The sequence below is a fragment of the Chamaea fasciata genome, unplaced genomic scaffold (genome assembly GCF_029207755.1).
Source record: "Chamaea fasciata isolate MVZ Bird 193981 ecotype frontalis unplaced genomic scaffold, bChaFas1.0.hap1 SCAF_5, whole genome shotgun sequence".
In the NCBI taxonomy this organism is placed as follows: domain Eukaryota; kingdom Metazoa; phylum Chordata; class Aves; order Passeriformes; family Sylviidae; genus Chamaea; species Chamaea fasciata.
Window position 1 is genome coordinate 7346636 of NW_027094090.1, and position 71368 is coordinate 7418003.

General features: G+C 42.7%; 2 protein-coding genes and 1 long non-coding RNA gene across 5 annotated transcripts; 1 reads left to right on the forward strand and 2 right to left on the reverse strand.

Annotated features, from left to right (window-relative positions):
- Nucleotides 1-2099: 2099 nt before the first annotated feature.
- On the reverse strand, nt 2100-3274 carry LOC136290104 (uncharacterized). The gene is made up of 3 exons (XR_010720961.1): nt 3193-3274; nt 2999-3065; nt 2100-2354 (listed from the first exon to the last, which is right to left on the reverse strand). It is a non-coding gene; the product is annotated as an uncharacterized lncRNA (long non-coding RNA).
- Nucleotides 3275-3657: 383 nt separating this feature from the next.
- Nucleotides 3658-12121, forward strand: TMEM243 (transmembrane protein 243). 2 transcript variants are annotated; one of them, XM_066182764.1, is made up of 4 exons: nt 3658-3751; nt 9615-9665; nt 10508-10612; nt 11681-12121. In XM_066182764.1, exons 1-4 carry the CDS (start codon nt 3674-3676, stop codon nt 11801-11803), a joined length of 357 nt encoding a protein of 118 aa, XP_066038861.1. In that variant the 5' UTR covers nt 3658-3673; the 3' UTR covers nt 11804-12121. The 2 variants fall into 2 exon arrangements, with proteins under 2 accessions (XP_066038861.1, XP_066038862.1); XM_066182765.1 differs by having other exon boundaries at nt 11793-12121.
- A 58-nt stretch (nt 12122-12179) lies between these two features.
- On the reverse strand, nt 12180-41220 carry DMTF1 (cyclin D binding myb like transcription factor 1). Of its 2 annotated transcripts, XM_066182754.1 has the most exons (17): nt 41100-41220; nt 34338-34454; nt 33696-33815; nt 32666-32760; nt 31797-31911; nt 29558-29634; nt 27988-28145; nt 27144-27176; nt 25898-26007; nt 25091-25319; nt 23345-23496; nt 21671-21886; nt 19116-19201; nt 18331-18489; nt 17243-17629; nt 14099-14246; nt 12180-13554 (listed from the first exon to the last, which is right to left on the reverse strand). In XM_066182754.1, the coding sequence occupies exons 2-17, from the start codon at nt 34444-34446 to the stop codon at nt 13445-13447; spliced, it is 2304 nt and encodes a 767-aa protein (XP_066038851.1). In that variant the 5' UTR covers nt 34447-34454; nt 41100-41220; the 3' UTR covers nt 12180-13444. The 2 variants fall into 2 exon arrangements, with proteins under 2 accessions (XP_066038851.1, XP_066038852.1); XM_066182755.1 differs by lacking the exon at nt 41100-41220 and having other exon boundaries at nt 17330-17629.
- Between the last annotated feature and the right edge of the window lie 30148 nt (nt 41221-71368).

The following is a 71368-nucleotide window of genomic DNA, read 5'->3' on the forward strand; positions in this document are numbered from 1 at the left end:
CTAACAAACCAAGTTTGTTAGTCAGGTTTCCTTTGGACTTGAAAACACAGATGAGTTTTGTGTTGTGGAAGCGTTGTTAGAAAGCTCTGAGGAAACTGCTATCCTTTCAAAATAAAGTGTGCCATGTAGAATAGCCCCAGAGCCATTGTGCTGGGAGCTGAGGGCTGATTTAATAGTGCAAAAACCAATTACCAGGCTGTAATCAGTAACGGCTGTGTCGGGAAGCTGAAATCGCTACGGGGAAGGAGACAGGAGGGCAGGGTCTGCTCTTGCTGGAGCTGAGACTAAGATAAATGGCAGCAGAAAGCCCCAGCTACCAAAGAGTTATGGACTAAATTGATACATTAGAAGCCCCAGCACATTAGATCACTTGAAAGGACACGCAGAGCATCACTGAGCCAGGTCAGTGAGGGGCTGAAGGCAGCACTGCCGGCCCAGATGAGTTACTGACCTCCACCCTGGGACTCCAACAGCCAGCTGGTGAGTTACAGAGGCAGCAGCATCAGTGACAGTGATATATAATTAGCCTTGGGATATATTGAAATTTTCATATATATGCTGAATTAAACCTTCACCCAGAGTGCAAAGAAAAACACATGATGATTTTTAATATAAATAAAATATTAGACAGGAGAAAGCATATAGTCTTTTATAGTCTGTGGTGCTGATGTTCTGAAGAGACTTCAAAGCTCTCTGCAATTTATGGGCCAAATCGATTCCTAGGAAGTAATGCCAGGAATATTTTTGAGGAAGGAGAGCTAAAGCTTGGCATGTAAACCTTGGAACTGCCGTAACAGATGCAGCCAGCTGTGATAAATGTAAAACACACTAAATAAGACCAAGGGAGTTGTGTCCAACCTGAGCAGTACAAATCTTTCCAGTGTTAAACCATCCAAGATTTCCTGTGAAATTACTTCCTCCATTAAAAAGCAGATTTTTTTTTTTTTTAAATTTCAGACCTGAGAAGCATAGATACTTTTCACTGACGATTGATATACTTTCTCTGAATTGTAGAAAGAAGTGAATCTGTTTGGTCTGTTACATTAGTGGCTCAATCAGACTATCACTCATCAAATTAGAGCTGCTGTCTACCAAGTGATCACATCACCCAGGAAGCATTTTCTCTGTAACAAGAATGGGCTGAGAAACAAGTAACTCCCCTGTTTCAATATTCACTGATTATTGATTCATTGATTATTATGTGCAAGTAACAATTTATGGTTTTCAGCAAATTTTGCCTGTGTTTTGCATTTGTTCTCAGTTATTCAGTGGATGTTGGAAGAAGGTTACGTCCCTTTGTCCCACCGAGCCATAACTCCAAGTATAAATGCAGTACAGACGCAGGGCACTCCCACAGCCCCACCCAGACCCTACAAGCCCCTGAGTATTTAATCTGGGCACAGCCAGAGCCTGCTCAGGAATATAATTAATATACAAGTACTGAAAAATGAGCATAGAACCAACTGTTCTGTAGGTCAAGAGCACTTGTGTGTCAGGAAGCCACATCCCTCACACCATGGGAATGTTTTTTTCCAAGTGGCTCAAGAGGACATGAAGAGTCTCTCCACAGAGTCCTGGAGACCCTTCTTCCCCAATGCTTACCCTGGGAACAACCGCTGGAGGGTTACAGGAGGCCTTTGTGCCTTCCCACCCAGTACTTCAGCTCAGGACACGGTAAAGCTTGTTGAAGCTGTGATAATTTGCCAGCCTTACTTGAATTCAATAATTTTCACCTTTGAAGCGGCGGCGCTTTGGTCTTGGAGTGTGGTGAGCGCAGAGGCCCAGGGCGGACCGAGAGCTGCCGAGCCCTGTGTGCACAGCACGGCCTCGGGCCAGGCGGCCCCGCAGCACTTGTGACCTAAATGACAGAAATGTTTCGCAAGAGAAGCGGCTGATTTCACTGGGCTCTTGCTCAAGAGCTGGGGAGCTCCCACGGGTCGTGACCCCAGTCCCTACGGGGGGGTGGCAGGAATTGAAGCCACCAACAGAACAACTGCTATGACAGTTCATATCTGCAGGCTGGTGTTCTTCTTTCCGATCTTTTCACCTACAGACCTGGCCTATAAATCTTTTCTATCCAGCAAGAAGGAAATGGCCGTGCTATATCTGCTAAATTGCGGTGGTATTCAGGGGAGTTTGTCTCTTAGGGTAAAAAGTCCCCTGGAATTCCTGCAGAGGTGCATGGCAGGAAGAGCAGGGTCAGGGGAAACCACAGAGCTCATTTGAACAAAAAACTTAAAATCTCTCCTGGAAGCCACAACATTTAATGCATCTTAACTGGTTTATTTTCATCCTAACACGTACTTAGAGAAAGGTTGTATCCGTGATGGTCTGGGGGACATCCAAGAGGAAAGCTGTTTTTGAGACCAAGTGATGTAAAGAGAAAAAATGAAATTAATTAAAAGTAAAAAACTCCCTCAGACCAATAAAAAATAATTTAAAAATGCAATCAAAATGTAAATAAAACTATAATTAGAAAATTAAAATAAATTAAAAAACCCAACAAAATAATAGCCCTAGGCTTTCTCACATGCCAACCCATCATCAGCTTCAAAGCAGCAGCAACAAAGACAGTACAAGGCATAAGTATGACTAAGGAATATATACAGCAAAAGTGTTTCATTCACTCCAATCCCAGCCCCAGGCATAATCACTCTCTTTTATTTAGTTTAGGAGGAACTGGAAAGAGCACATGTAAGTTTGTTTTCAGCTCTAGCAGGATCAGATGTTTAAACATAATAAACTAAAATAAATAAATAAGACCCTCAAAAAAAAAAACCTTAAAATAGAATAAAGTAAAAATAAAATACAAAAATAATAAAAATACAACAGCTATAAAATAAAGGTTAGGTTGGATATCAGGAAGATGTTTTACACCCAGAGAGTGGCTGCGCACCGTTACAGGCTCCACAGGGCAGGGTTCGCAGCACTGAGCCTGACAGGTTTCAGGAAGGGTTTGGACAATACCTTCAGGCACAGGGGGAGGTTTGTGAGGTACCTTGTGCAGGGCCAGGAGTGGGACTGATGTTACTTGTGGGTCCCTTCCAACTCAGGATATTCTGCTTCTATGATTTTATGAGAGTAAAACACAATAAAGGAAAACAAAGGAAAAAAAAAACCCAACATAGTAAGAAAAAATCAGATCGAATCAAAACCAAATCAAATCAAGCTCCTTTCTCCAAGCTGCCATACCATCATCCCTAATGAGATTTCCTCAAATACCGCAACTTTGTTGAGCAACAAATCCGCACAGTCAGCGGCGGCGCGCCGGCCCCTCCCGTCCCCGCGCAGGCCGGGCTGGCGGCTCCGCACCCGCGCCGGTCCCGCGGGGCCGCTCCCGCCGCTCCGCCCTCCCGGAGCCGCCGCGGGGCCGCTCCCGCCGCTCCGCCCTCCCGGAGCCGCCGCGGGGCCGCTCCCGCCGCTCCGCCCTCCCGGAGCCGCCGCGGGGCCGCTCCCGCCGCTCCCGCCCTCCCGGAGCCGCCGCGGGGCCGCTCCCGCCGCTCCGCCCTCCCGGAGCCGCCGCGGGGCCGCTCCCGCCGCTCCGCCCTCCCGGAGCCGCCGCGGGGCCGGTCCCGCCCTCCCGGAGCCGCACCGGGGCGCGGAGCGGCCGCGCAGGGGCGGCGCGGCATGAGCGGGCGCCCCCCCGCGGCCGCCGGCGCAGCGCCCCCGCGCCATGGAGGGATTCCCCGCCCGCGGGTACGGCACCGGCGGCGCGGACAACCGGCCGCTCTTCGGGGAGACCTCGGCCAGGGTAAGGGACGGCGCTCCGCCGCGCCACCGGCCACCCCCGGCACCCCCCTCCCCCCGAAACAAATCCCCGCCAAAGCAAACCGCGGCGGAGAAAATGCAGCAGAAAGTCCCGTAGTGCCTCCCCCCCTCCCCGCCCTGCCGGAGTAAATGCCCCCCGGTAATGGGGAGCCTCCTCCGCGGCCACCCCGGAGAGCGGCAGCTCCCCACCCTCTGTCCCCGGGCTCGGCATGGAGCGCCGCAGGCAGCCGAGCGGCCGGCCCGAGCGAGGAACCTGCCCGAATCCTGCAAACAAATTTAAAAATCCCTATGAAATAAGAAAGAACCCTCAGTCACACTCCAAAACAGCAGGAAAAATCAGAAAGGCTGTACCCCAATGGAAAAATATAAAAGGAGCCCCCTAAATTCCAAAAGAAGGAAAAGCTTCAAATTGGCATATTTAAAAAAACCCCAAACAACCCAGAAATAAAACAAGAACAACCATCTCCCGATTAGTGCCCCAAACCAAAATAATCCAAACCCACCCCAAACAAACACCGCCTCGAATTTTAACAAACCTAAACCTTATCCCCAGAACTAAACCCCCCTTAGCAAGACCCCTCCCCAAATAAACTCACAAAACATTCCCCTCCCTTGTCCCAAGTAAACCAACTTTCAAAGAATCCCCCCCAAACAAACATTCCCCCAAAACTCTATCGGGAACTTGGGGGTCGGGGGCCCCTCGGAGTGGGGCTGGGAAGGGGTTTGGGCACGGGCAGGGGTCACACAGCCGCTGTGTCCCATCGGGTGTGCCCTGCAGCCCCCCAAGTCGGGGCTCTGGGTCGGCAGCACCCCAGGCTGCCCCTCACCCAGTTTGGGGGAATCTTTTTCTGCGGATGGGGATGGGGGGCTGCGTTTGGTGCCTTGCCGGGAGCTAATTTTTCTCCCGGGATGGAGGAGCTGGCGGTGGCTCCTTGGCTGCCGTGTGGCAGCAGCGGCTCCTCAGGTGTCAATCCCCGTAAGCCGCTCGGCTCTCGGCGCTGCTGCGGGGTCTGTGCTGGGGAGGGGGCTCCTAGGGCTGCCGGGCATCGGGATCCCTCGGGAACCACCACACCTGGAGGTGTCACATCATCGGTCCGTGACTTGGGGTTGTCCCCTGTTAGGAGGGGTTACCCACGCTCGTCTGTGTTTGGGGGGTGCAGGCTGAAACTGTCTGAGATTATTCACAAGTGTATCAAATCCATCACCGCCCTCCCTGCAAGAACTTGGAACTGCTGCTACAATTATAACGTTTAATGAAAACGAAGTGATACCAACCGGATTTTCGGGGAAAAAAGAGAGTAATGTGGCATAGGACAGGCAGGACCCCAAGAAGATGAACTGCGGGGGACAGGTATCCCCCACTAGCAGTTGCTGGCCCTGGTGGGGAGCACTGGAGGCAAGGAGCAGTGCCTTTGTTGGAGCAGTACCCTGCACTTGGGTCCTGTTGGACGGTCCTTGGTCAGGGATTTTGGGAAGCTCCCAGCGATGGGCACTTCTGGGGTCTGGGATGTGCAATCGGAGCAGGGAGGCAGTCCTGGCAGGTAACCCCCAAACTTTTCAGCCCGGCTTAAGCCTTCGATCCCTTATCCCTTTTTCCATCTACACCTCTGCTCGCAAAGGAGAGCAGTAAATAAAAAACGTGGGATGCTAATTTCAGTTCCTGGGCTCTAACGGGGATCCAGCGTCCTGCACTTCACCCCTGCCTGTATCCTGTGGCTTTTTTGGAACCTGTCATATGGGCCGAGCAGCGGCCAATGGTCTCTCGCTACTGTACCCGTGTCCGACAGACAAGGGATCGCTGTGCTGGCCAGGGGTCGTTTCCTCCCTGATTCACTGGGGTTGCCTAGAGACGGACGCTGGTGAGGTCCCGAGCTGGAATGTTCTATGTCAGAAATGGAAAAGCTAAACTTTGCCTTTAAATGGGAGCAGGTCTGCCGGGAGAAGCGCGTCTGCCCCAGCTCTGCTTTTGGGTCTCTGCAAGGGATGGCTGATCCTGCAAACTGGGATCCTCTGCTCGGGCTGGGGCCACAGGGAGGGACAGGGGCAGTGCTTGTGCCCCAGGAAGCCCTGCACCCAAAATTAGGGGTCTCCCACCCTTGCCAGCAATTGGAAGTGGATGTAGAGATGGGGATTCCCTCTTCCTGCCTTCTTGCACTCTCCTGGTCTCCAAGCTGCTGATTTTAGGGTAAAGCCACTCTGTGGGGATGGCAGAGCTGGGCAGCAGCATCTGCCTCCTTGCCCTGCAGCTGCTCCTGCCAGGCTCGCTCTCCCCTGTGGCTGCTGAGCAGAGAATGGGGCAAGATGGTACCAAAGGAGTGGCTGGTGGGAAGAGGGAGTGCAGCAACAGGGCACTGATGAATGCCAGGCGCTGTGGGTTCAGCTGTGGTTTCCAGGGATGCAGCACTGGCAGTGAATGGGTATGAGACAACGCAGAGACACAGCTGTACTGTGGCAGAAAGGGGACAGTGCCACAGGTGCTGCACTTCTCAGGAAAGAAGTTGAAAACTTGGGTTCCTCCACGGTGGGAGCATTTGAGTGGGTGGGAATTAATTGCTATGGGTTGGAAGCTGAAAGCAATAGGAGACTGAGGAGCTCAGGATGGGAATGATGTGCTTTTGAGGGCACACAAGGAAGTCCCCATGTCTTGCAGTGGGTGGGTGGCCAGCATGGCCCTGAGCAGAGCCTGCATTGCCTGCAATTGCACCAGGTTGGGTCTGGCACTGCATTCAGGTATCCCCTACGGCTGCAGCAGGCTGCAATGGCTGCTGACCATCTGGACTTACTGATGTAAGGCATAAAAATGGCCTTTCCGTCACTCCTGCAGAGATGGCACCAGGTACCCACACTCCAGGGGACCTGCCCGTTCCCTTCTGGCCAAGCCTCTGCCAGGATCCCTGTGGGGTCAGCCCACATGCTGCTAACTTGGAGGATTCAAGGATGGAAGGTGCTGAGCTGGAGTGGGGCAAAGAGCAAAGCTGCCACTCTGTGAAATCCTGTGAAGGCAGTGCAGATATAATCTCAGTCTGGCCTCAGTTTCCCTGCTGCTCCTTGTAACCTTGACCCAGATCCTAAAGAATCCTGGACTGTGCCCTCCTGCTTTGCAAGGATTTGACGCTTCCTGACCTTATGTCCCTTTCCCAGAGGCAGATGGAGGGAGACCTCTGCACTGCAGAAGCTCCCTGGAAGAAGTCGGACGCCTCCAGCCCCTTCAACAGCCTCCTCAGAGTAGGAGAGGGCAGAAACCCTCCTGTTTCAAAATGCATCTTGTGCAACAGTGAAATATGGAATCCATCTGCTGTCTGGCCAACAGCTCACTACATCTTGGCAGCTGGCTGGCTGAATGGGGACCCCCATGGAGGCACTGCTGGGCTTTATCAGAAGTTGGTGTGTGTGTGCCAGTACCCTGTCCTGGTCCAGGTGACCTCAAGCAGCTGCAGGCTCTCTGGTTTTTGTGTGCCTGCTGAGGTTTTTTGTCCTTTTACTCTAGCAGCTATTACAGTACATAGTGATGCTGGAAAAAAATCCTTCCTGAATCAGCTGTGCTGGTTGTAAGAGCTGGCTGTGCCAGCTGGGTGACATGTGGGACACAAGGCTCATCACAGCCAATTTCTGTGAGGAGTGTCTGTCTGGCCTGGGCTCTGCACTCGGACACAGTGTGGAGGTGAAAGGCTCCGTCATCCCCAATCCCTTTAGCCGTCTTGGCCTCTGCTTGAGTATTTTTAACCTTTTTGCTGTGCTAAGCTGCCTGGGGCTGAAGTGTCAGCGGGCACTGGGGAATACAGCCTCTCACTGCTCTGCCAAGCCCAGGATTTCAGGATCAGTGTCTGTAATCCTCGGATCCTGAAATACCTTCTTCTGCCAGCAGCACATTTGGGAAATTTGAGTGACTGCAGGTTTAAGCACGGGGAAGCCTTGGCCACAGGGACTGGATGCCACGAGCTCCACTGCTGGCATCCATAGCTGATCTGGCTGTCAGTGGGAAGTCCATCAGTCAGCAGGGTGAGATGAGAGGTGCCTGTGCCGGGGGATGCTCTCTCCCACACTGGAACAGCCAAGAGAGAAATGCTCCACCATTGCTGTCAAGTCTGACCCCCTTGTTTTCCCCTGCCAGTCCAATCTGTCCTGGTACAATGGGTCTCTAGTTAATTAGGAGCACAGTCATGGCTGACTTTCTGGATGGTGACTGTGTGTCCATCCCTGTGAGCTCCCTGCAGAGCTGGCTGTGACCCTGTGCTCACCAGGTGAGCTCTGCAGGTTGGTGGCCCGCTGCTGTTCTGCAGCTGGCTCCCTGGCATTCCCTGCTACCTCTGCTGTCATATCACCCACTCCGTGTGCAGAAATGCTGGTGAGGAGAAGGGGGTTGTGCCCGGCTGGTGACGACCTTGCACAGGGGATGTTGGTGACAATTTCCTATGGAGGGGAGGTCACTTCCCACTGCTGCAGCCACTGCTGTTCCCCCACAGCCTGGGGCCTCTGAGTCACAGGAGCATCAGTGGTTTTGTTTTACACAGAGGAGCTGGGGACTAATAAAAGAGGTTTGAGAGTCTGCTACCTGTGGCCCTATCCCTTGGGGATGAACACAACCAGGGCACAGCATCCACCTGTACCTGAACCACCTTCACGTGAGCTCCACAAAGCCTTAGGTCAGGGCTGGTGATGTCCCACAAAAGCATGATTTGCTGCTCTCTCTTTGCTTTCTAGTGCCCTGCTGCTGTCATGTGTTACTTCTTCATGACCTGGGACTTCTCCCTCTACAAATCCAAATTCTAGGAGGGAAGGGGGGTGCAAGAGCAGGTGGAGGGAAGCCCGCGTTGCTCTGCCTGCTGGCTTATCTTGGGCAAAATGCTTTCACTGCTCAAACTCTTTTCTCACTTTCCTTTCACCATACCTACTTAATGACTCTCAGTATACTTAATCGAAGTCTGGGGTGTTTTCTCTCTGCACATTTTTTCTGCTGTAGCTGTTGTTTTAGCCTTTGAGTTGTCAGCCATGTGGGGTGTCACACTTGACTGTGTGCAGCCCAGTCTGACTGTGGCGATACATATTTATACTCAGAGCAGCACCAGGGAGGAGGCAGTGTGCTGGCAGGGATTGGAATATTCTCCTTTTCCTTTGTTATTTACTCCAGAAGGTTCATCAGTACAGGGTGTTGCTGTGGGTGCTCCTCTGAGCCCGTAGTCACACAGCCCAGTGTCACAGCCAGTCCCTGCCCTGATGCCACTGGGATGGGACTGCAATGCTGTCGCTGAGGGATCTTTCTTCCCAGGTGCAGAAAGGTTGTGTCCTCCCAGTTGTTTTCTGCTGATCAGAAGTAGCAGAAAGAAGTGTGGAGGGATATCTGTCTGTCCAAGCAGAGCCACTGTGTGGCATCTTCAGATCTGGTGTTAGGGTGGAGCATTTGGGGTGTGGGCAACGCTTCACCTCCTTGCCAGCAGCCCACAAATTCCCACCCAAGACTCTATCAATCTATTAATTCTCACGCAGTGAGGCTAAAAAAAGGTTTTTCTGATAACCTCCATCTGTGCACTCCCACTTTAGAAAAAAAAGATTTAAATATAATTTGCACAACTGCAATCGATTTGGATGTAGTGGAGAAGCCATTTGCAAATGAGCCAACCTGCTGCACGAGGCCTCAACCAGTACAAACTCCCTGGGGTCTGTGGAGAGAGGGGAAACCTTCCTGCGTGGCAGAGCTGACCAGAGAGCCTTGATCATGTGCCGGGGATAATGTGGATCCTGGCTGATGCTCTCAGTGTTGTTGGTTAATGCTGTGTTTTATATGGTTTGGGTTCTTTTTTATTGTTGTTTTTTTTCAGGTACACATAACACTCTTCTCTTTTCTCCAGGACAGAATCATCAATCTAGTTGTTGGTGGCTTAACAACCTTGCTGCTTGTAGTAAGTATCTCCCATCCCACCCCATGTTGCATCTTTGGGTGACAGGGAGAAAACCAGAATTCCTCCCCAAAAATGGGTGGTGAAACTTCCAATGAGCAAAGAGGCTCTGATTTAGGGCAGACAGTCATTTTGGGACATATCTGTCTTTTGAAACTCCTGACAACAGAAGGGGAATACTTTTCTTTAAGAGCTGTAATGAAATCCTTGAAGTTCTCTGGTAGATTGTCCATCCTGGCTGAATGTGAGGCTGTGTGAGACAACAAAGCATTTATGTGCCAGGAGAGCATGTTTGCTTCTATTTCCTTCTATTTATGACTTATTGTCCTCTATTTATCCTTATTTAAGTCTTTCCAAAGTTTGTCCCTTGTGTTGAGCTGTGCTTTCGCCAAGCTTTAAAGACAAACCCAATGCCGTCACAACTGGAGACCATCGGTGGTGTGGTCCATGGGGATTGTTGGAGCTGAGGTGCAGGGAGGCTGAGGGGACAGCCAGAGGTGCCAGCTGGTGGAACACTTGGCTGAAGGGATGCTCCTATATGGGCAGTGTGCACCCCTGGGCCTGATGGCTTCACTGCTCCTTGGGGCGTGGTTTCTGGGAATAAGCCAGCGTGGCAAAGCTTTGTAGTTTTTTTTTCCACGCCTCTCAGTGTGCAGCTGTATCAAAGCAGTTTTCCTCCAGACTTGCACATTTTCCTTCAGCTGCTCAGGGGTGGGAGTCAGAGACCAGGGAGGGGTGTGCAGATTGGGATGTGAGCGTTGTGCTCCTCCAGCCCTTGGGCTGAGCCTCTTCTCACTGCAGCTGTGGCCAGAGTGAAATCCTCATCTTTGTTTTCCTCCATACAGGTCACTCTAATCAGTGCTTTTGTCTTCCCGCAACTACCTCCAAAACCTGTGAATGTATTTTTTGCTTTCTGCATCTCCTTGTGTTGCATTTCTGCTGGCATTCTTGTAAGTACCGCCACATTTGCCGTGCTTTTGAGTCAATGGCTCTGAATAAAATCTGCTTTATGTGGTGCTGCCTTCTTTTTTACACTCTTCCAGAAAAGCTTTCCTGCCTCCGTAACACAAGCTGACGATGAGGGAGTGGTAATGAGTTTTGTATTTACTGCAGTGTGAGCTGAGCCAGCTCCAGCAGCCCAGCTGTGGTGCAAGACTTGTCACCTCTGTGGCACTGCCACCCATAGCTGCCAGTGGAGACACAGAGTAGGAAACCAGGGAGCAGAGCACTGAAATGGAAATCCAGAGATGGATTGTGCTGCAGAAGACACTTGAAGTGGGATCAGCCATGCACTTGCATTAGTCAGTGACCCTTCAAACACAGGGGATGAGTAACAGGGGTAGGAAGCTACAGCAAGTGGAAGACGTTCCTCTACTCAACAACTGTAGAATTCCAAGGGAGTTGGTCCCAAGCACTGGCAAAGGGAACTGGCAGCTCTGAGCTCACAGAATCACGGAATGGTTTGGGTTGGAAGAGGCTGTCAAAGACCATCTTGTCCAACTCCCCTTCCATGGGCAGGCACGTTGGTGGCTCCTTGTGCTGCTGTAGCTTTTCGTACCTGGAGCATTTTCCTTCCTCCAGCTGTGACCTGGAACAGCCCTGAACCCCTCACTGCTGGGTACACTGGGAAGTTGCTCTGCATTGCCTGGTCAGTCCCAGTTTTTGATCCTACAGCTGGTGGCCATGAGTCTGCCCAGAATAGACTGTGTTAGTGCAAAGCTGATGTTTGTCCTCATCCCCCAGGGTGTAGCCAGCTTTGAGTGTTAAAAGAGCCCCAGCTAAGCCTCCCACTCTCCCTCCCTCTCAGCAAAGCTGACCAGACAGCGCATGTCCTCAGGGCCAGTTTCACATACACACACACACACACTCAGTCTCTCTGGCCAGAGGAAACTGGATTGTTTTACAGGAAGAAAAAAAGCCCCAAAACTAAACTTGCAAGTTGCCAATTCAGTTACCAAAGAAAGTTTCCTCAGAATACCTGGCTTTTTGAAATAACACAAACTCTTTTTCTCTTCTAGATCTACTGGTATCGACAAGGAGACCTGGAACCCAAATTCAGAAATCTAATTTACTACATATTGTTTTCTATTGTCATGTTATGTATATGTGCCAACCTGTACTTCCATGAAGTGGGTAAATGAAGGACATTGGGAATACCCAGCAATGATGCTACTGTGTCAGACTGCTTCCAGCTCAGCTCTCAGCTCTACTTGAGACATTTAAGTGAGAACCATCAGCCTGAGAGGAAAGAAGTGGGTTGTGCAAGGATAAATCAGTACATGATTTTCATGTAAATGTATATGTAATGTCCCTCTTGTTGGGGAGAATTATTGCCATAAGACGTGACATTGTGCTTTTTTTTGAAGAGCTACTGTTGCGCTTAATGAACATTCCAGTTGTACTGACGTTTCAGAATGGCACAAGCTTTTTCATTTTGGAAAAAACTGCACTTTTTTATTACTGTACAAATAAACTGCAGCACTGAAAGGATCTGTGGCAGTATAAATAAATGGCATCTTACAGTCAAGTAAGACAAATACTCTTTAATTTGTTGAAACTGAATATACAATTATTTCTGTTCCCTAGGCAACCATTTAAAACTACAACTTGTTTTTCACATTAACAAAACCACAGACTGAAAAAGACCAACTCTTGATTATGAAGAGCTAATTACAGAAATAAATAAAATAATTTATACAAGTCTTTAGTTTCTATAGCTTTTCTCTTGATTCCTAGCTAACAGGCTGCTGTTCAGCCTAGTGTCTGTTTCAAACAATGCAGGAATTAATTGGCCTTCTTTGCCTTGGGGCCCTATGTCCAAACTCTCACACAGCTATTCCTCCAAGACTTTGCCACCTTCACACCACTCCCCATTTACTAACTTGCTGCAGAAATCACGTTAGGAGAGGTGGCTGGTAGTGTCAGGTAAACAGCGAGAGAGACAAACGTTCCAACCTACTCACAACAATCTCAAAGAAATTCCAAGCTTGTGGGGGGAGGCCAGTGGGTCCCAGGAGCTTCCCTTTCTCATAGCCCTTCCCTTTTTATTCAGCTTGCTGTAGTGATGAGAGAAAAGAAAAAAAAACAAAAAACGAGAAAAGATTTTCCACAAGTGATCTTTCTGAGCTCTGTCCATTGCCAGCAATGGATTCCTCAGGAACAAGCAGACCAGGCAAGTCCCATAAACTTCTGCCTTCTTCCTATGCCACAGACATACTAACGAGCCAGGTGAGATGGGAATACACACCACTGCTTCATGATGCTGCCCATGCTCCCTTGAAGTCTTTGATGGAACTCACTTCTTCCTGAAATGTAACAGTCTCTTACTCCATGTATTACAAGAGTCAGTAAGTGCAAAAATCCTCACCCATTCTTCATGAAACCTGTGCAAACTAATACTTGCTGTGGCACTAAGAGGCTACAGTCCACAATCCTTGACTTCTGTCCAGTTTTCCATGTGTGCAGTTCAGCACATCAGTAACAAGTCAGATCAGAACTGACTGGATGGATCTGAGCACTGTGAGCACTGCAACAGAGGCTCCTCAGGACACTGGAACACCCCAGTGAGGCGTGGCACCTCAGGCCTTGGCTGGCAGCTCAGTCCTCCCTTCTGCATGAGGGAAACAGCCTGAGCAGAGAAAGTGCACAGTAGTCATTTCACACTGGAAGCTTCTGTTCAAAGAGACAGACTGTGATTGCTTTCTTTGGAAATGTGGCACAGGGTTGTAACTAATTTCACAATGCAAACATGGTCAATAGAAAATGGACACCATTGCTGCTTCTCAGTGACAGTTCACTAAATCCTCAACATCCTTTGAATCTTCTGAGTCAGGACTGCCCAACGATGAGCCAATAATGTGTGACCCATCTCCATGATGCTGTAAGATAGGATCTGTCAAGGGACAAAAAGCATTAGAACTATTGCTGTGCCAATCTAACAAGAGAGAAAATACAAACTTAGGAGACAGGAAATGTAGCCTGGAATCCTAACCAATTACAGGCAGCGTTGCTCAAACTAGGCAGTTTGCAATTTCTAATTTCACAGAATCACAGAATAGCTGGGGTTGGAAGGGACCTCTGGAGATCCTCTAGTCCAACCCCTTGCTAAAGCTGGTTCAGCTAGAGCACCTTGCACAGGACCACACCCAGGTGGGTTTTGAGTATCTTTAGAGAAGGTAAGTGATGATCAGTATGGATGGATAGGGATACAATGGTGTGACTCACATTTGCATCCATGAGGAATTACACTATCAGTGCTGACCCTCTGATGGCTCTACAGGGAGATCCTTCCTCTGGGGAGGAGTATTTGTTAGGTTACTTGAAGTTTCATAACACTGATATGTAAAATTATTTAAGAGAAAGTAAGAATCTATGAAGAGTTGTCTGCAGAGACTCAAAAAGCTCTATACACTGCTTTAATGAAAGGACAGTCATACCTGTGAGAGTTGTCAAGGGCAAGACTGATTCACTATCTATATCATCCGTTGCCTGGATAAATCCATGGGAAGAAGGAACAATAAGCACAGTCTCATCGTCTATTGTAGGCTGATCAACTTGTTCTTCTATTGTTGGGGAACCCAGGTCCTGCACAACACAGAACAGGCCGTGAAAGTCTATTCCTGGTAGCATAAACAAAAACCTGCATTGTTCAGCCATACTCCACAGTAAGCAATACATTCTGGATGAATTTCATCTCATTAAATTGAAATGTCAGCACCTGAGATAGTTCATTTCAACATTTACATGGCACCTTTCATCTTAGTGCAGGCACCCAAAACCAAGATGAGAATTGTACCCTGTTGAGCAATGGTGGAGAGGAAGGGAGACACTGCAAGGTGGTGATAAAACATTCCCCTGCAAGTCAAATACTATGTCTGTGAAGAGGAATAATTAGACTTTTCCACTACGTGCTCTCTAGATGTTCTGAGACTGAAGCTTTACCTTTATAGCACTTACCTGCTCCACAAACCCAACAGCTTTACTTTAAGTTTCACAACTCCTGTTGTCAAGTTTTAACTGACACTAAACACAGAGCTCAAAAGACCCACTTTATTTGCCGTGCCTTGCTTGGTCTGTTGTTGGCTCGAGGTTGGCTCCAGACTTTTTTTGCTGAACCTCATGATACCAGAAGATTGGCAACACACCGATTCCTTCCAGGTACAAGTTGTCAATGCCCTCGTTCTCTTCCAGTCCTGTCATTGCTGCTGCTCCTGTGCTACTGGAATGGCAGCAACACATCTGGCTGACTCAGTGTCACAGCACACTCCTGGCTCCACAAATGCAGTGTAAAGTCATCCCACATAGTACTGCCAGAACCAGCAGAGATATTTGGATTCCATCTTTTGTGTGTAACATGCGTAAGGTTTGTTCAAATCCCCCTGATGTAGAATGCTAGCAACTGCTGCTGATACAATGGAAGGTACCTGGATTTATCACTGTTTTCAGAGGGAGCAGGAATTGTTTAGGAGAGGTTACAGCTCTCCATGTTTAAGAAAATCCTGATGTTCCTCCACCTTGTTTTTGTAGGAAAATTTGTCTCCCTACATAACTCCACAGTGTTTTTACAAAGGCAGCTGCCTGAAAACCCCTTCCCTGACGCTGCTGAAGAGGAGCTGACAACCTGTGCTGCAGCTCAGGGAGCTGCACTCTGTCCCATCCACAAGGGCACCGTGTGCCTGACCTGCAGGAGCAGCTCTCAGCAGAGCACACAGCTCTGCCCACCAGCAGCACTGGGCTGCAAGGCTTGAAACTGGGAAGAGGAGGCGTGAAAAACTAAAGAAGCCATTGTGGCAAATGGGCACCTTTCCCAGCCAGAAATAATAAAACCCTGCAGCATGACTGCCTGCCTCCCACTACCCACCCACAGTGACAATACAACCCTGGCAAGCTCATAAAAATAACACTGACTTAAAGAAAACAAAATTTAGGCATGTTTTTCTAGAGTAACTTTTCACTGTGAATTACTCACAGACAGTTCACTATTTCCTAGAATTTAAGTACACATGTCAAACTTAGATCTGACTTGAAGGGTAAGGCAAATTAGAATTACAAATTCAGTTTGTTTTTCTGTATAGAAAAAAAGTTTAGTTTTATATTCTGCTAGCCATGAGCAGTTTGTACAAAGTAAAATTAGGAACTAGGTTAATATGAAAAGTTTATTAATTCTACCTCGAGAAGCTGAAGTTTTAAAATAAGAATAGAAAGCTGATGGTCTGCCTCAAATGTTGAAAATCTTATCACAATTATGTTAACCATGACACAGAAAGAGGAAAATGGAAGAATAATCCACAGCTTTGGATGTATTCAGGATTCAGATGCTTCTGTAGTAGCAAACTTGAGATGTACAAAGATTCTCCCTTTTGTAGGAGCATAATGAATATGCACTGTCTATCACAAGCTTCTTCAAAGACAAAGCCAAAGCATATTAATGATGGATTTTCAAGGCTGACAAAGCAGAAACGCAGCTACTGTAGAGAACAGTGTTCTAAAAAACAGGAAGAGGTATTTCACTCTAACTCATCTTTTCCCAAATTCCAACCTAATCAAACTTGTACTAGAAGAGGAATTTTCTACCCACTAAAGAGTGTTGTCCTCTTTTTAGCACCTCTGTTTTCTGTGACTTAGTAATTTTCATAATTTCAGCAACTGAAAGACTGAGGAACTTAGTATAAGCAATCCAAATACCATTATCCATTTGGATAAACTCATTTCTGCATCTCAGGTGTTGGAGAGTAATAAATCTGAGGCCAGAGAGAGAAGAAGCTTAATGCTTCAAATTCCCTCTTCACAGATACTTGACTGGAGCAGTATGTTTAACAGAAGTCCTCAAAACTGGAAACTGAGGTACATCTTAAGTATGTTATTAGACACATAAAGCAAAACCTAAACAGCTCACCTCCCTTGCTCAATCTGTCTATTAATGCAGGTGTGTTGGACAATTAACAGCCCAGTTTAAAGCAACAGCATCAAACAGGAATCACTTTTCAGTGCCACCAATGTTCCAGCTTTCCACTGTCACCATGCAGAAGTATCCTGAGTAGTGAAGCAACTCCACAGCTAGTGAGGTGTCCAGTGCTCCACTGAAGTCCAATATAAGCCTCAGTACCAAATTAAATGCTGTTACTTTCATACTCGTAACACACTAACAAAGCTCAAGGGTAGAGGATCTCAGCAAATACTTGTAGAACTGTGACACAGAATCACAGATTTGTTTGAATAGGAGGGGACCTCGAAGATCACTTAAAGTCCCATCCAATCTGGCCTTGAACACTTCCAGAGATGAGGCAGCCCACAGCTTCTCTGGGAAACCTGTTCCAGTGGCTCACCACTCTCACAGGAAAGAATTTTCTCCTGATACCTCTTCTAAACCTACATTCTTTCAGTTTGAAGCCATTCCTCCTTGTTCTGTCATTATATGCTCTCATGAATAGTCTCTCTCCATCTTTCTCCCTTCAGCTACCAATATAAATGAAATCACTGAGATATTTCAGACGAATAGCTTAACACAAAGGCCACAGATTCAATGAAGTAACTCTCCGTGCAGAAATGGGGAAAACATCAAGTATCATGCCCTCCCTTACCTCAGTAACGTAAGTGCTGGGTAAATCAGAGTGAGAATCCTCATTCTGTTTCAGGCTAGCATCAGCAATCTCCTCCTCTGTTCTTACCATAACTCCATCCATCAGTTCTCTGCTATTCCTGCTGCTAAATTTGGAAGCATCATCTTCGTTGTAGGCTGACTGCTCTTCGTCACTCAGCTTGGACTGATGGATATCATGTGGGAAAGTATTTGCTCCTAGGGTGTCTGGAGGATCTGTCAGGTCAGCTGACTGAATGTCTGAATCCACAGCCAGTTCTGTCTGGGTGACAGAGGAGGAGATGTCTTCGGCAGCAACGGTTCGGATTATGACACTCGGCGTGTGGCACTGCACTGTGACGTTGTCACTTGTGTTTAACAAATGCTCTGGCTGTGAGCAGCATTTGCAAGAAAGAGACAAACAAAACCCCAAAAAAGGTCAGAAACTTTCCTGTAACTATCTACAAATCTTCCAAGCAAATACAAGCAAAAAAGATTCCAATTTCTAAGTGTAATTTAGAGTTCTATATGTACAGTATGTCAGCACAGATCATCTGTTGACCTTTCCTGTTCCTAAAGGACAACTTCGTAGACTGAATGTGGTGTCATGTGTTCTTTAAGTCACAAATAAAGTAAATACATAATAATATGGAAGAGGCAACCATTCAGGTGAGGATCACTGTAGATTCAAAAGGTCAGTGTTTTTTCCATCACTTTTGTGATTCAATCTCCAGTTAGCTTCCCTTTTCTTCCCTCTAACAAAAAGCAATAACTGTCACTACTATCCAAGTGTTGGGGACCAGTATCTATTTGTGAGAGTAACTGAAAACATCACAAAACAACAAGATTTGGTTTTGCTGGTGACCAAGCCACTAAATGGAGACATCCTGTTCAGAACTTCCTCACTAAGCTAAGTTCTGACCCAACCTGAGGTTGCTTTTTAAAAAAAAAACCTCTAGATTTTCAGTCTTCAGGATTTTAAGCAAAGTAACATTGTTACGACTTAAGAACTGCTTTGCAAGTTTAACACTAAGTGCAAGGCCCTGCATTTCACTGTTCCCCTTCCCCCAGCGCCCCAAGCAGAGCTCTCACAGATAAGGCGTGAACGATGATCTGCTCCGGGGAGGCCGGAGCAGCCGCGGCCGTCAGCGTCATGGTGGGACTCGTTGTCAGCGTTAAAGGGAGGCCTTGGCTCGAGCTTGTCTGCAGTAAGTAGGTGCCTGGTGTCCCAGTTGGCTGCAGGTGGAAAGACTAAAAAGACAACACAGGTTTAACACCCAAATGCATTGCCCAAGATGTACTGGAGCGTTTTGATTTACATGAACCAGCCTAACCTAAACTCTCCTGGAAAATCACACCAATCCAATCCCTTCCACATTGACTGCTGCACTGCACTCAAAAAGCAGGAAAAAACTCATCTGTAGGCTTAGGCTACCAAGGCAAGTACTAAGGGCAGGATCCCAGCAGGCCTGTATTATGCTGTACAACAGGAGGTAAAAAAGGAACAAATTCAACTTACTTTTGCATTGAAATGGAAGAGAAACTATGGTATAAATTACAGGACAATGGAACTGAGACAACCTTTACTTGCTGGGAGCTTTCTCTGTCTCCTTTATTTTCAACAAAGAAAAAAATCCAAGCACAAAGGAAAACTTTGTAGCATTAAAACAAATTTAAAGCATTTAACCATAATTCACAGTTTACTCGGCATCCCTAATGAATTACACTTTCAGAAAAAAGTTTTAGAACTCTTCTTCTTTCTGCCTGAAAACCTTCTCTTTTTTTTTTTTTTTTTTTTTTTTGAAATGCACAGTTCTACAGTCTAAGAAGTAGCTGGGCTGAAAAGAAAAAAACAGTAACAAACACCAGTTACTTACTGGAAGAATCTCAAAGGTCTGTAGTGTTCCACTGTTCAGTGTTATTGTCTCAGAGTCAACAGTAGCAGCAGGGGAATCAGTTGAGGCTGCAAAAGGAAGGAAAAAAAAGAAAAGTATGTAAACCAGAATGTTCAGCCCTGCAGAAAGCATAACATACTATAATTAATACATGGCAGGGTACTGTTAATTCCCCTAAGAGGAAAAAGAAAACTGGCTGCAATCCTAATGACAAGGTCCTCTAATTGGTACCCAAGATACAATACTATTTAAAGAGAGCATTCTACAATCCAAAAGACCAAAAGAAAGTAAGTATGGGCTTAGCACACAGAGATAAAAGCAGACAAATAAAGTTTCTGACATGATTTAATTACTTTTTGTAATGAGATTTACAAGAGGTTCTAATGTAACGATATCCTTTGGTGTAATCATATCCTTTGGATCATGTACTGCTTGTTTTAAACTCGTGTCAGGCTTAATATTGTTGTGCTACCCACAGACCTCTTTTCCTTTTTTTGTATTTTTAATCTTTTCTGCCCTCCACAGTATGTCCATCCTTGATGAAAGACCAGATGCGTCCCAAGATATTCGCCTATCCTGTGTATTATGACTGCAGTGTATAAAAGCTGTAAGTATTCTTACTACAACTATGTAATTATTTATGCAATTAGCTCAACTAATTCTAAAAGTAGTGAAGAGAAGCACTGAAAACAGTTGATGAACCAGGTATTTTAAGATCACCAGGTCCAAACAACTTGTACTCAAAACTTTACAATCATAATTACGATTCCTATTTACTCTTAAAAAAAATCCTAAGTTCCAGGAAGCTGACACCAAATTAATACTTTGCCTGGGGCTTTCCAGTAATTTCCTAAATACCAAAAGGGGAAAAAGATCTACAAGATGATAACAGTGACCCAAGCACTGGAAACTTTGTCATCTCAGACTCCATGGCTGCAAAATACAGTAATTTTGGTCTCTTAAGAAGATAAATGCTCCATTTTTGAAGCTTTTATTGTTGTAGTGGCATGTTCAAGGTTTCCTGCTGCAGATTTCCTGGTACTCAGTAGCAGAGAGCTATAAAGTGTGGCCTGTCAGTCACCCAGCCACTATATTCATGAAAGCTCAGAAGCTGCCCCTTTGAAACCCTGAGCCTTCCACCAAATGCAGCAGAAAGTGGCTAATAGCTTCAGCTCTCATGGGACTGTGAAACACACAATGCAAAAGCCACTGTGATTACACAACCAGAAATTATTCAGAAATGCAGACTAAAATGGGGGAAAAGGCTTGTTAGGCAGACATGAGCAAGTGAAGTCACAAAATAACCATTAGAAGACTCAATTCAGAAAGGACTAGAGGTTCCAGGATCCCAGCCCACCTCGCCTGCTCATCAAAACCCATCAGCTTTAATCAAGCTCCATGCAATGTCTGAGACTACTGACATAGTATGACAGACCAGAAGTTCTTGACTTGGTATCATCTGTCATTCTAATCAGAAAATAAACCACATAAAATGAAGATAGCACTTAATAAATAGATTTAAATAGATTTACCTCACAGAATTATAAACAGAAAATTGCTTGCCAAATGCCTATTCAGTCTGAAGAATCAGTTTGTATACCAATCAACTTAGCTCAGTTGGTCAGAGCAGGGTGCTAATGGTGCCAGGGCTATGGGTCCAAACCCTGTGCAGGAGATTCATTTAAGAGCTGGGACTTGATGATCAACATGGGTCCCTTCCAACTCAGAATATTCTGTAACTAATCTGGTAATCCGCAAAACCAAAGCACTAAATTTTCCCAATAAAAATTAAAAATGATAAATGGTGTGCAAAATACTATACAGTGCAGATGACAGACTCCATACAACTGGAGTTACATCATAAGATTAGTTACAAAATCAAGCAATAAGAACTACACACAGAGCAGACCTGGTAATCAGTGTTAGATAATGAGCAAAGTTCATCCTTAAGAGCATGGGAAGCATCAACTTAAAAAAAAATACAGTGGTTTAGCAGAACACCGCTGAATGTTGGTGTGACTCAGCAGCTAACACCTTGCAGAGTGTTTGTGCCTATAAATAACTGCATGATAAAGGACTAGAAAAAAACACTTATACCTTCCCTTCAGTGTCCTGCATCAGAACTTAGGGCCAGTGGTCTACATAATTTACAAATGGAGATCTAGTACATGACGTTCATTGTTCTGCACAAGAGCGACCAGAAACAACTTAAGGAACACACATACTCTATCTTCATTAAGAGGTTTGTGCACTGAAGGCTTTTCAAAGAACAGGTTAAGTGGCAAAATCCTGTGTGCACACACACAGACAGCTACAATACCCGTGTCCAGGTGCTCCCATGGTAGCTTCTTGGAACTACTGTCAGAGCAGTATCTACATGTGCCTAACAAAGTTAGAAACAGCTAAATGGAACACAGAAATGTTTAATCTGAAGTTACAGCATGACCAAGGGAGAATTAATACAACTCTTTAAGACACGCTCACTCCTCCTTCACCACCTCAGCACAAGCAGGCTCCAGGTTTGTTGCAGTACTTACAGACGTGGGTGATCTGCACTGGGATCTGCAGAGCTGCCATGGGGCTTGGGGCACTGCCCGTGCTCTCCTCCAAGCGCGCCACCCGGATCTGCACGTGCTGCACCCCCGAGCTGGAGTTAGTGTTTGCCAAGCCACTGCCACATTTGTTCTCTGGAAGCTGGTGCCCTGGATTGTTTTTTTGGTTCTCGTGGAGCTGTTTAAGACCCTTTATCAGCACTGAGAGAGAAAAACACTCATGCTAAAGCAGGTTGAGGAAGCACATTTGAAATGCTGTAATTGGGGATTTACCCAAGATGGAAAGAGCAAACAAAATCCTATAGAATCTGGAAAAGCAAACTCCAGAGATACTGAAACTAGAAATTTAGTACATACATAGACCATTTATAGTCAACTACAGCAGTAAACTAGATTTCCTCATGGAACCCAGGCATTTCATGGTACCTGGGGGGAATAAAGAACACACAGCCCATAAGAGTTTGGAACTCTAGTAAGATGCATGGTATATCCCCAAGCTACAATCAAGTGCCAGTATAACTAATTGTGTAATACTGCGACCAGAAGTAAATCCCCTGATCTTCTACAACACAGAAGCAGATTTGTCCAAGAGCTTGACAGAAATGTCACTGAAAATAGGGAGCAAGAGAGAATGAATCCCACAGTGGTTATATTTCAATTCTTCACCTGTGCATGAGGAGGCCCAATGCTCTAACAGAACCACTCACCCTTCTTCTCTGATTGCTTTGACCCGGCTGAGGGAGCAGCTGATGTAACAGCAGGTTACAAAACCTGAGGCCTCAGTTTTTCTAGAATTCATTACAGCAAACTGCTTAAACATCTCTCTTTTGTCAGGGAAAAGAGAGCAGAGCCTGTTGATTCAGTGCTGCATTTATATTATGCATTATTTGATGCAACAACTGCCTATTAATGTGTGGTAACAGGGGATCTCCTCCCAGCTGTAGCCTTGAGGCAGGACTAATATACAACCACACCGTCAACCACAGCTCAAGTGTGCATTAAATTACATCTTTCATTAATTATAACATGACTAATCTCTCTGATTTTTTTCCTCTCCCCAAGTCAGACAAAGGGAGGTCTGAAGGTCACAGACACCTCTTTGGCTTGGGCACTAGTTTCTCCGAGCCAGAATGGGAAAATGGTATGAAATGTATTTGGGGGAGCTTTATATTCCTGATTCCTCCCCTCCTCCTCATTGCAGCTAGTAGTAGATCCACCCTCTGACTAGAGCTAAGGCTCAGTACCTGACAGAGATTACATTCTAACATCGTAAAGGCAACACATCTAACCTGAGGCCATAGTCAGGCTGCAGGTACATATCCTCTTCCACCTGAAGAGGTCACTGCCCTCCACATCAAAGATCAGCATCATCTGAGATCTGCCAGCTGAGCTGCTTATATACATGCTCTCACTTTAGCCAAAGCAAGAAGGGATGACAAAGTCTGTCTAGCTGGACATATCAGCTTGGCCTGTTTGACTGAAGTACTTAAGGATTGCCTGTAGGAGCAATTCAGCCAGCAGATCCAAGGGGTCATTAACTTCCAGCAAAGGAGCAATGCGCTCTTTGGCCAGCAATGCTGTAAGCAGACAACAAAATGCAGCCATGTTCCTCTGACATATGTGAAAGCAGCTTTCAGAAGTGTGCAAGTAGTACATTACCAGGGAATGAAACATCTTTGTGGTTTGCAATCTGTCTTTTAATGGTCCACCATTTACTTCGAAGCCATTGTGGGGAGCGGACACTGCTCCATCCTTCAGCCAGTAAATCCCAATTGATGTCATTCTCATCAGAAACTTCAAGTTCCGCTATCCTGGCAGGATACAGAAAATATGGAGCTGTTAGAAACTGCCCTGCAGACCGGCAGGGGTGTCGCACATGTCCGGCCGTGTCACACGTAACAGCGCAGAACGACATGCTAGTGACCAGCCCACTAGAGCTCAGGAATCGACACAGGCTTCCAAGGCTCCACGCTGCCAGAGGTCAAGCAGAATCATAAACAACAGAAGATGGACTAGACCTGTTAGATGATCCAGTCCATCTCCTTGCCATGCAGGATTATTCTCCTTAATTACTTATACATTAGGTCTTAGATCGGATTATTGTGAAGCATTCCAAGTGGTGGTACTTGCATCTTTTCTTTTTGAAAAAACATTCCCCAAACACATCTCCAAGGCAGGAAATACTTCCTGAGATTCACTCTGAACATTCACTTAATTAATTTCATGTTATGATATTTGTTTTCTTCTAAGTAACAACCATCCGTCCTTAACACAGATTTTTGCCTTCTCTCAGACGCTTCTTAGCCAAAGTAGATGAAGTTAACTACAGCATTAAACACTTTCTCATAAATCAATCCCACCACGCTCTCCAGATAAGGGACAGTCTTCTCTACCAGAATCTGTCTGAAATCACTAAAAATCTCTGAATTGCCCTTATCTGTACATAGAGCATATGAAAGAGAGGTGAATAGCGAGGGGAAAATATTTTTGTGGAAGTTAAGAAAAGTCCTCTTCACAAACAAAGCAAGAGCACTCTTGCTAGCTAAAGAAAGAAAAAAGTAAAAATGAAAAAAAACTACCAATACCAACCCTGCAGGATGAGTAAGGGGTATCTGGACAGACCAAACCAGAAATACTACTAAGAAATACACCCAGAACATTCTGAAATGTGGAATCAGGCTTCTCATTTTGAGTTCATGTCAAACAGCTTCAGTAAATTTGTTAACATTACTCTGTAAGTAATCCTTAGACTCCCTGGATGTCTTGGCTTTTTATTCCCACCCAACCATAAAAATCCACTGGCTAAAAAAAGCCTGAGTTAAAGGCATTCAAAATGGGAGGAGGACTGGAGAGGGCAAAAGATTTCCAAAGTCACTACCAGGTTGCCAGTTCAAATGTAGTCAGAGATGCTGATATCCAATCAGTGTTTGGTGGCCTACATGAAATTAATTTGCAGTCTCAGTTTAGCACTTTGTAGACAAGATGTCCACATCACAGAAACCACCACCACACTTGACCCTTGTTGGTCATCTCAGCAGAGAGGCCAAGGACTGAACGGGCAGGGAGACTGAGCTACCCTCCAGTTAAGGGTTAAAGCGCATCGGTGGGGCAACGTGTGGGAAGCTTGCACGGTTTGCTGCCTGTGCTGTACCTTTTCTGTGGAATAAAGAAGACTTCAGTCTCCAGGGTTTTCAATCTGACACCTTTCACGAACACTAACATTCACTAAAAAAACAAAAAACAAAAAATATGTTCAATAATAAATCTCTGGGAACTGTAAACACAGCAGTGATTTTTGGAAGGTTCTAGAATTTTCAGTGTCTAGGAAACCAGCAAAATGGACCCCAATGGAATCCTGCTAGCAACACATATTACAAACCTTTAAAAGTAACTAAAATAACAAACCTCAAGATGAGATTTATTTCATCCTCCTTGGTCCACTCGGTGCCCCCACTTTGTTTCCAGTTGAGATAGTTGAGCCATTTAGAGCGGCACTGCTTCTCCGAGCGCGTCCCGACCCGTTCTGCCACAGCAGCCCACGACACCCCTTGTGTGACAATGTCACCTGGCTCTGTGCTTGTCAGCTCGTGCACTACTTCTGCCAGTCTTTTTTCTTCTTTCTCTGTCCACTTTCCTGAAAGACAGAGAAGCCCTCCAACTTAACTGGCAGCACATACCCTCTGTTCTGATCCGTAACACGCCAGCAGACATTTAACTTCTGTGTCCAACACCTTATTCCAGATGCAAATATTAACTTGTGAAGAAGATGTAACTGCTCACAATTACTAACCATTTGTATTATATCCATTCTTGATTAACAAATCAACAATTCCATTGTTCTGCTGCCGAATTTCTCTTTTCTCTTCCTTTCACAGATGAATAAGGCCAGACAGAACTAGTCTAAATAGTGACCAAAGCAAACTGAGCCAAGCTATCTGAACTGTATCAGCTGGAGTGAATTAACCATGCAACAATTTAGTGAACATTATTCACATTAGGTCTGACTGCATTTTCCTTTATACTTGAATATATTATGTTTTGTAATATATATATATTTTGTAATATATACATTACAAAGTAAACAGTACTTTACTCCTGAAGTGCATCTGTCACTCTCGACACCAAACACACAAATGTAAGTTTATAACCATTAAACACAAGGGACAGAATTTTAACCAGAATATCCATTTCTGACACCAGCATTTACCTCACCTGTGTTGCAGGTATCCTTCATCAGTCTACACCGATCCTTTACTGATGAAGCACTTCTCCCCAGGGCAGCTCCTATTGTGGCCCAATCATTACCATGCTTTACTCTCAGCCTAAAGAGAGATGTGCTCATTAGCACTATAACCAGTTAGGAAACTACCAAAATATCAAACATTCTCTAATAAAAACAGGATGAATGTGCAGTTTACAGGCTTAAAGAGAGAACAGGGAAATCACTTTGCTACTTGACTATTAATATTTTCTGCTACTTTTTCCTGTGTTTCCAGAAGCCTTTTGGTCTAGTTAAGCTCTAAGATACTTATAAAATGTGTATCTGTCTTGTAGGAAGATTGTGAGCCTTAATGAGTGTGTTAAACTCAATATGAATGTTTAGATAAATGGCTGATTTCCATTCTATACAGGTACTTCAATGATTTTCGGGTAGTGTAGAGAGCACTTGAGAAATTTAAATAATGCCCAATGAAAACCCAGGCATCCTACAATTTAAATTACGCAAAACACTGCATAAACACATTCATCATTTTAGCAATCATCTTCCTCCTTCATATGACAGCAGGTTGCTTAAAATGTTGATCCATGACTAGCTCTGACACATCTGGAACCACAGGCACCTTGTGAATGACACAAACCAGCCCAACTGATCCAAACAGATCCATCAATGCAATATACTCCCTTCCTTCAGTCCCACAGTTTCTTCCAACTGCTCAATCCTGGAAATGTGCAGGAGGGGTTAAAGTCTGCAGCCCCATCTCCTTGATCTATCAGGTTCATACTCAAAATTAGGCTTTTTGAGCTGCACTGATAATTTATGTATCCGTAATACTTCCTAGGGCAGATCCTAGGATCAAGATTCACTCTTGACCTGCCACTTGCTTTAGGAATAACTTTTGTTCAGATTTCGTAAAGAAAATGAACTTCTGTTTCTCACAACCACAACTACTGATTGTGCTTGTAAAAATCTGAAACTTTCCTTGTTACAACAGAAGCCTCGCTTTAGAACTTTGTTGCATATTGTTAGGTCCTGAACACACATTAGAAAAAAATTTTTTAAAAAAATCCAAACGTAGTTTTATTTTTCTTTAGATAGTAACCACTATTTTTGGATAGTGTTGGAGCAGTCAAATTAATTTGTAACTCTTCAGCGATATCATATAAGGAAACTTTTAGAAATTGATCAAGCTACTAAGTATAAACAAGGAAGAGTGACCTTGTTCATAAGATAACTTACTCTTTAAGCTTTTCAATTTCCTCAGGAGTATACCTAAGCAACAGGCAAATAAAAAGACATTATTTTAAACAGAAAGCATACAGCATAAATATTTTTATTTTACTAATCACACAGCACATATTTAGTTATAACAAGAGATTAAGGAATTTCAGCTGTAAGAAACAATCTGACTGAATACTTCAGAAGAATGTGAGGAACAAATGCCATTTTCCACGAGTGCATTTCTAAGGTTAACTGGTATAAGATTCCTCTCATTTGTCAGAAAAATTCCTCATTCTCCGTGATCTTACTCCTATGAACACAATTAGAATTTTCTGCATTAGTGTTTCAAATAAACAGCATCTTCCTTTCTTTCCCAGTTCACCATCACCATAAAGCTGACTTTCCATCATAAAAGTGTATCAGCACTGAGAAGATACTTTAATTTTCAACTACATTCAAAAACTAAAACATAATATCCTTTCTGGATAGCACCAGATCACTGCTTTAAAGAATGGCAAGCAAGGGCATGAGGGGTGAAGATCAATTACTTCCAGGTCACAACTCTGGAAAAAGTTACATCTCAGCAGATCCATGCTTGTGTCCAAGTACTCTCATATCAGAATCTGTTATTCACCTTTGTTTTGGGTTTTTTGTTTGTCTGTTTTTTAAAGCTGCCATTGAATACCATCAATTGAACACAACCATGGCCAAGGATGATTTATCAGAATTGAGCAGAGGCGACATATTAGCAAGATCTAGGTCTGTTTGGCTAAAATTTTCTGTCTCACAAAAAACATGTCAAGCATAAATACATGACCCTACTCATACCAATAAAACCATGCAGCATTAGAGGGTTTCATACTTTCCAACATGGTTTCTGTCATCATACATGCGAAGAACTCTTCTATAGACAGCAAAGAGAGGCCGATTCAGACCCCAAGCTATTGTCCTGTAGAAATCTTTTCTTTCATCTTTTGACATTTCAAATATAATTTCAGTGGCATCTTTTATTCCACGGGCCTAGAACAAAGCATTTAAAAAAACAAAAACAGAAACCACAAACAAAAACACCTTAGATAAAGTCTCCTAGGAATCAAGAAGTAGAACACAAGAACTGAAGCCATTATGCAACTTTCTGTGTATCACAAATACTTCAGTCCAAAATAAAACTGAGTATTTATGGATTAGCTCCCTCAAATACAAACCCTTGAGCATTAGGTTTTGTTGTTTTGGTTTTTTTTACATTGGAGTCCAGGGAGACACGGAATTCGAACACCTATCCACATATAAGAAAAAAAAATCTGTCCAGTGTATATTTTAAGATCAGAAATTGAACCATCATGTAGAAATTGTGGTGGAATTAGTCTGGGGCCATACAAGGGAAGGTTGTCAAACAGTGCTATACCGATTTATTACATAATTTTAGATATTCCTTATGCGAAAGCAATTTCTTTCAATTAAACTACTCTTCTTGTTCTGATGGAAACTCAAATAAATTCAATACAAAAACACTGCAATGAAATATAACAGTAAAGCTTAACTTCAGCTTAAACTAACAACCACTATATTTCAATTATTCAAAGCAGTCCCAGAAAGCAGATAAATGGCAAAAGAATGAATCAAATGATTAATCAGTAACTCAGAAAAGTTATTTAGCTAGTTTAAAAAAGCTTCACTAGATTTAAAACATAGTATTACCCATGAATGATTTTGTGGCAGAAACTCTAATATGTGTGTGGGCAGACACACTCTCTTCAACTAATACTGTGGATTTTTATCCCAATGAACACTAAATTCAGGGCTTTTTTGTTTAAACCACAAGTGAAGGATGGTGAAACTGTAATATCCAGGCCATATATTCTCAGTTTTAAGGGCTCAGCTCAAATATTCTCAGCTGGAAGCCTACCACAAACATGACTTATGGGCAATTATCACCGTCAGCATGTTCACCACATGCCCATTTACACTGAACTCTGACCCAAATAATTTAAGGGAAAGAAAGCAGACACAGGCATCTTGCTACTGTAGTACACAATCACAGACTTGGCACCAAGGACATCTGGAAGTTGTATTCAGTGCTCAGTAGGGAAATTTATCTCTATTGCTAGTGCAATTTTTTCCCACTATCTTCAACAAAGGTTTTATGAGTCCTCAATGTATAGTCAGAAAAAGAGCTTTAACCATGTAAAATGTCATTTCAAGATGCTCAAGGTGGGCTATATCCAGCACAAAAATTAAAAGCAATGTTACATTCAGTAGTACTTAAATCCTGTCTATAAGGTTTTCTTATGTATTTCAAATGGGTAACGACCATTTCTACAACAAATCAATTCAAATCACTTATTGAGGATTCTGGGAAGTACTAAAGAAAGTTGGTTTCCGGCAGGAACTGCATCACCACATCAAAAGCAGGGAACATACTCTAAACACACCTTTAAATAACGCTCAATGTTGCTCATCAAAATGTCAATTTCTTCCTTTGACCACATCCCTTGCTTCCACTTGTGACCTGGAAACAGAAATGACAACTAATTACTGAAGTGAAGGCCAGAAAAACAGCAAGAACAGAAGTATCTAAAAACATGACCCACACTGCAATTAAGAAGGGTAAGAATAATTTTAGCTACTAAAATATAACTAGCATTAATTTTAAACATATGTTATTTCATAACTGACAGTAACCATCAACTAATATTTAAATAACGTGAGTCAGACCCCTCTTCAAAAACATCCCATTTTTAAAAACAGCATGAACTCCTCTACGTGCTGTCAAGTCACATTTTCAGGCTTTCTCTTCAGCTGCAACTAGAAAATCTCTGTCTTTAAACTGACAGCTGAATTTTCCATGCACTCAAAATGATTCCAGAAGCTGGAACTTAAAACATGACTCAGAAGACTACCTGAGGAATTGGCAACGAGGTGGGGTTCTCTTGCATGCCCTAACACTCCTGAACATGAGAGTAGTGCCACCTACTGTGAGTGCTTTTCATAGAGAGAAATGCTCCATTTAGCTGTTTTTGACAAGCTGGTCCCCATCTCTCTCCTCCTTTTTGCACTGGGAGTAACGCTCAGGGGTCACAGTCAACATAAAACCTTGTGGTGGGTCTTTTACTTCCTCAAATAAAAGTGGCAAACCAATAGATACAAATAACATTTCCTCTCTGTCTATGCCCTCAGTAACTACAATGCCAGCTAGGCTTTAAAAGCAAAACCAACCAACTTTATTCAGAGAGAAAATTTCAAACCTGAAGTCTATCAATAAAACTTTAAAACCTTCCTCCTCTAAATTATCCTTTTCCCCCCTTATGGTCACACAATACTTTTAATTAAGCTTATGCTGGTGTGACCCAGTTAACATAGTGGTGTGTGCTGGCTACCTGCCCACCTCTGCTCAGAAAAATCAGGGTACTTCCTTCTCAGCCTGCTAATTACCAGAGCTGAGAGACAGAACACACCAAAGAGACTGTTTACTCAAATCCAATTATAATGAAAAGTACAGGCATTATTACTAATTCCACTGGAACTGGTGAGAGAGTATTCCTTCCCTGTGCCCCATAGCTTCAATCTCATCTTCCACAGTTACAGAGACAGAAAAATAATGTATTCCTGTAACTGTGATTCACACAGGTCCAAACCTCTGAACTGACTTAATGGGACACTGCTACTCTTTACATGGAATAATCTTTAATACCAAACTATTTTAGGAAAGGACATATATTCTGCACTTCACATGTTTGCATATTCATAGTCAAGATTGCCCACAGATCTGGGAAGAAAACATTATCAAATGAAGACTGCTATAAAATTATGAGCTCAGGCAACACATACCAAACTCTGAGCTACTGTAAAAGAAGACACACACTGGCATTCCTCCACTGCTGATCTCTGTGACAAACCACAGAGCTTACAAGAAAAGTTCAGCCAGTAGAGATTCTCAAATATTTTTCTTGGCATATTTTACTAGAAATGTCTTCCTCAAGTTATTAATCTCTAAACTGGAATCACCAGATTGAGTGCCTGCCTTTGAGAATGCTGTGTCTCTTCCTAAAGGGTTTTTAACAAAAAAGAGAGTTACTTTGAACTGACAGAAAAAAAAAAAAATTCCTCCAGAAAAAGTAAAAGTAAGAAAAACAGTAGAGGGGCTGAGGAAACCAGAGAGACAACACATCTTCATTTGACGTTAAGTTTTTTCACTAGGTTTAGAAAGGTTTTTCTTTCCTCCTCCACTTCCCCTGTGGGGAGGAAAGAAAAAACAAAAGCTCTTGAGTTCAGCAAATACTACATGATTGCATAGATGTATTTGGAAAGGGAGGAATGCCCAGTGTGGTGGAAGTTTTAGGAGTAGCAGGGATTATTTCATTAGGTCCTGGTCTGCAGGAGACCTCTTCTTCTGAAGCAACTCCATTAATCTAAGCATGGATTGGTTTTTTTCTTGGTGTCCTCCCCTCCTGCTGCAGCTTCCCACTCTCTCACCAGGCAAACATAACTCTCTGCCCCATCTGGGCTAACCCACAGCCCTTCTCTACTGTGGCCACTGTCACCACTGCAGGCATGGCCCATCTCCAAAAAGCCGTACCAGAGATTACTTTATGCAACTTGCAATATGTTCTCAGACATTTGGAATAGGTTACCTTTCTACAGCATGGGAGAATTGTATTTGAAATACCCTACCTTTATTGGTTAGAGAATCCTTATCCTCTTTGGTTGTGAACCAGGCTTGACTAACAGCTGATACTTCTTCATTGCCCAGTGGGGAGATTTCATCCAACTGTTCATTCTGAAGAATCTTGAAAAGACCAATATGAAATGATACAGTCAGATACTCAGTTGTTTACATCACTTTGCAATTAACATTGAGACATAGTTTGAAGGAAAATTCAACCAGCAGACCTTGTCACCTTGGTGACTGTTCAAAAGTATCATGTCTTAGATATGGCATTGGAACTATCACCTTTCTAAAAACACCTGACTAAGATTTAGCATAATAATATACAGATGTTGTGGCAATTAGTTAGGTAGCATTCTTCACCTTGTTCAATGTACAGTAAGTAAGAAGAGTCTCACTGGCTGTGGTGGAAACAGGGCTATATCCAGCATCTCCAATCTAGAACTTTTAAACATGAAATGTTTACTCACAATGAAAACTGCATGTAACTGTTAGGACTGGTGATAAGACAAAGCCTATTTAATCCTGTTATAAAGCTTAACTTATAACCAAAGAATGACAGAAGTAACAGATAAACTCATATTTCATGCAGATCACAACAGAGCACATAATTACCAGTGGAAGGTTACTTCTATTACTCTTTGCAGTATTCTCTTTGGGCAGTAACTTAGGACTACAAATAACCTCTCATACATAAAATTATTCAATTATCCTTTTACAGACCAGCATTTTTACAAACAACATCCATGCTCACATACATTCGTTTCAAGGAGTCTTATTCATTTAGTAAGCATTTCTGATACTTGTTTCCCTTTCCATTTCAATTTAAATAAAAGCATACATCAAATAGGTAAATTTTCAAGTTTTACTGTACCTGAATCTGGGTAACAGTTCCTTCATTAATCTCATCTTCAGCTACCTCAGTGGTAGCAGTCATGGTCACCTCGAAGCTCTGATCATTTTCTGAAACTTCAGAATGGGTAAGTTAGTTGCATACTTAATTCCTGAAGCATTTTTCACACATGCTAGGAGTTTTATAAATTGCTACCTTTGAAGTGAAAATTGTGAAGAGCCTTATTTGAGCCTTATTTATTTGTTGACACAGTAAATTCACTAAAATGATTATCAACTGCTTCTCTTCATAAAATTTAACTATGGATTTTGAAACCTTCAGTTTTACCCTTGACTACAACTACGACCTAATGTGAAACATAATCAAAATGTGTTTGATGCAAAAATTTGAAAATGTATTAATATTTCTTTTCCAACTCTACCTCCAGTAATTTCCAGTTATTAAAGGACAATATTCAAATCTTTTAGCTGCATGCATTTTCCCCAGTCCTCCTTCAACTTCAATATGATAACGTCTTTACTTCTAAGGAATTTCTACCTAGCTCTACCAAATAAATAGGCACTCTAGGTACTGCAAACTGGTATTTTAACTATATCTGGTTCTGTCTCCCTTTGGGAGATTATATTAAACTTTCTAATATTCAATCAACTTCCAGAGGACTAATTCAGTATTCACACTATCTTTTTTACATCAATCTCTTTTACATACACCTCAATATTAGAAAACACTGAAATACTAACTGTACTGTCTGATCATTAAAAAACCCCAAATCTCTTTGCAGGAGAGCATCTAGTTGTTCATTTACTTATCCTTCATTTTATTCAATTCACCTGTGCCTGCATGTCTCTAAACTACTTTAACAGAGGCTTATTTTGCCAGTATTAATTGTTGTAAAACTTTCCAAGGCTGAAAGAGAATTATGATACCCAAACATATTAACAAAATTTGGAAAAAAAAAACCCCATGCAAAATATTCTACTGTGATTCAAGAGTCCACTTTTAACCTTTACCAACAGATGTATTTGCTACAGGAGTACATAAAAGAACTTACTTGGAACTGCAACAACAGAAATGCATGGAGTAGAATCATCAAGGCTTTGATCATCCTCTGATAAGCAAAGCCTCTTGTGTGGAGGTTCAGAGCTGTCTTCAGAGTCTACTTCATCAGCTTCTAACAATAAAAACACACCCAGGTTACTTCTTGTAAGCTAAGTGGAGCCTTGGACAGAGCTCTCCTAAAAAGCAGGCCAAAGCAAACAGGAGAAGCAAATGTGACAAATGTGACAGGTTGGTTCAGTGCTTTGCTGCTGCCCAGGAACCTGGCCTAAGTTATGGGCAACAACAGCTCACATGCTTTCTTCAACATGAACTTTCTTTGAAAATTCCATCCACAGTCTGTCCAACACAAATCAGCCTACAGAAACTTGGGTACGTGCTCGGCTCTAAGAATCCCTCTCAACTGAAATAAACCACAGTGTTGACAGCAGCTGTATCTCTGTTGGGCACACACACACAGAGTTTTGGGATTTATACCTAATTCAACACTTAATCATTCTTTAAACCAAAGCAGAACAATTCTTGCACAGTAAGCTGCACCTAAATAGGTCACAGAATTTGTGGGCAGGGATGTATGGTGGTCAGATCAATCAAAACAAAGAAGAAAAAAAACCTACTACATAATACAGTTCTATACCATTTGGAGGGCAATGAAGAATTAGGTTCCCTTCAGTATCCTGAGTCAGAGTCACAGAGTTCACGGTTTCTACTGTCACTGTGTCAGACTCTTCTTCAACTGTGCTCATACTCAAACCTGAAAGAGCAACACACAGATTAAGTTTCTGCAGCTGGACTCCACTTGGACCATAATGCTGCTTCCATCCCCAAACAACCAGCACAAACTCCCACAGGGAATGAGCCTGCTCCTTCACGTGAAAAATCCATGATTTCATTTGCCTGCCTTTACTTTCCTGCACACATATATTGCACAGGGTAAAACCAGACAGCTTAAAAGGAACTTTTCCAGTTAAAAGTAGTACCTAAACTCCCTATTAGGAGGATTTGCAATCTACTGATTTCTTTTAAAACATAAACCTAGGCTATTACTTTTTCAGCATTTCTAAATTCTTCGCATCTGATGATTTTTGTCCAGTATTTGTTCCATTGTTAATTTAATAATTCTGCTATTATAGAAATGAAAGCTAGTCAGGACTGACAAATACTTTTCTGTCCTATAAGTCACACCTGCCCTATTTATAGACTACCAACTTGCAAAGTTTTATTCTCCTTCCAAGCATATAACTAAATGTGAAACTTCCATTATTTTCTTTAACATTTAAAAAACAAGAGCAACAGATAAATTGGTTGCAATCACCAGTACAAAAAGCTACTGAGAGAACAAGTAATCCAGGATAAGCCATACACATTGAAGTCAAGAATTAGGGCAATATGAAGTGCCTCCGATAATTCCATTTCCACTATAAAAGTACTCCAATGAAACACAAAGTTTCTAAGACATTCTATGAAACCACCAGCAGTAATTCTGAAATAAAACAAAGCAGAACCCCACAACAAAAGTTTTATCCAGATACAAAGAGATGCAACCTTTGCTGCTGCAGAAGCTAAATGAAATCACATCTAAAATAACCAGAAGCTTTGCAAAGATTTCATCAGTTTTAAGCCTGCTTTTGTTGACTTTGGCAGAGATTTGTAAAAAGAAAATATCATCTATTTCTCCTTTAACTGCTCAGTCCTTTTTCTGTGTTTACTCATGTGTCAACAACAACAAAAAATCACTTTTAACTTTTATTTTGAAGCCAAAATGTAGTTAAAAAAATCTGGCTATAGCTTTAGAAAAAAGAAATCACAAATACATTACAAATTTTCCATGTACTAGGCACGGATACCCATATGCAAGCGGAATTTACAACCTGGATTTCAAATTCCCTCTATAATGTTAACATTACTGCATCAGCAGGAGATTATTTAATTTTTAATCAGAAAATATGTTCTTCAATATTGAAGATTCCCAAGAGAAGTACTATCCTAGAAAGATAAAACTACTGCCAGTCCTTCTAAAAAACTACTTCTCACCTCTCAAGCTTGTTGAAGATTTGGCACATCTTTAAGAACACACAGTGAGTGATTCCTCAAATGAAGTGATATTACTCTCCTGAACATGTAAAAAAATTCAGATACCACTGACATTTTCAATCAAAGAGTTCTCAAACTTACTTTCACATCTACCATCAGCAACAGTTTCTTGCCACATGCAAGTGTAGGAGGGAGCAACTTCCTTGGGATTCATCTGCTGCTGAGTTTTACAGCCTGTGCTCTATCCTTCACTAGAAGCTGCTGTTTGCTGCAGGGCTGTAATACTGATTTTAGGAACCAATGAGGCATCCTTAATGTGAAAACACGAAGAAAGACATCCAAAGCGTTACAGCTAAATTAGCAGACTGTAACTTTTTCAACCCAGTTTTGAGTTATTAATTCAGCTTTTGGGGAGTGAACAAACTGGGCCAAAATAAACAGATTTTCTTTTTCACGTTCATACGTACTTTCTGAGTAAGTTTTACAACAGGGACTGCTGTAGTAAAAATCCCTAAAGTTACTGGAAATGAGGTGGAGGATTACTCCTTAATTTTATGTCAACTAGTTGTCACAACATTTATTTTTCTACAACCAGTTGAAAGCACCTATTTTTCTTTTCACCATTTTAAGGGCCTGAAAGACATGAGATTTATAAGACACATTACAACAGTCATTTACTTCACCTACAGCTGTTCTGAAAGCAGTGGAAACTACAGCACATCCACAGCAGAAGACAGAGCACACCATTCCTTCTTTTATTGGAAGACTGATGAAAATCGAGAACAGGCACAGGAAAGCTGGGTCATTCTTCCAGCAGTTACTCAGGATTTGACGAAAATCAATCTGTATATTCAGAAGATTTGGCTACCAAATGAAAAACACAGGGCAATTAAACCCTTTACATTCTCTGGCTTGCTGGTTTGCATGTTAGGAGGGAACAGGACATAAAAGGGATCCATACATCCAAATATGGCATTCCCAGAGATGATGAGGGAGCTACACCAGGATCAGGAGCTGCAGCCCTGACACTTCTATCCGGAGCTGTAACAGGATTTACCAGACAGTGGCTGAGGCAGCACATCTGAGAGCACTGACTCCTCTGATCAAGTCACACATCTGCAGCTGCCAGCTCCAGCTCCCACAAACTGCAGAGCACCGACACTGGGCACTGCACGTTGTTCAAGGACCTGTGACTTCCCAAGAAACATTCCTCAATGTAATTCCTGTATCGAGGATGGGTTTATAATTCCATGCTGATTTCCCAAAAACGTTTTAAGCCACCCGTAAGTGCAGGCTCCCCCCACCCCCCCCCCCAAAAGATGCTCTGTGTAAGATACTTAAGATTCAGAGTATCTTAAGTTTTCTGAGTAAAGGTACTTTCAACAAGCCTTGATAAAAACTTAAAAAGAGCCAAATCCTTGATTTGATTCCCATCAACTTTAAGGCATATGGCCTTGGACCACAATTGAAAACTGAGTAGAAAGAACATGAGGAATGAAGTCAAAGTCAAATGCGTATTTTGGACACTGTTTTTTATTCATTACACCATGCAAATACAAGAAAACTCAAAACCAAGCAACGAACCAACCAGGCTCTTTCAAGCTACATTTACCCCAGGACAGGGGCACCAACACATTAACACATGAATGAGCGACCAAAATCAGGAGTAACTGCGGTGGCTCTTTTGAGTGAATCGGAAACCATCTCCAGATCTTACAAACCTCATTGTTTCACACTTAAATAATGAGGTAGCTACCAGGTACTCTGAACATGCATCAAATACAACACGTTCCCAGGTAGCTCAGTGGCTAAAGCCCAATGCTGCTGCCCGAGCCAACGCCCTTTGATGCCTTCTCCTGCTCCCGGCTGCAGGGACACTGGGACTGTCCCGATCCATCCCAGCGCGGAGGGCAGAGCGGTGCTAAACAATGCCAGAGCTCGGCTGCGGGATGTGCCGGGTGAATTCCGCTCACCACACACACCTGCACATCCACACACCCGCTCTTGCAAAAGCCAAAGGCAAAGTAAATGACAGCCAAGGTTTCTTAACTGGGGAGAATTAGGACCCGAGTAGCCTCATCACCTACAAAATATCACCTTCTTTTCACAACCTCACTGAGTGTGCTCTTGGAAACGTAGACAAGTTTTATCTTAAACAAAAGGCTTACTTGAATTTTAAATGAACAAATCAAGGCTTTTCTTTAATCTTTGATTTATACACATTCTTTACAGAGATGCCGATCTATCACTAATATTTCATGTTCTGAAGGAGGGTGTTAGCTTTTGGGGACAGAACAGTGTTGGATAGACATTCACCAGAAGTGTGGATGCCATAATCCATAACGAAACAGCACCTTAGAAATCAGTGTCAACTCAATCAGCATGTTTTGCCTTGTTGGATTTCTGTGTGTATTTACCAAACCCAGCATTTTTCAGAGCAGCATTACAATTTCAAACAGGCTTCAACATGCAGCCAAAGAGGTGGGAAAACGCTTAGTCTACAAGACTCATTTAATGCAGAATTCCAATATAAGTTTTCCACTAAAGCCACATAATAAAGCCGTTCTTATTTATTTGGGAAGCAAGCAGCAGAATTACGGCAGAAAAAAAACCCCCACAAAGCTGATTTTACACCAAACTGAAAAAAATTAACATCCTAATACAAAATTCCTTTAATTCTAAATAGCTGTCATCAGGCAGAAGGACTCAATTATTCTGTGGGCTGTAAAACTTAAGCATTTCTAAGAAATAGTATTTTTATTCTTGCAGACAGAATTCTGTCACTGGCCCTAGTTATTAACTGCATGTTATGTCTAGTCTTCAGCGGACTGTTGTAAATCTTTTAAAATTTCTATAGTAAGTCGTATTAAAGTCTGTGTTCTCTGCATTGGGTCATAAGTACATTTCACCAAGTCCTGTTAAAAAGCAAAAACTGAGGATTTTAAGGGCGGTTTCCAGTTACTGTGGCATTTAACTGGAACAATCCCATGGAATCCACTGGGATCTTGATTACCTGTTCAAGAGTAACACTAAGGAAACAAAGTCATTACAGGACCTCTTATTTTAGGAAGCCTGAATGTTTAGTGTATTCCACACCAAGTCAGCACTTCCAATACATTAGCAGGAGTTTTCATTATTCAACTAGTGCCAGTGCTGTTGTGCTAATATTCAACAAATCCCCCCCAACTTTACTCCAGACCAAATTGGTTCTGCTCAAATTTAAAATTCCACCACACAGAAATTTACTTTAACAGCTTCCAACAATGGATACAAAAAGGAACCAAACTGGGCAGACACCAATCACAAGGATGCAGGGACCTGAGTCTGGGGCATGCAAGGATTTATTAATCTGTATCAGCATGAGATTCCAGGCCTCTAGGAACAGTTACATCTCACTCATCAGTGGTACACTTAGAGAAGTGGGCCATCACCGAAACAGAATATATGGGAGACACAATGGGACAAAGTGTTCTCATTTGCATCGATCCAAATCTGGCAGAACTCCATGAGTTTTAGCCTGTCCATTAAAAGTTTAATAAAAAGCACTGAGCATGCTTTAAATGTCACATAGTGGAGAAAAACAACACAGAACAAAATAAAACCTATGTCCTAGCTCTTTCAAAAGAAATAAACACAGAAAATCTCAAGTTTTCTTTTTCAGGAATTGGCAGACAGGCACAAAGTTATGGCTATGGATAGAAACCTTCCTAAGTATCGTACCTAGTAAAATTATTTTTCCTTCATGTAAATCCAGTTCCATGCTAAGCATTTCAGTAATTTCTTCACCTTTATAAACCATGGGTAGATTTTAACATGCAAGAAAAGTAAGAAAAATTATGATAACTATAAGACTGATAAGCAAGAAGTCTTTCTTGCTTTCTGATGGACAGACAAGCACAGAAAGGATGCTCAAAAGAAGGGACCTATTATACACAGTAGAGAGGTCTTTGTCTCTTACATGGCCACTTTTTATAACTTCGTGTGATTAAGACAAAAATCAGTATTTTTGGGCATTCTACTTAAGGACTTATAAGTTCCATCTTTTCAATAAGTCATAAAACATCATGAAGTTGTTTATTGTTACAATCACGTGAAATGATGAAAATGAAAACCAGAATGACATGTGTCCATCTCAATGCAGAACCTACATCTCCTGGTTTTGCAAAGGAATTCTAACTATGCTGTCAAGAGGCCAACTTACATCTGTAGCCAGAGCAGCACTGGCAAACAAAAAGCATTTTCTAGATTACTTCAACTAACAATGGCCAGGTGGGGCTGAACAGTGTAACTCTGTGAATGAATACAAACAAATACTATCAGTCAGCTGAAGAAATAGCTGGTACAAGTGTAACACACTTCACCATGCCCAAGGGCACAACCAAGAATAAAGAGACTGCAAAAGAGGGGAAAAAAAAAAAAGGAAAAAAAAAGGAAGAAAAAAAGGGGGGGAAAAAAAAGAAGAAAAAAAAGAGAGGGGGGTGGGGGGAAATACAAGCTTTTCCGATCGGAATCCTTTATTTTGGGAAAACAGAGCATAGCTCTAGTGCAGAAAATCCTGGTACCGATCTAAGATGAAAGCCCTGATCGTGGCAGAGTCGAACATTTCAGACTCCACTTGCCCTAAGCAACCTCAAATCACAACTCTCGCTGGGAAAAAGAAGAGATTATGAAACAAAACAGATAAAACCCACAAGCTCAGGATACCCCAAGCACAGACCGACCCGGCGAGAGGAAATCGAGAAATTCAAATGCGATCGTGCAGGTGGCCTCTTATTAGAGACATCCAGGTATGGCGGAGGGAAAACAACAATAATTAAAAAATAATAAAACATAATAAAAAAACCCCCGCGCTGGCCGGCCTCCCCTTGCCCTGCCCACCCAAGGGAGCCGGGTTTGGTAATTTCCAGGGCCGCTCGGTCCGTCCGCTTCCCAATTTCCCTGTGCGCAGCGCTCCCGACGCCCGGCAGCTCCGCGGCAAGGCGGGGAGCCGCGGCCCAGGGCTCTCCCCGGAGAGCCGCCGGCGGCAGGCAGCGGCCCTGCCCCTGCTCCGGCTCTGCCCCCGGGGCGGCGGCTCCGAGCCCGCCTCAGCGCCGCTGCCCTGCGGCCGCCAGCGCCGCCATTTGGCCCCGGGCGGCCGCCGCCATTTTCCCGTGCCCTGGGCGGGCGGCGGCCCCGGCCGGACCCACCGCGGGCTCCGCTGCCCGCCCGGCCCTGCCCGCCCGCCCCGCAGCCCGGCCCGAGCGCGCCGAGCCGCGGGGCCGCACGCGGCCGCTCCCCGCCCCGTCCCCTCCCCTCCGCCCGCGGCCGCCGCCGCCGCTGCCCGGAGCTCCCGGCCCTGCGATCCCGCAGGGCCCCGCGCACTTACTTCCTGTTTTGGGTCCGGGCACTTGAGAAACCAGGATGGAGACTCCCAAGTACCAGGATGGAGGCGCCGGGCGGCGGCGGGCGGCGAGCGGGGGAGGCGGAGGCGGCGGCGGGGCGAGGCGCTGCGAGCCCGCCGGAAGGGCCCGCGCCCGCCCGCCCGGCGCTTCCGCCCGCCCGCCCGGCGCCACAAAGCGCACGGAGCGGGGCGCGGGGAGCCGGCGGCGCCACAAAGCGCGCGGCGCCTTCCCTGCCCCGCTGAGGGAACAGACCCCCTGAACATCCGCACGGCGTCCGCCACAGAATCACGGAATCGCTTCGGTTGGGAAAGACCTCCGAGGCTGTCAACCAGACTGTGGCACTCAGTGCCACATCCAGACTTTCCTTAGACACCTCCGGCCGTGGTGGCTCCACCACTTCCCTGGGCAGCGCATTCCAGTGTTTAATCAGTGGATGTCAATCAATGTCTAATCAATGGCCACACATATGATGAAGGCTCTGGAGCATCTCTCACATGAGGAGAGACTGTGGGAAGTGGGCCGTTTTAATCTGGAGAAGACTGGAAGGGAATCTCAATGTGTATAAATATCTCAAAGGTGGGTGCCCAAGAGGATGGTGCCAGACATTTTTTGGTGGTGCCTAGCCACAGAATGAAGAGCAGTGGCCATAAACTAAAACACAGAGAGTTTCACCTCAACATGAGGAACAACTTCTTTACATTGAGGATGGCAGAGCACTGGAACAGGCTGCCCAGGGAAGGAGTGGAATCTTCTCTGGAGACATCCCAAACCTGCCTGGATGCGTTCCTGTGTAACCTGCTCTGGATGACCCTGCCTTGGCGGGGGGGTTGGACTGGATGGTCTCCAGAGGTCCCTTTGAATCCTAACCATTCTGTGACTCTCTGATCACTTTCATTTCCCTCCTGCCCAAAAACCTCACAAAACCAAGGCATTTTATCAAAAATTATCCATAAAGCCAAGAATAAACAAGCCTGTAATGGTGCTCAGCTTGTGGTTCTTGCTGCCTCGTGGAATGGGTACCTGTGGGATCCTTGCCAAATGAGCAGAGCCCCTCACAGACACACAGGGCACATAAGGGCAAGAGGGTGCATGGCATCCCTTGCCTGCAACTTACTTGTCTAAAAACCTCATTGCTCTTCTATCAAAAAGCCCGTTTTTGGCCACTTCCCATATGTGTGACCTCCAGCTGTGTCCTCCCCAAACTCTGGGAGCTTTAAAAGGTGTCCTCATGGGGAGACAGGGCAGCTTAGGGGAGGAGACATTGCACATAAAAGTGGTGGTAAAACATGGAGATGAAATGTGTAGCTGGGACAAGAAGGTAACCAGTATAAGGAGCTGAAAGCAGGATTTATAGCACCTGTTTTCTTCAGAGCACACAGTAACTCTGGTCTGTGTGTAGTTGGTATTTCTGGACATCAAAACTCAGGAATCTTGAGTTCCACACACGCAGTGGTTGACTTCCAGGGAAAAAAAATTAAGTGCCTGGTTCCCTTAGGCACTGATTGGCCAAAGGAGGGACACAGTTTGCTATTCTAGGGTTGCATACAGTTGTTGGACTCACCAGCCGTGATCTCTTCCAGCTTCTGTTTTTTTTTTCCCCCCAGTTTTTGCAGCAAATGAAGCATGAACACTGCACTTGCCTTCCTTGAAGTATCTCTCTGTTTTGTTGTTGTGGTGGTGGTTTTTTGTTTCTGTTTAGTTTTTGGGTTTGATTGTTTGTTTGTTTGGCTGGTTTAGTTTGGTTTGGTTTCAAGGCAGCTATGGGCTTGCTTTGAAAATAACAGGATACCACTTCCTCAAGCTTCCAAAATGCTTCATCAGGAGTCTGTGTTCAGACTGCAGGAAACAATAGTGGAATTTTATATACGCCTTCGCCATGTGAAAATTTCTAAAAAGACCTTATGCGGTAAGCAGCAAACATGAAGAGGACTCCTTCCATAAATCAGTTTCCCCATATGTCATCCCTTCAGTTATGAGCTTTTTCCATGCTGGATATAAAGTCTTTCTCTTTACTATATTTTTATCTTACTTATGTGGATGTATCTTGTATAAAAAAATATTTTAACTGCAAAATCTGTACCTCCTTTTACACAGTAGTGTTGTTCTGGGATATGTCATAGCAATATATAAGGATGATAAACTGTGAAGTGGCAGCAGGTTGAGAGGACTGGGCCACTGGGAATTTTATGCCACTATTTCAGTCACAAATATGCAAGACTTAGTGTAGAGTTTGGGATGATGACCTCTGTTTGGGCCCCATTCTCTGTTTATGCAATTGAAAGAATATAATTTTCCTCACAAATATGTATTATTACCATTGACAGGAACATTCACTTTATATCAGGTCCAAGGTATATGTAGATAAAATGACTGGATTTCTCCTGTGTTTTAGGAGCAGGATGAAATCTTAATCTTCTAAGAGACTCTTGTTCCACAGAGCAAATGAGGTTCACGAATCCTGACTTATGTTAGTGGAACAATTACATGCATCCATATCTATCTAACTTGATGAAGGACTCAAACACAGAGTTTGCTATGGACCTAACAATCTCTTCTTTAGATAAAGTTAGCTTTTCACTAACTCAATTTTCTTCCCGAGGTCTTGTGTTCTGGTGGCCACCAGGTGTCCCTACTGCCATGTGCTCCAGACCCACCAGCTGTATCCCAGAGATGGAATATCTTTCCCTCTGCTCCAATTAAAGCCCAATTAGCATTGCTCTGTGGGTACAGCAAACTCACACCTCCTCAAGCATTAGGGGAAAAGTGAGACTGTGGTGCTGCTTGATAAGGCCAAGATGTGAGAAGGAGGATCGACATGCTTATGACTCACCGTAAATCCTGAAGGCAAAGTGTGAATTTAATAATCCCAAATCTGATTACATGGGTGGTGACAGAAATCTTGGTGCAGATTCTTTTTTGTAATAGAAAAAAGAAAGTTTTATTCTGCAAGATTCAGGGGAAGAAATGCAAAACAGAAGTTAGAAAAGGCCTTGATTCCTGGTTATTTCTGAGATTTTTCATATTTACATAGATTTCTGTCTATATAGATATGTACCAAATTACATATGGGTACAGCAAATACAGTTATTACTCATTGACAGAACATATATATATATATATATACATATAAATAAACAATCTAGTATTTATATAACACTCGTTCATTTGCATGCTCACAGTTTGGAAGGGGCTGGCTTTGGAGAATTGCTCAGGCTCTGAAGAGCTGCCATGAAAGAGAGATGGTAAAGAAGGAGTAACAGAGCACAGGCAGCAGTTTGTGTGGGTTCTTCAGTACAGAGTGAATCTCCTGTAAGAAAAAATATTACCTCGTGGCCTGGCCTAGAAAGAATCCTATAAAGAGCACTCACTCATTCTAAGACCTTGTCTTTGGTGACAATCTTGTAACTTCCTGACTTGCACCTGTGTGAGGCTGTAATGGACTGACCACCTTGAAAGTCTCTGTGTATTTGTTTTGAGTGCTTGCTCTGTCACTTACCCTCTCTCAGAGTCCTGGAAGATGTTAGAGAATGGCAATGTGTTCAGGACCCTCAATACCCAGTCTGCAGAGCTGGGAATGAGGGCATTGTCATTCTTTTTTCCTGAAAACTCTGATGGAACACCTGAATTCTGATGGCAGTCAGTGCACACCTACAGCCTTGGGTTTCTATCTGGACATGCCCAGCTCTCTCCCTAACTTGGGGCCATGGCAGTAGCAATCCCACTGAACCCAGTCCAAGACTAGGAATGCTTCCATTGATATGGCTACATGTGGGGAAGAAAAAGGATCAGAATTCCAGAGACAGTGAGCAGAGGACAAAGTCTACATGGATCTGAGCTGCCAGTGACATTGGGATGAGCCATTCTTCCTGCTGTTGAGTTTAGCAGGAAGGCAGCTGTGCAATTCACAGTATCCATCAGGATTTGGTGTTTGGAGGGGATAGCCAAGAAAACAAGGAGGAACTGGTTTCTGTAGGATGGGTATATGGACAGCAGAAGAGGAGATGGAATGAGACTTCACAGGATAACTGGCAGAAGAGAAGGGAGAGAAAAGGACAGAGCAGATGGGAGGAGCAGATGGATCCCAGCTGGGAAGTGCTTTACTGTGTGCTACTGGAATCAAAGGCGCTGATGGCAGCATGTCGTGGGCAGAGTGGGAGCTTCAGACAAAGTTCATTAGAGAAGCCTTCCCATTGAGTCATGAGGTGCAGAGAGGATGCCCCTTGCTTTCTAAAGTCCTTCTTAGAGAGGAGCCTGAGTGCAGATGGATCCAGTCTGAAACCCAGTCTTTGTCAAAGTTTATGTGTAAAGGTTTATTTATGTGTAATTGAACCTTTATACAACTTTGTCCCACAGGATTAAGGATGGCAAACCAGATGTATTTATATAAATATATATGATTTATTATGATTTTGATTGGACAAAAAGATCTTCAGAATTATTTGGCAGACAGTTCAGGAGCTATAACTATTATAATATAGTGCACTATGAAGTGATATTGAAGCAATTGCATTAAAGCGATTGTATTAAAGCAATTGTATTAAAGCTAGCAAGAACAATTATTAAATAGAGATTGATGTTACTCACCCATACCAATGGCCATGGGTAGATTTCTTTCACTCAGCTTCAAGGAATTACCTTTAGGGGCATCTGCACTGGAGGGAGGAATCTTCACACATACACCCCAAGAAGGGAAATGTTGTAAGACCCTGCTGTTCAAATTGGGCTTTTATAGTGTAAAGTGATGTGCTGTCAGTCACGTCTCCAAGCCAACTGTGTCAGCTCAGCACCTCTAGGTAAGTGGCCAATAGCAGCACTTGTTTGTTCTTTTATCCAGGTATTTTAACAGGTCTACCACATCTTTATCTCACTATCAGGACGTTTAATTTTGAGATTGATGTGTCATACTGGTTTCAGCACTAATCAGCACCAAAAGCAGCGTGAGGGTCCCTTCTTCATTTACCACTGATAGCTTTGGAAATGGAGCATTGTTCAAGTTTTATTTTCCCATTCCAGGCAAAGCATCCTGTTACACAGGGTGAGATGTGAGGAGAGGGTGGCAAATGTAGTTTTTTCTGTAGGAGGGACAGGTAGAAGTGGGGAGGTGCTTCCTGCATGGCATTGTGCACAGGTTGTGTGCAGGGACCACGGGTGGGCAGGGGGGCTGCAGCTGTGTAGGGGAGGAAGGGGCAACCAGAGGGCCAAGAGCTGCTTCCTTGGCCAATGTCACCTGTAAAACCCCAGTAACTGAATGGTCATAATCCTGAACTCTGATAAATTCAAGCTGTGGGAATAGTGTGATGTATTCCACAGTGGAAAAGCTTGTCCTGTTTTGGAGCTGCATGTTGATTTAGCTTTTATGTAGGTTCGGCTTTTTTTGGCAGCTTTTGCTAAATGCTGGGTTGTCGTGAAAGCTATGACAATCCTCCCGTGCATTTTAAGCGGACAAGGTGATTCTTAGGGAAATGTGCCATTTGTGGTGTAATTCTACTCTCTGCTGGCAGATGGTGCTGTGATATATCCGGAACCCCGGAACCAGATTTTTGAACTTCGAGGGGATGTGAGCAAGCAGCATCTCCTTTGTATTTTCATTCGAGTTTGTTCCTAAATTTGTTTTACTACGAAATGAAATTCTTCTCCTCTTTTTTGTTCTGCTCCCAACTTCAACTATCTAGGCAGATCAGCCAGTTTTGGTTTTGCCTCTTTGGATTATCAGGGGGTTGGCGGGAAGAATACAACTCCAAACCCAAATCTTTCCACTGGAAGAAAATCTATTCATGGCAGCATTCCCCACAGTTTAAGGTTTTCTTATGTTTACAAATCCAGCTTTTCAGGCCCATGCTGGTCTTGCAGTCTCCCTTTAATAGCAGTCTGAAGTTTCTGGCGATAGATATACCTGAGACACAACCTAAAGAACATCTGAGAAGTCACTTCCGCCCTAGTTTTTAATGTTTCTTTTTATATCACATGCTTGCTACTGTGCTGCATTGCTGATTGTTTTTCTTGCAATGTACAGTGTGATTCAAGGTTTGTCTCAGTGGTTTCTTTCTGGGAAACAAAAAAAACCCAGAACCAACCCAAATGCTTTTACATTGAAAAAACCCCAAAAAGATTATTTGAAGGAATTAGTGAAGGATGGGATCAGCCTATTTAATATCTAAATTTAAATGTCTAAAAAGCTGCTGAAAAATTAGGGGTAAATCTCATTTGCTTTCTGGAACTGCTGTCCAAGAGGTGCATAAACTCTTCTTGTTTTGCTTAAGAGGTCCATGGAACACCCATATTCTCAGAGGGTGGCTGAAAGAGCTAAAGGCCAGAAGCACCAAGAAAAAGAAAGACCTTATCCCTGCAGCCAGCCCACTTGGAGCCAGACAAGAATTTCTATCACTTGTCTCAGGTTTTTCCTGGGAGAGGGTAATCTGAAAGTCCAGGGAACTAAGTGGGAGCCCCCTGTTTTATCCTTCCCATCTGAGCATCATATCGTACCCTGGGTTCATGTCAGGCCCTGTGTAAGAAGAGAGGGAGCAGATCCCCCCACCATCCCTGTCAGAATGCTACAAGACTGAAATGATTTGGGTTAAGAAAAATGTCCAAAATAGGTAATTTTTTGCTGTTTTCCTGTTTTGCCCTGGATTTTTCCACTGACCCAGTTTCCAGCACAAACCCATAAAGTTGCTAAAAAGTCAGAGACAAGAGCTGCAGGATGTGAGCAGAAGTGATTGCAGGGAGACATCTCTCTGGGTGGCTTCACTGCTGAGGAGAACACGTCCATGGACCTATGCTCCACAATGAGGAGGAGTCTGGACAGAAGCCTGCCAGCTCCTGGGGAAGGAATTGTGCCAGGAGCTCTCATGCAAAAAGAAGTGAGCATCTTTTTTCCCCTTTTAAGGAGAAAACAGTCCATCAGGAACCACTTCTGAGGTGATGCCTAGGTAGATGTGTCCTCTTAGAATGTATGCACCTAAAATTTTCTGTGGATGCTTTACATTCAAGAAGAGATAGAGGTAAACTTAGGGATACAAGGTTATCCCCCTGAAATCTCCAGAGCAGTTTTCTCTCCTCCTATGACTTGAGAAATGTTTGTATTTGTATCAGAAGGAACAAAAAGAGGTCCCTGATGCTTAAGCACATCCGGACCTCAGGCAGTATTTTCCAAATTCAGCACTTCATAAATAACATCAATAACATCAGTCCACTCCTGCATGGCCAAGTTCTTCAAATACATTTATCTTGCTGATGCCAATTCCACCTGAACTCACAAAGAATCAATGGGTCTCAGTGCAAGATTATACCCAGCAAGGCTCAAACACTCCAGGTGCTCTGCAGAGTGGATTTCTGTGCCCAGGCACTCATGTGGGGAAGTATGAGTGTGAATAGGAGTGTGAGATTTTTCTCATGGATTTTTCCTCTTGGAAAATCCATGGCAGGGTAGAACTTGAAACCCGAGGCGCAACAGGTTTGTTTTTTCCTATTACAGACATGCAAAAACTGGTGAAAATAATCTTCAGAAGCAATTAAAGCAGTGAAACAAATCTGACAGTTTAAAGGGAAGTGGTCAGGATAATATCATCCATTTCCAAAAGTGACAGTGATCTGTTTCTGGACCTCAAACAGGGCTATATTTCTCTGTGATTTAGCAGAAATATGTTTTACATTCTAATCTGATTTCCTGGGATAGAGAAGAAGTGACTAAAGGAGCTGATAGTACCTGACAGCTGTCAAACAACTTTTTGCCATCTAGAGAAAAACAGAAGAACATATGTTCTGATCTCCTGCTACTTAAGTTAGAGGATGAAAGGAATAGAAGCGGTTTAAGTTGGAAATGAGATCATGCATTATGCCCTTCGGACAGTGAGTAATCTGGCTAATGGCATCACGGAGTTATATAAATAACTTCATTAAAATGAACTTGTTTCAAATGAGCTAAATAAATCAGACTCATTTGTCAAAGAGCTGGGATGAAATAACCAGGTTAATTTAAAGCTGCTCACTGGGGGGATGATTCCTGAATTTGCTTCACCAGTGAAACTGCCATCAGTAGCTTCAATCACCAGTGGGAGCCCTGAGCCCAGTGTGAAAATGCAGACTGGGCTTCCAAGCCCAATGTGAAAATGCAGACTGGGCTTCCACATTTGCCTTTCCAGAAGCCCCTGTCTTGTATCTGTAGCACAGTCTCCAGGGTCCCATAGCTGAAGGTGTGGGTTCCAGGGCATTTAAAGCATTGTCCAAGACTTGCCAGATCTAAATCTTTCTCTGGTGGCTGGAAGTTGTTCAGCCCCATAGTCCGTGCTCTGCTATCTGCTCTCTGCCTCAGAATGAATGGAAAAATGAATTTTAACCAATTGCTTTTGGCACCTGTCCCTGCCTTGATGGGAGGACTATGTGATGCTTCAGGTCTTTTCCTCACAATTAATTCAATGCTTTGTGTCTAAATTTTCCCTTTCCTCATTATCACATTCATATCCTCATTCCTTTGCAGAGGTCAGAAGGATAAATCCAGTTCTTCAGGCTATAGATGGACTGGCTCCTCTGTGGTCTGAGCGCCTCTTACCTTTGTAGGGATGAATATTTACCTGCTGTAAACTCACTCCACTGCAGGAGTCAGTCAGACTGGGCAGAATTAGAGCAGCTAAAGATGTGAATCTGTAGGGAGTGAACAAATAGGAAGATTGTCCCAGATACAGGCTGTCTGTCTGTCCTTTGTAGTTTACTGAAAATCTCAAGTTTTAGCTTGTGCTCCAATGTAAGAAGAATTTCTCATACCCCATCATCATGCAGTGTACATCCCACCTTTACCAGATGACCAGTTTTCTATTTGTTGCCTTTTGGATACTTTTCTTTTACATAGTAGAGAGAAAGGATGAGGACATGGATGTCACGGAAAATGAGTTTATAATCAGCATTTACAGACAGGCACATTTCGAACAAAGGAGTGAGAAATCAATTCTTTGTGTTTGTGTCTTCCAGGATCACAGTTGTGTGTACAGCACATTGTGCTCCTACACAGCAAATCTGCCCTGAAGTGCCTGTAGCTGACAGCTATGAATTTATCAAATGAGAAACTAGACTATGAATTCAACTTTCAGGAATAAAAAGCCTTTCAACTCTTTAATCCCTCTCAGTCCTGCCCTTTGGTTGTGCTCCAGCACAGGTGAAGAGTTGTGCGAATATCAGGCTGCAAGACAAATTCTTTGTTCCCAGAGAACTGATTGATCCAGCTTGGTTGCTGGTAGCAACCTCTGGGCTATTCTAGCCCTGTGAGATGGAAACTGCTTTGGGGATCTGTCAGGTAGATACTCCAATCTCCCACCCCCTCCTGTTTCAGTCAGGTGTGTGACATCCTCCCAAGCACTGTCCTAATCACAGCTTATCCTCCAGTCAACTTGTCAGTTCCTGTAGACCAGTGCATGGCTGTGCTTCCCTTGGAGCACCCTGGCCCCATAGAGTTTGGGTTGTTTTAAACAATTTGGGAACTGGGGCAAGTTCCCAAAGCTGTGCAGTCACCTTCCACTTCTGAGTGGGGTCGGATCAGGAGCAAGTGCTGGGCAAAAGCTAAAATGCCTTCTTAGGGGCTGGGATGCAGGGGAGCATGACAAATTGATCCCCAGCTATGAGCTGCAGGATTCAGTCCACAACCAGCTCAAAAAGCGATTGAACTAAGAAATTCTAGACTTGTTATCGGGGTTTTACCATTGGCTGAGATTCTCTCTTCCCCCAGGTCTGAGTTACAGGGCAGCTTTCTCCTCTGACAACTATTACACAAATGTCAGCTCACCCGGGGCCAGCACGGCTGCAGCATTTGTGCAAATCACATTGATATCAAACAGCAGCCGTATGTGTGGGGCCAGAGGTTGCAGTGCTGTGGTGTTTGGGATGTGATGCTGGAGGATGGGCTAATCTCTTAGTAAATGTCAGAGTGCTGCTGCACTGGGGATTGGATCATGTTCAAGCAGAAAACTTTGCTTCGAGCTTGCAAATGATTTCTGAGTTTCTTCATTAGGAGAATTTTGAGAGTACAGGTTTCTCTGTACAGGACTCTTATGAGAGAAAAGGAGTGATCCTCCTAGGGGTTTGAAAGCATCTGGAAGATCTTGTGGTTATGTTTTTTTTTTTTTTTTATTCATGCCAGATGGGTCATATCCTCCTCATTTATATGGCTGTAAATCTGGATTTATCCCACCTGGATGACTCCTGTCAGAATGTGTCCACTGTTCTTTAATAGATTTTCAGTCTAAACTGATGGAGTTGAACAGTAAAATCACTCTTACCAGTGAAATGATCAGTATGTTTCAAGTGTCAGACTCATTGCTCCAGCTCATTTGTAAAAGCTTTCTAACCATCTTGAACCAACCAGAATTAAAATAAAGGACAAAATGCTACACTCACAAGCATATGGCCTCATTCCTGCATTGTAGCTGTTCAGTGCTATACTACAAATTGCATCCTGGTTTCTGTTATAATTTATGTTTTCCTCTGTTCAATCTTTTTGAAATGAATTTGTTCTCAAATTAAATCAGCACAAATCTTTAGCTATGGTATGTAGTTGTTGGCAGGGCACCTTTCATTGCAGCTCAGTATCTAGAAGGAGCAGGAGACAGGATAAGAAGATGCTGATGATGACAGAGGTGACTGGGTGACAAAAATAATTGGGAGGGACATTTGAGCTGGATGGAGAATCTGTATTTCCATCACCTTCTCTCAATCTGAAATTTTTCCATAACTCAGAAACACAACTTTTTTCTGGCGTTGATAACAAGGCAGATGTACAGCCAACAAATGAGGCATTATAACATAAACCAGCCAGCTTCACCCATCAGTGTAAGGAACAGTGAAAGCATACCTGGCCTGTCTCTAACAGGTGATTCTCAGTTAATTGTCTAGGAAACCGTTTTCATCTCTGCAGCTGGTGTGTCACTGGTGATCAGAAAACTATGTGTTCAAGGGAAAAAAAAAAAGGCATCTCTGATTATGGGACTGACAAGAACAAGAAATTACAAAATCGCTTTTTTTTCTTCCCTCAAATGCATAATATCCCAATTAAAATACTCTGTCATCAATCAGCTATTTTGAAAAGAAAACCTAAAGACATCGATGTTGAGATCATAGTCTTGAGATCTGCTTCTTACATGTTCTTCCCTTTAAGACAATGTGAACATCCATTGAAGCAGGAGAAATTTAAAAAATCAGTCCTCAGCATTCTCACTGTGTAAATACCTTAGTATATTCTTAATTTCAATCATGACAGGTTCTGTGAATTTAGATCAGGAATATATATGATGGGATCCCAAGCTATAAAATTTTTAAATTTATATTTGGGTATTTAGGGCCTTTTTCAGAATGGCTGAAATCCAGGGAGTGATACAAGTTAAAAAGCCTGAATTTGAGGTCCTTGCACAAGAGCTGCAAATCCCTTCTAGACGTTTTGCAAAATCCCTGCTGAGAAACACTGTCAGCTATTTGACATAGAAATAATTGCCATGTATAATATCAGAAATATTGCCAGCTATGGCAGACAGTCCTATGATTAGAAAGCCGAGCAATTCCAATTCTTTTGGGGAAAAAATAGTTCTGGTTACATAAATGAAAAAAATCTTGATAAACACCTCAGCCCTCTTGAAAAGACAGCTTTTGATAATTCATGTATCTCTGTAGTGTGTATTAGACACCACAGGCAGTTGTGAGGTGTAAATGGGAAAGTATGAAAAAAAAAGGAAAAAGCCCAAGTACACTGCAATTGACAGTGAATATTGAAGTTATCAGTCTGATGAAAGAACAAATAAGTACTATTGAGAGATCTGTCTATCTATCTATCTATCTATGCAGTGATATGGCTGAAATCAATGATTTAATTTGTTATTTTGGCTTTGGTGGTTTTGTTTGTTTGTTTGTCTGTCTATTTTTGTTTTCTTTTTTGCTTATCAGTACTGTGCTTTTAAATTCAGAACTGTTTGCTGCCTGCAGCAGCAGCTGAAAATCAGGCCAATCCATCTTTGAGGTCTGATGCACTATGCTGCACAGATTCCTGGCTTTTTCCCCTGTCTTTCCCCTTTTAATGATGGTTTGACCATAAAAGCTCTTCTAATTGACAGTAGAGAGGCTCTAACCTTTTATACGCTGCTCTTTCAGGCTGATTGGAGTTGCCTTCACTCTGATCATTGGTAGCAGCAAGTCGGGCTCCAGCATTAAAAAGTAGGTGCAGATTTCCAATGTGCTCTGAATTCATCTCTGGATATGTTCTAAATGTGGAGCTGCTTATGTCTGAAGCCACGGCAGAGAGGCAGCAAAGGTCACTTGTAGAGATTATGTCTACATTCAGCCTTCTCCCAGTTTTCATAACATTCAGATGAAGGGATTTGGATGTGGCCTCTGTCAGAATTCAGTAGAATAAGATATTTTCTGAATGTTGTGGGAATTTGTGTGAAGTTCTCTTGCTCTGTGACCTTCACAGAATATGCCAGTCAAGTCCATTTTTTCTGTGCAGCTATTTTTTAACCTCACAGTGTGTGATAGCTCCATTATGTGTATGAAGAGCCTAGAGAGAGGGGAATATCTCAGTGAAGAACTGACTAAAATATGATGTATTTTCCCAGATGTTATTTCTGTGCAACTTCATTGCATTGCTTAGTCACAAAAAAATTGCAGAGAACTATCTTCCTAATAAATTAACAAAAATACCTATTATGTGCTTTGCCAATAAGAGAATGGGGAGTCAAATTTATCAGAAAGAAAAAAACTGAACAAAACCAATTCACCAACAGTTCAGCAGCATTTATGAGAGACACACAGCTTTCTTTAGAAATGACTGTTTTCTATTTTCTCATTGCAGGTAATCATTGCTTTTTGATTTGGACAGCTCTGTGCAAATTTGTTTTGTTCTGCTTCTGCAAATAGGAAATGGAAAGAAGTGCGATATAGTGGTGAAACTGCACACAGAGCAGGTAACCTGAGTTGTCTCCTCACTTTGCCTCTGTGTTGCTGCTTAACCTTGCATGAAGTATTGCCTTGTCCTGGTTGAAAATTAGAACTACTCACTTTTTAGTTCACCTTTTTTTCAATACTGGGGCCTTTCAACAACAATTGTTTTTGAATAAACCATTATTGGTAATAATATTTGGATTTGATAAAAAAAAGTATTAAGATATATTTTCATCAAGAAAACCCTATCCTAAAGTATTAAAAAAATGTTTTCCTTTCTCTAAGAGGAAGATCTCTGAGCTGTCCTTTTAAAAGTCATTAGCCTCTGGAGTATCATCTGTCCATTTCTGTTTCTATGGCTGACATATCCCAGTTTGGGCTCCTATACAGGTTTTCACGGTTTCATAACATGATTATAACACAGTTTAGTTCCACTCAAATGGACAAGACTGGCTTTAAATGACAGTCCAAGCACTGTGTGTTTTAGCACCTCTTCTCCTCTCTCTCATCATTGTCAGCCTGGCAGGTTTTTTGTTTTTGAGATAAGGAAAACGTGATTTACTGACTTAAAATGCCATGAAGTTTGATTAATATTGATGTAATAGCCCAGAACTTCATACCCAGCAAACATTTATATTTATTTATTCTTTGAGATTGAAATCCCCTCTCTAATTTTTCCTTCTACCTTGGCCACTTAGATAGCTATTTCCAATGTGGAATAATTTTCAATGCTGAGTGGTTACTGTGTAGAGGTTGTAGGACTCTTCCATCATTTTCCCCATCACAATTTGTGAACCACAATCCTTATTAGAGAATGGGGAGCTAACAAAGAGCTTTTTCACCTCCATCTGTCTTTTTCTCTGAGTTTCAAAAGTAAAATGTCCCTGTGGCAGAGACAGGACAAACATGGCAGATGGAGGATTCATGGCTGATGGAGGATTCAGGATTGAATCCTGACCCAGGGCAGTGACCCAGACCTCAGCCTACCTCCAGAATACCCCTTTGGCTCCATGGCATGATTCTTACTTTTTCCTGTGAGATATTTTACACTTTCTTTAATAATTTGAATAAACTTTGGGTCAGCCAGAGATTTCTCTGCCTTGGAAATAGCTGGTTTCAAGATAGTTTGGACTCAGAGGTACATCCCCCAGCCCAAGTAAATACATTCAATACAAACATTTTGGCTATTCTATTTCTTTTTCCTTTACCTTTTCACAAATGAGCTTGCCCCATGGTGCAGAAAGCAAGCTGACAATAGAGGCCAAAGGTCACATGATGGAAAAAAGTATTTCCTGGCCATCTGTGTTCAGGTTACTGCACTGGCAGAGAAGGAAATAAATAATGGGATAAATTGTTCATAGAGTTATTAGGACAATTATGGGATTTTTCTTGTGATAAGCATAAAATCTGATTATTACTTATAGCTATCTGAGGGCTAATACTACTAGCAGGAGCTGAGAATCTGGATCAGTCTCCACATCCATGTAGCTCAGTGTCCTGCCCCTGTTGTGTCTGCACAGCTGCATCCAAAATCTCACACAAGCAGATGGGGAAGAAACCAGCTCCAGCAATGACCTCATCAAGACCAAACTTCTCTGGGTTTTGACCTGCTATGAATTAATATCTTCAGAGTCTCTGTAAATGCTTAATCTCTTCCCTAAACATCAGTACTTGGATACCAGCGTGAGTTGTTATTTCCAGGGTCTCTGCAGGCAACAGTGATTAAAGGACAAAATATTATCTGTTGCTGTTCCAACTGTTTCCATAGATCCAAAGTGTCAAAGCCAAGACCTGAAGCCCCTTGTGTGACCCACTACACAAAAAGAAGCAATAGAAAGGTGGTTTTGCCCCAAACACTTTACAGTCTGTTTCTCAGAGAAGAGATGGCAGAGGGATGCAAATCAACAGATTGAGGAATACCAAGAAACAGGAAGTTTGATCAGCAGGATCAGCAGCAATTTCAGTCTCCCAGGTGCCTTTTCATGGTCAGTTTATTTGGAGGCACCATTCATGTGCCTGGTATGGGAACTCAGGCACTGCTGGGATGGGGACCAGTTATTTGCACTACTCATACAAATGCACTTTTTTTGTGAATGACACTTTCATTTTATCTGTTCTTTTGAACTAAACATGTTATTAAAGAGCAAGATTTGACCTCCACTCTCACTTTATTAGCATCCACAGTTCAAGCCTGTTGTTCATGACCATTACCTGAAATTTGTATTTGTTGAGCCAGCTGCTGTTTGCTTTGGCTCTTGTTTGATCTTTTCCTGTTATGGTGGTTTTATCTTCCCATCTCTCTGAGCTCTGTGGAAAGGGGAAGTTAAAAACTTCCCCTTTCCACAGAGCTCAGAGGGATGGTCCGAGAAAAAATGTCTTGATTTTTAAAGTGGATGTTGATATTCACATCTAATGAGCTCACCTCATGTATGGCACAGATCTCCAAATCCCACATAGTAATTTCTTTATGGAGTGGGAAATTCTGTTTCAGCTCTAGTGGTCCTTTTAGAATAATATCTGACTATGATTTAAAGATTTCTGGTAATATATAACCCACACAACTCTATACATGTTGTTCCATGACTTGTCTTTCCTATTACCATTCTATGCCTTATCTTTTTTTAAATATGAAATTATTTAGCACCAGTTTCCAGCTGGATATAATTCTCATTACATCTTCTTTTTTTTTTGGGGGGGGGGGGCGGGGAACCATGTAGAATCCAAAATATATTTTTTGTACAAGCTGTGAACAAGGCACCTGTGAACAAAACACCTTTTAACATTCTTTGAATAAATGTAGGAAAAATTTTCCTCTTTCCCTCTTGCTAAAAGCTGCACTCCCCAGACTTACTTAGATAAATTATGTGTCTAACTTTTTTCAATTGCAGGTTGGATTGGGGGGGTTTAGGTGCCTGCATTTTGGTTCCACCATTTCATAACCTCAGAAAATACCTGTCAATGGCTGAGCTAACAGTCACACCCTATAAATATTCTGTGAAAAGGCACAAACCATTACACATACATCTTTTATAGCCATTAGGATTTGGGAACACTCAGCACTGCAGCTCCCTTGCACTGAATGAAGTGGTGATCATCTTGATAAAGGAAAGAATCTCCCTGCTGAGTCAGAATTAACTTGAAGAGCTGCGATTTCTGGAGAAAGACACTCCTTTTTTTGTCAGAATTCTGTTAATTGTACATAGGGAAATGAACCTCATCAAGAATATCCTTGTTATAATACAGTTGTGAATTTCCATTTTCTTCAACAGATCTGAGGAGATCTGCTGGATCTTTTTTCCCTCCAGACAGACCATTGTTTGACGTAGGACATATTAAGTCAATACATTTGCCCAGTGAACAAACAGTTAACAGCTAAAGAGTTTAATGTGCTGTCAGTGCAGGATTTCAGAAAAGTATTAAATAGTCAAGAAAAAAAAGAAAAGGGATATAAGGAGTCACAAAGCCTCTTTAGTACTTTGTCTGCACCCTGCTAATTTCTACCTTGGCAGTCCGTACCTCACAGTTCCCTCTCTTTACCAGTCACAGGCAATCCTGACCCGTACCCAGTCCTACCTGCTGCCTAAAGGATAGCAATTTTGTTTCCATTTCCTGGGCACATCCAGCAAGGAAGTTCTCTTGAAAATAATGTTTTTTCAGGTGAATCTGTAACAAAGATAGTCATGAGCTCCTAAAAGTCGCATTTGTGGCAGTGCGTCATCTTCCTTCAACTTTCAAAGTTTCAGGCATTAAAAAACACTTTCCAGGCCAGCTGGATGCTGCTGAGTGTTAATTGCATGATGCCCCCTTGCCTTGCCTTGCCTTCCTGTTTTGTCTGGGCTGTGTGTTGGGTGCTGCCTGGGTCGGGCAGGGCTGTGAGAGCAGCAGAGCTGGTTCAAAGGGGAGGAGATGGGATCAGTACACAAGAGTGGTACAGATTTTTGGAAAAAAAAAAAAGCTTAATTGTCACTCTATTGCTAGGAGACAAAATAGTTTAATTCTCTGTCAAATTCTGAAGTGAACCCACACTTACAGTCCAGGTGCTTATATCCTATTTAGAGTATTTGGGATTTGGAAGGAAGGAGAAGGGATGGGGAAGGAAAGAAGGGGAAAGAAAAGGGCAGGTTTGTATTTGAACCTGATCTTTGAGTACAAGCCATCTGGACCCTGCAACACCCCTGACACACCTGAACGTACAATATTGGATAAAAGGAGGAAAACTCCCTTGCTATTTGTGTTTAAGTTTCATGGGTGTTTTAATACTATTGGGATGTTTTACAGAGTCAAAATATTAGTATAAAATCTTAGTACCTAGCCTTCAGAAAATTGCAGGCATAACAATCCCTGTGTTACTTCAGCTCTGAAAGGAGGTCTGATATTTAGAAAGCAGCCTGGAATAAAAGCACGTGTGCTTTCCTTGCCACAACATTGTTTAAATTTTTAGTGAGAAAGTTTCCAGTATAATAAATGTAATTGCACTTAAATAAGACTGCATAGGATCAATATGGGAACAGTGAGTTCCTCAGGATGGTTGTATCAGAGGGTCAGAGTCAATGTTGTGCATCTACACTAACTTTGGCTGGGTTGAGGCAGAGCTGGCCTCGAGGGAGCTGTAGGTTACCTGCAGAGCCACTGGAGATCTCATGTGCACAGGACTGAGTCACCCAACTCCCATTATCTGTACTCCAATGAGCCAAGATGGGCAGAATTGCTCTTTGAACAGATGCTCCCTCTACACAGATTAGCTGTGATACCAAAGAGAAATTTCATGCCTGGAGTGAAGCTCTTTCAGTCGTGGTGTTCAGCTTTGTGCTTTATTCCTAGAGGAGAAAACAGCTCAGGCTTTATTTTGCCAAATGAGTGAGAGCTTCCACAGCCAGGAGTGCCAGTGTGGCACATGGAAAAAACAGAGATGACAATTCATCTCCTCCTGTTTCCAAACTTCACTTGCACCAGTTTTTATGGACATTCAAAGGAAAAGATAAAAAAAAGTGAGGAAATCAAGACAGACTTCTTCCATCAAAGCTTTCACCTGTGTCTTTATTGGCAATACACTCTGCATACTTTGAGTTTCCTTAATTGGCAGTACTTGTCTGAATTCCTATAGACAGCTTCAACAAGTGCATTAAAGATGTGTGATCATTAAAATTAAAAAAGGAACTGGTTATTTCCAGATAAAATTTTCCAGAAATTTAGCATCCTACAAATTATACTTGCAAACCTTCACCATGAATATTCATCCTTTAAAAGAAAAGGTGATGTGAATGATTTATTAGATTCTAGGCAGATTTGGAAGTAATTCTGCAGCTGGTGCAAAGGAAAAGAGTGAGTTTGTCTTCATGAGGCTGCAGTAATTAACAGACCTAAATAACCTCAACATTTTCTGTTTGCTTCTTGAGGCTTTTACATGAAGGAATTTTCTGTTTTGGGGAACCCAAAGGTATATTTCACAGGAAATATGACATTCTTAAAAATCTCCTAATGATTACATCTGCTCAGCTTTATTTGTCTTGGTAAATGTGTGACCCAAATTTGTCTTGGTAGACGTGTCTCCCATCCAGGCACCTCCGTTCACTGGTATGCACACTTTGGGTAATTTTCCCCATACAAACAAGCTGCAAAGTGGGCAATACTGAGTCCCAAATATGCAAATTTAGCAGAAAAGTCAGAAATAATTGTAATAAACCTAGACTGGTCTGATCTTTGATATTCTGACATCTGTGTAGTAAATGCTATAGCAGCCGGAGAGGAATTTTTGACTTTGGCAAGCTCATGAGCATCACATTAGGAACTCACAGAATCACAGAATATCCTGAGTTGGAAGGGGCACACAAGGATCTCTGAGTCCAACTCCTGGCCTTGCACAGGACACTCCAAGAATGATACCCGGTGCCTGAGAGCACTGTCAAAACACTTCTTGAACTCTGCCAGGCCTTGGTGATGTGACCTGCCCTGGGGAGCCTGTCCCAGTGCCCAACCACCTTCTGGGTGAAGAAACTTTTCCAGATATCCAGCCTAAGCCTCCCCTGACTCAGCTTCAGGCCATTCCCTCAGGTCCTGTCACTGGTCACCAGAGAAGAGATCAGTGCTGCCCCTCTGCTTCCCCTCATGAGGATGTTAAAGACCATCATGAAGTCTCCCCTCAGCCTCTTGTTCCATTTCCTACCATGATTAAAGAGAATCCTACAAGGTCATGTGGTGTCTCTGTAGTCGGGCAGACATTTATTTTGACATGCGTGAAATTGTTTTAGAGGTTCTTAATCTTTGGGGGTAGAAGAGGCATCTTTCTGCCATTTTACTTTTCTACTCAATCTTCATTTTGTACGGTATTCACTCTGCAATCTTAGTATGTTGGTATATTAAAGTCCCATTTACATATACAGAAAAAGGCTAAGTGCTCTGTAATTAGATGATTCAGAGTAAGAGCCATTTCATTCAGTCTGACCCAAATCTGCTGTTTATAACTGCATACAGTCTGAGTACACGTCAGGGTTTTCTTCTGTGCTGTAACAAACTCATCGAATTTGTGGGGAAGTCTGTTTTTATTGTTCTCAGAGAATGAAATATTGTTTTTTTCTTTCTTGGTCGTCACGGAAAGGAGCTGAGAAGCAATTTTGGAGCTGCCAACTTTTTACGAGGCTGATCTGGAATACTAATTCAAAACTCACATTAAACATCTGATCAAAGTGTTTTGGGTTCCATTATCGTGGATTTCTTAAATAGAAGCAGATGGTATTTTACTGTATGACAGCATTGAGATTTCCTTTCTCTCAGTTTTATCCAAGGGGAATACTATTCATATGAATTCTTATGTAATTCTTAAAACCAAAAAGCCCATATATATAAAAAGCTAGCAACTTTTCCTAATGAGGCAAATTCTCCATCCCTATATCACTCTTTATTGCACTTTCCAAAACAGAATTTGGAAGCCCCGGATCCTCCATGATTAAAACTTAAACATGTAAACATTATTTATATGTTTTTGTGCAGGAGTGTTCCTCTGGCAATAAAATTTGAACAGGAAATGATGAAGGTCCTTAAGCATCACTATTGATAGGGATTAGCTAGGAAGCAAATCCCAGGTGTCAGGGTCACACTGCAGTCCTTTCTCTTACAATTGTAATAATAACCTGAAATAACATCTGAAATCTCCCATGAAAATGTGGTAGGGCTCCACCCAAATTTAAAGCTCTCCCCATGTAATCAGCTGGCTGTGAATGGATCTCAGATCAGTATTCCTGTATTTTTCTTCTGAAAAACAGTCACTTATCAAGCAAACACACGTGGGACATTTCTCCCTCTGCATCAGTTTTGCTTCTGCTTTATCTATTTATTTCTTGCCCCAGAATTACAACTCATTTACTCTGTAAATCTGCAGGTTTGACTCTATTTGATGAAGAAATGTTATTAGGCTCCAGGTTTACAGTGAGGACTAAGAGAGCAGTTTATGCTATTTTCTGTCCCAAACTACTCTCTGAGGCATTCCAGGGCAGTTCTACATTACAGCAGATCTGATTCTCCTAATGATGTGATTAAAAGCAGATCTTCTTTGGGTGGCAAAAGTGGATTTTCAGGGGATGATTTTATGAATTAAGCAGGCAGAACTGGTTCTATAAGCCAGAATTTGTCTTGTCTGGTCTAAATCAAAAAGAAAACTGAATATATATATATATATAAATATAAACTTTCCTGTATGGGATAATAAGGACTTCAGGAGTGTCAGACTATTACCATGACTGATGGGAAGTGAATTCTGGCTCTCAGCATTATGAATTTTGCATGGAGGTTAAGAAAGATAATGACCTTCATAAAAGCAGCTCCCAGGACTGCTGCACTAGGCCATGAGTTTCAGTGCCTGGAATGTGGATGAGGTTCCTCCCCTGGACATTGATTCCAGACCTGTGTTTCTAAGATTAGGAAGGGCTCTGCTTTCAGTTATCCTACATAATGGTATCATGCCAATGAGGGCATGTTAGTTTAATATGATTGCACATGATAAATGCATTTCTGCACAAAAACAAAACCAAAACCAAAAAACCCCAGACAAACAAACACCCCCCCCCCCAAAACCCCCAAAACACCCCACCCCAAAAAAGACCCTTTTTCCTGTCCAAAAATCAAAGCACTGTGAAACTTGTAAAGCACTTAAAATTCGGTTTCACTGTGGAGACAACTGTGGGGTTTTACAGTTTTTGAGAATAAGGAATTCCAAACAGGGCAGTTGAGCTTTACCAACTGTGAATAATCAATCCCTGCTGTTACTTGTGCACCCTAGCATGAAGAAATATCCTCATGTTGAGATACAGTCTTGGTCAAAACAACAGACTTGATATGGGCTCAGATCATTTAAATGCCTTGTAGGAGCTTTGTAGGGTCACTTTTAATCCTCATTGGAACAAGTGGAAATATTCTTAGCAATGTCAGTGATTCTTAACTATTCTCTGAAGGCAGTGAGTTTGGGATGCCCCTGAGCAAAGGTGTGTCTACAGCACAGATTATCTGCATTTCAACAAGCTCCTAGGACTATCCTAGCCAGAAAGAAATAGGTGTCTGTTGGATGTCATTCATCCTGTTTTAGTGTAGATGTCTGAAATAAGCCATGAAAATCCAAATGCACAGCAGATGGCTCTGAAATGTTTGATACTCCAACAGCTCCACCTTAAAAATCAGAGAGAGCTTTAGGCTATTTTTAGCAAATCAGTGTAACAGGACAAAATCCTTCAATAATTCAATAGATAACAATCATCCCACAATCTTTTTCAATCAAAACTGCAGTTGGTACAAAACACACATATTCTTAGCTCACTTACTAAATATGTGTTATAAACTCAGGACTAGAATTGTGTGGAGACCCCACAACCTCTCCCCACACAGTCTTTTTGGATATTACAGCAGCTTTGGTTGATGTTTGCAAGTGAGAATCCCTTCTCCATAAACTCAATTGTCAGCTCTGGGAATTTCTGACACCACTTCAGGATGTTTGGCACAGCAGGCTGACTGTTTTATTGTTGCTCTTCCTAGGCTGTCACTCTGCCAAGAAGTTTTTAAATCTCTGAAATGAGTAAGAAAGCTTTAAGGTAAGAGTAAAATGAGCATCACTTAATAAAATGCAAAATATTAAATCAGTTATAAGTTTTAAAGTGACACCTTACAGTTTCCCCTGTGCTGCCAATGGCATGTTTGAAAACTACAAGGTGAATGTATTGCAGATGGAGAAGGTCCTGGTCATCTGGCCTGAGCCAGGCTTGCAGTCCATCAGCACAAAGCCCTGAGCATTTTGGGTGACAAAATTGGAATCAGACTTCACAATGGCTGTGCTACTTTTAAACCTTCAGGATTTGAACGATTCTTGACCCTGTGTGCTTCCACTGCCTTCAGAAAACTTGATTTTGGTTGATGTTTTATTCATGGAATCCCATTTGCCTATGTTTGCTGGAGACACACAAAGGGCTCCCCACGGGAAGCAGCTTTTTGGGAAAAAACCAGCTCATGTTGGCCCCCATGTGGAGGGGTCAGCTGCAACTGGAACAGGATGAACCACCCAATTCATCTTACACAAGTGCTCACAAAATGTCTAAATTTTGCCTCAGTCTCAGGGACAAAGGCATATTGTTGGTTCTCCTTTTCTTCCAAATTTTGGATGTTTTCCAGTGATTTTCTGGGGAAAGAAAAAGGAAGGATCTTGGCAGTATAAGATACCTTCATTGACTAGACAGGGAAGTTTGCACTTGGAAAGAGATTGTAGTTTACTCATGTGATATTTCTGACACAGGACTTCTTTGCGTCTTGGCTTCACAGAGGAGTTTTTCTCTTATGTGTTTGTCTGGTGTTCAGCAAATTAAAGCCCTGTTTACCACCAGCCTCAGGCATCCATGGATTACCAGCAGGGCAGCAGCCTGCACATCCAGCTGGGCAGTGCATTGCTGTGTCTGTGCCTGTGGAGTGATGTCTGCCTCTGTCCAGCTGTGTGTGACACAGCAAGGAGAGGGCTGAGTCACCTTGGTTATCCCTGCTGCCTGCAGCATCTCTGCCTGTCGGGTCATCTGGAGCATTTGAGGCTCAGCTAGGTGTCCTGTTTAGCCACTTCAGTCACCAGAAAGATATATACATATATATATATATATACGCATATATATATATATATGTATATGTATATATGTGTATATATATATGTATATATGTGTATATATGTGTATATATATAGGTATTATGTTATATACTAGATATATTTATAAAAATAAATAAGAATATGAAATAAATATCTAAATCTACATCTACCTAAATATACATCTATATTTAATTAGCTCTGAAGTTTGGCAGAAATCTGCCTGGAAACAAGAATATTCAGTCTGCAGGATTTGTTTCTGCATGTGGAAGAGTGATAGAGAAGCAAGTTCAGCTGCAGCAAAAGCACCCAGTTGTTATGACGGGTGGGCTGAGTACAACCTCTCATCAGCCTTTTGAAAAAGCCTGTAATTTCATTACTCTGATAAATATCAAGGGTCACTTTAAGTCTTAAAACAGAGATTGTTTTGACAAAGCTTTTAACCTCAGGCTGACATTCTACCTTACCTCCATGGTAAAACCCATTTTTAGAGATTAATTCAAACACACTATTCAGTTTGCAGAGTTAATTTCAAATTCACTCCCTCTGATCTCTTGCAGATCTGTGGGTTTCTAATGACGCTAGTGTTTGTATTTTTTACAGCCAGAGGTACTAGCGATTCACCTTGCCCTCACCTTCACTATTTCTCAGTAATATCTGGGGATGAGTTAATACATGGTTTCATGATGTGTTTAAACAAATCTTTCCATCCCTCAGCAGGGGAACAGATCTGTCATCTTTTTGGTCTGGGATGGGCTGTTTGGAAATGTCTGATCCTCCTCATGGTCCTGGAGGCCTGGCTAAACCCCCCCTCTAATTAATTGTGCCAAGATCAGGCTCCACATGGATCATCCTCTACGTCTTCTTGAGCAGGTCTAGGCTGCAATGAGCATCCATGTGCCAAGGACAAGCAGACAACTTCTCCAGCATGAGCATCCATGGTTCTATAGAAACTTGGATCAAGGAGATTTGCATTCCACTTGCCAGATACTGCACTTTTTTGCCATAATCAGCTGGCAGATAAACCTCTCCTGTCCTGCTGTAAGTCCTTTTCATCCAAACATCTCAAAGGCTGATTAAATACTAATTTACAGAGAAAGACATAAAAATAAAAAATAAAGAAATAAAAAGTGGCTTCCCTGAGACAACAGAAGTAAGAAGAAGCATTTAACTAAAGTGTAAGTTTTGAGGTGATGTTCTGCAAAAGAATAAATTTTATCTGGGATGAGTCAGTGGCAGTAATATGAGTGGAAACACATCCTTGGAGCTCTTGTTTTACCACCACGCTCAGCTCTCTCTCCGGGACTCACCCCTGCTGTGCTGTTCTGCATCTTCATAAGCAGTGGGATGGCACATGAGTGGAATCTCTGTTCAGAGAGCTGGGTTTAAGATGAACCAGAGCGCCTCACATTTTAATTCAAAACATTTTCGTTCAGGTGAGTTTGTAGGTAAAGAGGACATTGGGAAAGATGTTGGGGAAATGGAATTATTTACTACCTTTGGGTAAGGTAGTAAGTTAATCTGTGGTTTTAAAGAGGGGGAGAAATTCAGACACCAGCATAACCCTAGCAAGGAAAGCAAATTCATGAGGGAACAATTAATAAAGCATAAAAACCACATTTACAAGTATTCTACTTAGCTTAGTGCCACTTGAAGACTAGGATGTTAATGCAGTGAGCTATTTATAGTGCAACAAATCACCTCACCCCTTAAATTGCAAGTTTTCCTTTGTGGATTTTGAAGGCTGCGGTGTGTTACCAAATTTAAAGGTGCTGACAGAGCAATCAGTAATTTTGTGGAGCAAATCAAACTGAGACTTTGTGTCAAAACAACATCATCCTGAGGGAGCTGGAGAAGTAAATGTGCAGAGAAAAGTATATTTCCTGTTCAAATACTGCCATATTCCTTGTGAATATTCCTTGTGAGGGAAACAGGTTATACTCCTAAAGATGCTATAATACTTTTTATAGGACTCAGAGCACCTGCTTTAAGAGACAATTCACCCTGAAACCATGCAGGGAGCAAGCATGGCTGACTCTGAGGCATCTCCTGGAGTGGGGACAGGGCTGATGTGAAATGTTCTGCTCCCTCCTCCAGCAGAAAACCATGCAAAGCTCATGATCCTCCAGATCTGTGCACCCTTTTCCTCAGACAACTGGTCCTCCTTCTCGGCAAGGGGTAAAAGCCCCCAGGATGGGGGTTGCTGCTTCTCTGATGCGTTTGGCCTCAAACCTTGCTCTTTTTCCATGAAGATCAACAGAGCGAGCTGGGTCTAATGAATGAAAACATGTGGGAGTTTTAGGAGAGGGAGGCTGTAAACTCAGCAAGACAGGCAAAGAGTTTACGCAGTGTTTATTTCTGAGTACAGGCATCTGCCTGCGGCACCTGAATGGCTGCAGAAATTGTTTTCAGAAATTAATCATAATCGAGCCTGATGCACTGGGTAAATGCTCCGTGACTCATCCAGAGCTGAGCCACAGAGAGCCTGAATGGTGACTGTCACTGCGTTAGGATAAAATAACTTCTCAAACAGATGATGCATGTGACAGTTGGATGTGCTCATCTAATTGCAATAACCGTCAGAGAAGAGGAGCTTGTTATGAAGGTTTTTGCATTAGCACACATGTCTGAGGGTATTTATTGCTTCCAGAACTGCTGAGGATGGACACAAAGGGCTCCCAGGTGCCAAGAAAGTTGCTAAGAGCACTGAGCATTTTAAGCTTTCCCTGTCATAGCTGCAAAATCATCTAAAAGCACACGCCCTGCTTTGCCTTACATTGATTCTTACCCACAGGAGCAGCTTGATCTAGTGGGTGAGATCCCTGCCCATGGCAGGGTGGCTGGAACTGGGTGACCTTTCCAACCCAAACCATTCCATGATTCTGTGATTAGGAATCTAGTAAATTTTGCATGTTGCTCCTTCAGCCTCCTTACAGCTGGTCACAGCGTCTCCTTGAATTCACCTTGAAAAGTCATATTTCTGTCATGTGCCTGCGTTGGGCCAGCACAATGTCACATCCAGATATGTGAGATCAGAGTCAGTCTTGTCACATGATGAATTACACCTCTGGCTTCTACTAAAATGACTTTTTTACAATCTCTGACATTTAGTTGTGTGCTTTTTATTTGGGAAAAACTGGGGTTTGAAAGTTTACAAAGGCTCCCTTGGGAGCAGAAAATCCATACTGCTGTTAATTCTGAGTTGCAGTCATTTGCTGCCACTGCACGTGTCAGTGCTATCAGCAGTGTCAGCTCAATTCATTTTTGCTACCAACCACAGCAATAATAAGGTGATAAAATATGTCCCATCTACAAAAATTCCCGTTTATCAAACAGGTGGGACTTTCAAAGCATTTTAATGTTGGCTCAGGATGGCTCCCATCGATGTCCCTGAGAATGCCTGGTATTGTTTTCTTTGAAGCTTTTGAAAAGAGAAGAGATATTGTCATTGATTCAGGGGAAGCAGAAAGACCTTTGAGAGACCATTGAAAATGCAGTGTTAAAGTTTTAAAGTTTTAATCACAAGACTTCTATCAAGATCAGGCAGGTCAATAGAAAATATTATCCCTGTTTCCTTCCAGAGGAGAGTATCATAAAACCATAAAATGGTTTGGGTTGGAAGGGACCTTTAAAGGTCGTCAGGTCGAACCGTGTGAAAGCCTTGTGATGTTTTGATTTTTCTTCTCCTTGAAAAGTAAGATATTTCTGATAGGGTATGTGGGAGAGGGAGTTCTCCTCACTACACTGTGGGATAGTGGCTCCTGACACTTTGCAGATGGTGCAAGGAACAAATGGTGATTGGAGAAGCTGGCCAACACAGGTACTCCTTGGTCAGAAATGCAGCCCAGTGTGGGGGCTGTTCTCTTTTCTGCTCTCTCCTGGAGCCAAAAGTGCATCTGCAGGGTCCTTGCCAGCCTAGAGCGGACATGATCAGCCTCAATATACCTGGCATCACTGTTGAGGTGAATACAAAGTTACACCAAGCAGCTGTTCTCTGCAGAAAACAATTCAGTCCATGTCATTCCTCCCGACTGAGTTCACACACCAAATCAACACAGGCAGAACATACAGATTTCTGCTTTCTAATAGTTTACACTGCATTACTTTCCAGATTGCTCACCCAGCCCCCACCCCCCATATGGCATGTCCTCTTTGGACATAACCATGTCACTATGGATCCCTGAGAGTCCTCTAACAAGGCTTGATTTTGCACACAAAGTCAGGAGAATCATCATTACTCAAAACCCTCTTGCTCCCCGACAGCAGACAAATAGGTCTGCTGGGAAAAGATGTCTGTGGATGAATGGCTAAGAAACCCTAATAGCAGCAGTAAAAGGCTTTGGATGCTGATCCTGCTGCCTGTCCCCAGTTATCTTGGAAATATTTACCCTTGCTATTCCTTCCTACTCAAAACAAGCATGCTAACTGATTTTAATGCAGTGATCATCTGTTTTTATTCTATATATGATACAGAGGAGAATCAGATGGTCTATATATTATAAAACTGAAAATTAATATTTTCCCCTTCATTTAGAAAGGAAACAAAGAGCTGTCAAATCATGTGGCTATCTCAAAAGCAGAGAAATTTCTCTCTTACAGCTGAATTCTTGTGATTCAGATTCAAGCAAGGCAGATTATGTCTCTAACATATCTCTTCTCCAGACATGTAGATAGAAATGGTGCAGAAGTGCCTTGGGTCTTTTATGTCTAACCTTTGCACAGCTCATATTAAATTGTATTCAAGGAGCTGTTCTAGTGCCAAGCTGAGAGCAAGATTTACAGGAAAATTCAACTAAAGTCACAATGAGAGAAAAGATGAACAAAGAAATCACAAATGGAAGGCTCCAAGAGGTTTAGAGTGGATTCAAAAGATGAGGTTTGCTAGAAAAGCAAAATACAGGCACTTTAAACCTCTCTAGGGAGGAGAGGCAAAAATACAGCATTGAGGAGCAAAGGAGTGAAAGGGGTAAATCCTGAATGTTACGTACAGGAGTGGGAGTTATGAAAAGGCAGTACAAGCTGATCCTGGCTTTTCTCTATCCGGGAAGCCTTGTTTCCTTGTTTTTCAGGTGTGGGTTTACATCAGGAGGCCAGAGCTATGTGATGAAGCATCACAATTGTATCACACAGCCCAGCAACCCCTGTGCCACATCACTTTCCCTGTGTTGGCCTCTGGTTTGGATGCAGGTGGGACTGAGGGTAGAGTATAAGTCAGTCAGACATGTACCAGTTAATACACCCCCAAAGCTGGAGGATGTGAACCTTGTTTAAAGAGGATACTCACTAGACAGCAGAAAATTATTTAGCTTGCATTGCACCAGGTATAGGTATCTGTATCAGAACTACCTGTACAGTTAATGGAGAGAAAAGACATTCAACTCCTCCTCAAATAGATGATTAAAACTATCTCTCATGAAGATTACCTTACTTTCAGCTCTGGATGCTGTCAGATACCTTTTAGAAAAAGGCTTCTGATGTGTTTATAACTTATTTTTTAAAGGAGGGTGAACAGTACTCCCAAAGTCCTACCAGCTGTGGGTGACAAAGTAAAATGAGGTGAATTCCAGCATTGGGTTGTTCCACGGGTTACAGGAGAACCTGAGAGAGATCTCACTGCAAATGCCACCCTTTTTTCAGAGTGACTGCTTAGCCATCACATCAGCTTTCTCTGCTGGGTTCTCCAGATTATTGTAGGATGGAGTCACAATGGTCCTTGCATGACTTGAAAGTTTAAGTGATGTCTAAGTAGGTCAGAGCTGAACCAGAGGCCTGGGTATAAACATTCCTTTAGTATTGCTGTGTATCTTGAATTTCCAAAGAGCTTGAAAAGTTTGGAAGTCCAAAAGTAAGAATGTTTGTCAAAGCAAGCTCATATTTTAAGGCTTTCTTGAACCGCACTCAGAAAAGCACCAGGATGACACAGTGTCTTGAAAGGGTGTTAATTTTTGTCTCAGATAAAGTATTCCCTCATGGAAAGTACACAGATGACCAGGTTATATGGGAAAATGTACGGTTCACAAGAAAAAGAAGAAGTCTGAGCAGTACATACTGCAGTAGACCTCACAGATGGACATATTAACAAGCTAAAAGAATGTTACCTCCTGTGGGAAAGCAGTTACTCTTGTAGAGCAATCACAAAATTTAACCATGGATAGTCAGCAATGTTAGAAAATGACTTTCACCAAAGAAACTCCATGAAATTGCTTTATGTTGGTTAGGTTTTCCAAAAGTTGCAGTGAAATGTGTGTGCAGGCAAGATTTTTAAGGTGATTTCACCAGAAATCACAGGCAGAGCAGAAAAGGGTTAATAGCTTCATTTACTGTGTGATGTATTCCCACGAAAGCCACTGTCAGCCTACAGACCTGACTAATCCCAAGTGTGGTTACTAATTGCTGTCATCCAAACAGTAGCTGGCAGCCATTTAATTTTCCCTTTCACTTGGTGTCATTAACACTAGTGACATATGGCTCTTTCCCTGCCTCAGCTCAGTGGCTACTGGGGAAACCTATGGCTTGAGCTTTGCAAACATAAAAGTCCATGATTAACTTTCAGCATCTTGATAGTGTCAGGAAGAACTGTTTACAGATCTGGATCCTAAATGCCTGCAAGCTGTTGTTTTTTTGGTCTAGGCACAACTTAGAATAGTAGTATGAAAGTACACTTTTACATCTTTAACTTGTACCAGGCTGATGCACAATAAAATTCAGGCAATAGGAGAGATGTACCTTGAAACACACTACAGTATAAATTATTACTCACTACTTTGCTTTTATTTCCTTCTTTTTCTTTTGTACTTTAATGTAGTTTAGCTGGGCAATTGTTCATAAGTGAGATTGCATAAATCTTCTGAATTAATTCTATATCTCCTTACTTGACTCAAAACATTAGGTCAAGATTTCAGATACAGATCTCAAAACTCTGTTTCACACTCTGCTATCTGTTCTTACTAGATTTAAAACTCCTTTATCTCTGCTGCCTTATATATAGGTGCTACTATTTTTTATATTAAAGTTACACGATATGTCTCAAATCCCACACTGCTTTCCTCTACTTCCTTTGTTAATGTCTATCTAAGCTCATTAATTTTTAAAACAGTATACTTTTTATTTTCTGCTGGCCACATGCTTAGTGTGCATTGCAGAATTTTTGCCATCCTGCTTTCAGGTAAGATCTTCAGGATTTAGTATCACAGACATTTCAGATCCTCTTCAAAAAGCGCAACAACCAAAGTGATGATA

Excerpts from the sequence above, each read along its gene's own strand:
- TMEM243 (XM_066182764.1), top strand. The coding sequence starts at position 3,674 with ATGGAGGGATTCCCCGCCCGCGGGTACGGCACCGGCGGCGCGGACAAC. Across the intron at positions 3,752-9,614 it reads TCGGGGAGACCTCGGCCAGG|GACAGAATCATCAATCTAGT; the intron begins GTAAGGGACGGC and ends TCTTTTCTCCAG. Across the intron at positions 10,613-11,680 it reads GCATTTCTGCTGGCATTCTT|ATCTACTGGTATCGACAAGG; the intron begins GTAAGTACCGCC and ends TTTCTCTTCTAG.
- DMTF1 (XM_066182754.1), bottom strand. The coding sequence starts at position 34,446 with ATGAGCACAGTTGAAGAAGAGTCTGACACAGTGACAGTAGAAACCGTG. Across the intron at positions 23,497-25,090 it reads GAAATAAATCTCATCTTGAG|GATAGCGGAACTTGAAGTTT; the intron begins GTTTGTTATTTT and ends GTATCCTGCCAG. Across the intron at positions 21,887-23,344 it reads CAAAGATGTTTCATTCCCTG|TGCTGATAAAGGGTCTTAAA; the intron begins GTAATGTACTAC and ends TTTCTCTCTCAG.